Source organism: Macaca nemestrina, chromosome 4, assembly GCF_043159975.1.
Source record: "Macaca nemestrina isolate mMacNem1 chromosome 4, mMacNem.hap1, whole genome shotgun sequence".
NCBI classification, from domain to species: domain Eukaryota; kingdom Metazoa; phylum Chordata; class Mammalia; order Primates; family Cercopithecidae; genus Macaca; species Macaca nemestrina.
Genome location: NC_092128.1, coordinates 122,832,372 through 122,904,460, shown reverse-complemented (window position 1 = coordinate 122,904,460; position 72,089 = coordinate 122,832,372). Strand labels below are relative to the sequence as shown.

Here is a 72,089-nt window from a genome sequence, read left to right as displayed (position 1 = left end):
AACATACACAATTAGGCCGGGCGCGGTGGCTCAAGCCTGTAATCCCAGCACTTTGGGAGGCCGAGACGGGTGGATCACGAGATCAGGAAATCGAGACCATCCTGGCTAACACGGTGAAACCCCGTCTCTACTAAAAAATACAAAAAACTAGCCGGGCGAGGTGGCGGGCGCCTGTAGTCCCAGGTACTCGGGAGGCTGAGGCAGGAGAATGGCGTGAACCCGGGAGGCGGAGCTTGCAGTGAGCTGAGATCCGGCCACTGCACTCCAGCCTGGGCGACAGAGCAAGACTCCGTCTCAAAAAAAAAAAAAAAAAAAAACAAATACACAATTAGAAAATATATTCAAAAACTTTTAAATGTACGGAAAAATAAAAAGAAACCCCAAGCAACTATGGACAAAATTAAGGTAATAAAGACAATTCAAGAATAAGGTTTATTATTTTTGAGGAAGATTAAGCAGGGGTGGGAGAGACAAAGATGATGGCCTTGGTAATTTTCTTAGGCTGGGCTAGGGAGTGGAAGATACTGCTGTACATTTTATCATTTTCTTCATACCAGTGGTTCTAAACTGGGCAAAATTTATTCACCCAAATAAATACTTGGAAATGTCTAAAACCATCTCGGGTCATCACAACTAGGTATAGGGGAGTGCTATTGGCAGCTAGTGGAAAGAGGCTAGGGAATGCACCAATCACACACAATGCAAAATGTCAATAATGTTGAGGCTGAGAGATTCTCTCTTAGACTTTACAAATATGTTGTACTGTGCTGAAACTAATCATATTTAATAAAAATACATATTACACAATATATTATGAAACAAATTTACTGGTTTATTTAAAATACTATAGAAGTAAAAAAAAATCCAAAGTGAGATTTTTCTGGCCCTCTGATTTCAGGAAGATATGTAAGAGAAATTTTTATGTAAGTATTGTTCCATATAAGTTTGCATCTTTAATTGTAGAGGACATCAAACAAGAAAATTTCTGCCAATAGCAAATGTACCATAGAGCCCCAAAACATACCACAACAAGCCATTGGGTACCTGCCCCCATGACAAACATAAATGTATAAATTATTTTGATGCCTGTCTTTCCTCTGTTAGAATTTAAGATCCATAAGGACAGGCACCACAGATACTCTATTCACCACTGAGTTTTTTAGCATTTAACATAGTTTCTTGCACTATCAGGAACTTGCAAATATTTATTGATAAATGAATGAATGAATAAAAGTCAACCTGCAAGCTCTGCATTGGGAAAAAATTTCAAAAAATACATCAAATGCAGCCTAGGAAAAACTGGTGAGTGACGCGAAGTTTGTTTATGGAAACTGAAACATGCCTTTAATTTGGGGTTTCAGAAAGCTTTTGAATAACAGATGTTCACCACATTTGCTCATTCATCCACTTTTTCAGGTATCAAGCATTTTCTGAGCCCCTGCTCTATGCTAAGTACCCTCATGAACACTGAAAATGGGTTGTCACATGAAATAGCCTATATTTGGTCAGTTGACAACTGGCTGGGATTGGTATATTGCTGAAGGTAAACTTCCCTTTGTGAAAATTAGAAAGTACCATACCATTATGTTCTTTTTGCTGAAATTAGTGTTCTCCTGACTTTTCTCCAGAAAGTAAGAGTATGATATTTCTGAAATATCGTAAGTACTTTTTTTCTACTTGAATATAAGTGGAGACATACAGAAGGTGGAGCAGTTAGAACATCCATTTAGTCTCCATGGAGGACTCCATTAGCCAAGGAACTCTCCGCTGGTAGCTTGAAAGAATTTCATTCTATGTATATAAATCTAAACAGTGCACCTCAAGGGAAGTTCATACCGACTGTAAATAACATCCAATTGTGTGTCATGCTGCAAATTAATCCCCAACAATCTGAGATCTTGCAGTACACTAAGATGTTTCACTAGGACTTTTCTTGCATTAAAGACAGTGAAAAAAATATGAAAAATTATAGTCAATTGTGCCACGTCTATATACAAATGATCAAAAACTAAGACTGTTTGTGAGAGCTCTCTGCTTCAGATGGAAAACAGCAGAAACCCTCTTTTGGGTAACAACAAAAAAAGGATATGCTACGATAATCAAAATCTATATGAAGTAAATATACTTGAGGATCCCAAACATGCCAAAGTAATCAAATTACAATTAAAATCATTTCTGCGACTTTTACAGTGGTCTAGGAAAATACTTTTATTTTACTTTTTAGAAATCCTAGTGAAAGAAATTTTTAAAATTCATGTGATATTATTAAATGCTTTGGAAAGTTGGGATTATTATTTATTATTTCATTTGGAGAAATGAAAGCTATTAATGCTAATGATGTATGTTGAGGCTAAATAAATCATTTTGTGACAGCAAACGTGCAATTTCCTATAGTGGAAGATTTACAATTTGATCACAATTTCTATTTTTGACATGAAGAGACTTTTCTTTATTTCTGGGCTTTTAGAAACTGTGACCCTATGATCTTTCAACCTTGGGGGACACTTGAAATGAAAGCACAAAAGTGGTTTCTTATTGAACCTAGTCAAATCATCCAAGTGTCCTGATGGGTCTCCCAAGATCCTTGAAATGGATTTGTCAGTGGTAGAATCTATTAGCAGAAGTCACTCTGGATCCCCAGTGAAATGAGGCTATTGTTGCTCAAATACATTTATTTCCTAATAGAAAATTTAACATGTACCTTTAGTAGTAACACAGCACACATAAGCCTTTATTTAATGTTTTTATGTAAATGTTACACGTCAATTATCTTTGAAAATATCAGGCTATGATCTATATCTAGAATTGCTTATATATTTCTTCCAAAATGGAAAGTTAAAATTCCAGGAAATGAAATAGAATTAAAAAGGGAATGTTACAATTTTAAGACGAGAAAAGAAACCACTATTGGGAATTATGGACTCTTTCATTTAAGAAATGTGAAGTGCTTCATCTTGGCCACCATGCCTTTTGCTGGTCTCACTGCTGAGCCAAGCATTCTGTGAGCCAGGAGCCAGCATAGTCACCTGTGCAGCACCCTTCATGCTCTTGTGCAGGGAGACCTGCCAGCAGCCCTCTGGGCTTCATCTCAGAACTATTAGAATGCAATTAGGGAAATCATTAGACCTCAGTTGAGAGCCAAGTTGGGACTTCAGATGCTTGTCAAATACTGATTCCTCTGGGATAGAACTGCTCCCTGAATCATGAGGCCACCTCCAGACTTCAGGCATAACCCTTAAAGAGCTAGTCCTCTAGCAGGCAGGCTTTTGAAAATGCCTTACATAAATGTTGTCAGATGAGGTATTTTAAAATTAAGTCATTTTAGAGGGGAAATGACAGACTCTGCCTCTATTAAATGTTTGGAGAAATGTCCTTATTCAGGACTGAATATATCGCCTCCAGTTTACAGGACCAGCCCATTAACTGCTAGGAAGGAGGCAAGCTGGCCATGGTGCTTCCACCACATCCATTTATATAATAATAATAATAATAACAACAACAATAGTAATGATGACTATATCTTATGTACAGCTTGCTATATGAGAGTCATTGTACTCTGAGGCTATGATACATCAACTCATTTATTCTTCTCAGGTCTGTGAAGCAATATTATTGTCCCTAATCAACTATGTGTGACCTTGAAGAGGTTGAATCATCTTCAAAAGATTTTACATGGCACAATATGTTAGCTGATATTCACATTCAAGTGTGAATTATATCTAACATTCTATCCATGAGCACAGCATTTTATTGTACTTCCTTTGCAGTTCTCATCCTTGAGAGCTTCTCTTATCCTTCCTCAGAATCTCTTATGCACAGAGATCCACCAGGATTCTCCCCCTCCTCATCCTTCCCTGCACACCCAACATCATTTCCCCCCAGAGCAGAAATGTGATGTCTTTAGGCTGGTTACACCTTGGGCATTTCTGACTGTTTTGTATTCTAGAAGATCATGTGTGAGCTCCTATGCCTCACTTGTGAACAAACCAAGGAGATGTCTCCTTGAAATCCTTTATAGTTAAAAAATTCATCACCCTTCTAAACTTTCTTTAGAACTCAGAAGACTATAAACACAAATTATGAAAACTCTGTCATCAAGCTGCTTCCCATTCCTACACCTTTATGTGATGGATCCTCCTTGCCCTCTGTGTAATCATGTTTGACACTTGGTGATGAATCTGTCAGCACTCTCCACCACTCTTTACTCAATTTCAACTGTGGAATCACACCCTATCATTTGTAATTTACATTAGACTTTATTTCTTTTCTGGGGTTTTGTGATTGGTAGCATTTTCTAGCTCGATGTTTATAATAAATAGGAAAGCTGTGATTCAAGATGCGTGAGAATGATATTTTTTGACCTTCTTGATTTCATTTTCTTTGGAGCATACGAATCACATAGGAATGATATTTCAAGATGCAAGACATTTATTCATGTCGGAGTAAGTTAACTAAATTGTATGCAATGCATTGGATCATGCTGGAGACAAAACAGCTGCTGCCACCCGCCCACATATTCATGGCCTTTCCTATATCAAATCATTTCTTTTCCATTTAGACCAAGATGTGAAGGAAACAAGAGGGAAAATAAAATGTTGCTTTACATGCTTTAGACAACATTGGAAATCTATTTTCTAATTTTCGTGTTATTATGCGTGTTATCTTGTGACATTTTAGAGATTCCTTTAAATAATAATAACAGGATTTATGAACACTACTGTATTCTTGGACGGACTTAAGCACTTCACATATATTACCTGGTTTAAGTTTTGAAATAAACCCTTGAAATGTTTACTTTTATCAGTGAAACACAAAAGAGATTAAATCCCTTGCCCAAGGTTACACAGCTAGTAATTATTAGAGACAACTCAAATACTTCAGGAATCCAAATTTAAAGCCTCAACTTGTAACCTATGCTATTTAGATATTATAAGAGTGATTTGAAATTATCTTGATCTAGTACAACATAGAAGCTTGTGACAAGACCTAAATATTTATAAAATTATTAAACCATTTACTTACTTATTTTTAACTTCTCTGTCTCCCTACTGGAATAAAAGGAACAATAGATCATGGATATGTCCATCTTACACCCTCTTCTATTCCCAGTACTTAAAATAGTGCCATACACATAGTGTGGGCTTAATTAATATTTGTGGACTGAATGAATGAGCAAATGAAAGAGACATATTTCAAATTCAGGAAGGTGTCTATGAGGCTGATCATCCTCAGTCAATTTCAGTAACAGGCTCTGTTGAAATGAAAGATCCAGAACAGACAAGGCAACTTTCATCAAGGGTGAAATGTTTATATTTCATTTTTGTATGCAAAAAACTTGAAATACTTTAGAAAATTAGGAGACATCTCCCTGCTCATTCTATAAATGTTGATTCATATCCATCTGATGTTGGATGGGGGAGCATTTCATAGCAAACCTGATATAAATTTGTCTGAAAAAAATATTCAGGAGCTCCTTTTTATCTTTGAAATTAAATATATATATATATATGAATCTTTTTTATTAAGTTTGCCTGAAAATATTTCTTAGTTTTTAAAGCCAGTTTCTTTATTCAATTTTGCAAAGTATTCTTTAAATATATTTGATTATACTTCTTTTTCTTTCATAACATATACTATTTTAAAAGTTTTTACATTATAAATATTGATTCTCTTTTCTACTTTACTAACGTATCTGAATTTCTGCTAGAGTAATTTTTTGTATTGCTGCTTTGTTCTTTTTCTTTCTTCTAAATGTCTGATAAGCCATTTAATTCTAAAAAATTAAAAACAAATTTCAAATAAGACAAATAATTCATACTTACATAAAAACCAAAAGCGTCAAAACAATAAGGAAAATACATTAGCAATATAGACTAAAATGACATAAAAATAGTAAAAACTACATGAGTACAGTGATAAAGTACATCAATTATTATAAAGTAAGCTTGAGAAAAATGCAATATTTTTTTAGAATTAAAATAACAAAAACCCCTGAGTTTCTTTTTCTAGATAAAAATCATCACTAACATTTTGAAGTATTTTCTCATCTGTCTCTCACTCTCTCTCTCTCTTCACGCCATATATAATTTTGAACCTGCAATAGAGATAAATCTGGTTCCTGCATTATTTGACATTATGAAATGAGATATTCTTCAAAATCTCTAAAAATTATTTGAGAGCTGAATCTTAGTGGTGTTTCCTATGCTAATGTGTGAATGTATCATTTTGCATAGCCTGGCTTCTCTTGTTAGATATTTATGTAGCTTTGCAGTGTACTATTATAAATGATGATAGATATCCTTGATGTAATTTTGACATAGAGTTTTCCTCAGGATAAATTTTGATAAGTTATATTGCCAAGTCAATAAGTATACACGTATTTTATGCTTTTGATTCATATAGCTAAATTTTCTCAAAGGAAGTCATGACAACAATTTCAAAGCCTTGTAAATGACTAAATCACAGTACTCCAAATTATGCTGTGTTATTCTGTCTATAATGGTCTCCAATACTGCTGCGGTCTGAATGTTTGTGTCCACCCAGCACTCATATGTTGAAATCCTAATCCCTAAGGTGACTATAGTAAGAGCTAAGGCCTTTGGAAGTTATGATTGAGATCAGTGCCCTTATAAGAGGCCCTTGAGGGCAGGCTAGTCCCTTTGCCATGTGAGGACACAGTGAGAAGACATCCACATATGAAGGAAGTGGGCTGTCACCAGAACCATGCTGATCGTGGACATTCCAGACTCTACGATAGTAAGAAATAAAATTCTGTTGTTTATAAGCTACCCAGCTTAGTATATGTTGTTATACAACACGGGTAGACCGAGGCAAATACTTAGGTCTCATTAGAAATAAGCTGACCCTACTCAGCCAGAGTCTATGCGGGGCAGCTTCCATTAACTTGTGCTGTTCAGCATAGGTTAAAACATACTGAATATAGTCATCCTATCTTCCATCCATCACACGCTCATCCCCACTTCTCTGAAGTGGTAGGTGTTTGTAAGAAATCTTGCCAGTGTCTTCTGCACTTAATTTTATTTCCAGTAAAAACCTCAGATATGCCTTGCTTGTTTTGTCCTTGGTTAAGCAATCAAAAAACCTCCAGGGAACAAGCTGGAGAGAAGAGAGTCCAAATGATGGGCTGCTTGTGAGTCTGTTCACACACTTTGCCTTTACTCCTTAACTTCTACTTTCTCATTACTCCTATTCCGAAAACAGTCTACATAACATATAAAAGTCAACCAAGAACCTGTTTGTTTGCCAAAAATTTAATGCTTTTCGAAAAAATACCTTGCTTATTATCAAGCCAACCAACAAACCATAAGAAATCAAAATTAATATTTCACAACCACGTTTACCATACACCCTTAGCTGCTTTATTTGTGAAGCTTCTCATAATTATTGTTTAATGATGTATTTGATTTCTCCTGATCCTGTGACATCGAAAATTATTTCCAGGCCCACTATCAGAGTACTGGTATAGCAGTCTCTTCAGTGCTGTTTTATATAAAAATGAATAACTTTATTACATCCCCAGAAATATTTCAGTAATAGATTTATTTATTTATTTATTTATTTATGGGTTTTGTTTGATTTTCTTTCAAAGACATCACCTTCTTCCCATTATTATTACTCAGGAACCTAAATATCTATTTAATATGCAAAAGTTATTGCTATTACAAGTGTATTTGTTACTATCCTATAACAAAAATCCCCTTGAGTGTAGCAATGCCGTATATACACAGAAGTCCAGGTGAGAAGCAATTAACCCTTGAGGTAATATTGGAAATGGAGGGGAAAATGAAATCAGGATGCAAGATCCAACATGGTTTAACACATAAGCAGGCATATGAAAATAGGAGGAATGAGTCAAGAAAACATCAATGTTAACAGAATTAGAGAAGTGAGAAGAAAGGGATGGTTATGCAAGTCATGTAATGACTATGTTGCAGACATGATGAATTAAGGAAACTGCAGAATATATGGTTATAAATTTAAACAGAAAATAGAAAACATGACACTGGTCAGAAAAGCTATAAAAGCTATAAAGATGAAGATTTAATGATAAGCTTATGAATTAATAACAAAAACAGATTTTTTTGTGGGTACACAGGAGATAATATATCCAACTGGTACTACCAACGCTATAGTGGGCTGTGGAAGGAGTAGGTGGAGAAGATTTAGTTAGGCAGTGGAGAAAGCGATGGAAGTTGTTATTATTTACATTAGGAAAAACATGAAAACTGAAAATAATGAATATTTAGTTTGACAGTGTGCAGAGCATCCTTAACAGAAATAAATGAGGTATATGAGGAGTTGCATAGAAAGTAAACGAGTATGCTAAAATTAATTTCTAATATAAATAGTAGATTGATAGATGTTAGTAAAAATAAAATAAACAAAAACAAATTTAAGATGGCAAAGAAAATGACAAACTGAGAAAATGCTTTGGATAAAGAAGGAGTGGTGTTTCCTATTTTGTTTTCTTTTAAATAGAGAAAATTGGATATGTCTGAAAAAAACAGTTAATGAGAATATTAGTGAGATAAAATTACTCCAAAAGAAAATGATTAACAGAATCATAGAGGAGGCAAGAATCACTGAGTTTTCTCATCACAGGATAAACATAGTCTCTACCAATTTAGCAAGTTGATATGGTTTGCATCTGTGTCTCCACCCAAATCTCATGTTCAATTGTAACCCCCTGTATTGGAGGTGGGGCCTGGTGGGAGGTGATTGGATCATGGGGGTGGATCCTTCATAAATGGTTTAGTGCCATCCCTTTGGTGTTGTTCTCATGGTAGAGTTCTCACAAGATCTGATTGTTTAAAAGTGTGTGGCATCCCCCACCTCCTTATCTTCCTCCTGCTCTAGCAATGTAAGATGTACCTGCTTCCTCCTTCACCTTCCACACTGATTGTAGGCTTCCTGAGGCCTCTTCACAGGTGAAGCAGATGCTGCCATGTTTCCTGTACAACCTACAGAATTACCAGTCAATTAAACATCTTTTCTTTATAAATTACACACTGTCAGCTATTTCTTAGTAGAAGGGCAAGAGTGGAATCTACTGAAAATTTGTACAAAGGAGTAGGGTATTGCTAGAAAGATACCTGAAAATGTGGATGCAGCTTTGGAATTGGGAACAGGCAGATATTGGAAGAATGTGGAGGGCTCATAAGAAAACAGGAAAATGAGGGAAAATTTGGAACTTCCTAGAGACTTGTTGAATGGTTATGACCAAATGCCAATAGTAAAAGACCAGGCTGAGGAGGTCTCAGATGGAGATGGGGAACTAATTGGGAATTGGAATAAAGGTCACTTTTGCTATGCATCAGCAAAGCGGTTGGAGGTGTTGTGCCTCTGCCCTAGGAATCTGTGGAAGTTTCAACTTCAGAATGATAATTTAGGTATCTGGTAGAAGAATTTTCTAAGGACAAAGCTTTCAAGATTTGGCTTGGCTACTTCTAACAATCTGTACTCATACTCATGAACAAAAAAATGATATAAAAGTGTAGCTTATATTTAAAAGGGAAGTAGAACATAAAGTTTGAAAAATTAGCAGCCTGGCTATGTGGTAGAAAAGAAAAGACAATATTCAGGGTGGGAATTCAGGCAGGCTGCACATATGTGCATATGTGAAAAGGAGCCAGCTACCTCAAAGGCGTTTCAGAGACCTTTATGGCAGCCTCTCCCATCACAGGCATGGAGGGATAGGAGGGAAGAATGTTTTTATGGGAGGAGCCCAGAGCCCTGCTGGCCTGCACAGCCTTGGGGAACTTTGCCTCACATCCCTGCTGCTCTAGCTCCAGTCATGGCTCAAAGAGACCCAGGTAGGGTCACTGCTTCAGAAACTGCAAACTGTAAGCTTTGGCAGTTTCCATATGGTGTTAAGCCTGTGGGTTCATAGTGTGAAATAGTTGAGACTTGGGAGCCTCTACCTAGATTTCAGAGGATATATGGAAAAGATTCAATGTCCCAGAAGAAGCCTGCTGCAGGAATGGAGCCCTCTTGGAAAACCTCTACTAGGGCAGTGCTGAAGGAAAATACGGGCTGAATCCTGCACACAGAGTTCCCACTGAGGTACTACCTAGTGGTGCCATGAGAAGAGGGCCAGTGTTCCCCAAACCCTGGAATGGTAGAGCCACTGGTAGCTCACACCCTGCATGTGGAAAGGCCACAGGCACTCAATACCAGTCCATGAGAGTAACCACTGGTACTGACCCCTACAAAGCCACAGGAGAAGAGCTGTCCAAGACCTTGGAAGACCACTTCTTGCACCAGTGTGCCCTGGATATGAGGAATGAAGTCAAAGGAGATTATTTTGAAGTGCTACGATTTAACGACCACCCTACTGGGTTTTTGATGTGCATGGGGCCTGAATCCCCCTTCTTTTGGCCAGTTTCTCCTTTTTGGAATGGGAGTATTTACTAAATGCCTATACTCCCATTGTATCCTGGTAGGAACTAACTTGCTTTTTGATTTTACAGGCTCATAGGTGGAAGGGATTAGCCTTGTCTCAGATGACACCTTGGACTTTGGACTTTTTAGTTAATGCTAGAATAAGTTAAGATTTAGGGAACTGTTGAGAAGGGATGATTGCATTTTGCAGTGTGAGTACATGAGATTTTAGAGGGGCCAGGGAAAGAATGATATGGTTTGGATCTGTGTCCCTACCAAAATCTCATGTTAAATTGTAATACTCAGTGTTGAAGGTAGAACCTGGTTTGGGGGTGGGATGATTGGATCATGGGGGTGAATCCTTCATGAATGTTTAAGCACCATCCCTTTGGTGCTGTTCTTGTGATACAGTTCCCATTAGGTCTGGTTGTTTGAAAGTGTGGCACTACGCTTTCTCTCTCTTCCCCCTGTTCCGGCCTTGCGATGTGCCTACTTCCCCCTTCATCCTCTGCCATGATTGTAGGTTTCCTGTGGCCTCCCCAGAAGCTGGGCAGATAGTGCCATGCTTCCTGTACAGCCTAAAGAATCATGAGCCAATTAAACCTATTTTCCTTATAAATTGCTTACTCTCAGGTATTTCTTTATAGTAGTGCCAGAAAGGACTAATACAGCAAGGGCACGAGGTCAAGGCCTGGTAAAAGGAGGGAAAATTGCTGCCACTACTGTGAAGACAAGATGAAGGAAAGATAGTCATGTTAAGTTTAATGGTTACAATAAAAGTTACATGACTTTTTAAGTTACAGAGGCATGTGTAAGACAATGTTATTATGTTGGTAGCCCTTTAAAATAGCTATTTAAAATTTTTTTTTTCTTAATTTGTTTTCAAAAACGTGAGACAACATATTATAATGTGTCTCAGTGTAGACCTCTTTATGTCCAAGCTAACTGGGAACCTTTGGGCTTCTTAAATTTGGATGTCTGTTTTCTTCCCAAGATTTAGGAGGTTTTCTGTCATTATTTCTTTATTTTTGCATTTTTTTCCTTTTTTATTTCAATAGGCTTTTTAAGTACAGGTGGTATTTGTTACATGAATAAGTTATTTAGTGGTGATTTCTGAGATATCAGTGTATCTATCACCCAAGCAGTGTACACTATACTCAATATGCCATCTTTAAATAAGCATTCTTTACCTTTCACTCTCTTTCTCCTTCTTCTGTAAGTCCTCCAATGTGTAGATCAGTTTGATTAATGGTGTCCTATAAACCTCGTGGGTATTCTTTCCTTTTTTATTTATTTTTTATTTTTTATCCTCTAGATAATTTCAAATAATTTGTCTTCAGGTTCACTGATTTCATCTTGATCAGGTATGATGTAACTCTACTGCATTTTTTATTTTAGTCATTGTATTCTTTAGGTTCAGAAATTTTTATGATGTCTATTTCTTTGTTGAACTTCTCTTGTTCATTTATTATTTTCCTGATTTCATTGATTTGTCTATTTGTGTTTTGTTGTATCTTATGAACATTTTAAAAATAATTCTATTGAGTTATTTATTAGACAATTTATATATTCTATTTATTTGAGGTCAGTTACTGGAAGTTTATTTTGGCCATTTGATTGCACCATGTTTTTCTGTTGTTTTGTGTTTCTTGTAACCTTGTATTACTCTCTACACATTTGAAGAAGCGATCACCTTTCCAAACTTTATTCTGGCTTTGGTAGGAAAAGACCCTTATTGATGGGCATGTGTGAGGGCAAAGACTGTCTGGTGTGTATAGTGGAACTGAGTCTGCTAACGTGCAGGGATGCTGGTTCCAGGATGCATGATGGTGCCTGATCCAGATGGCCTAAGTGTGAAAAATTGCTTGTCCAAGGAGGTATGTTCATATTGAATCTGGTGGATGCATGATAGCTCTGGCTCCAAGGAGGTGCTGCAGCATGGGCTCTGAGCAACTCCAGCAGCTGGAGTTTGTTTTGGCAAAGACTGGAGACATCCTTGGTGGCAAAGCTTGTGTGGGTTTGTGGTGGCAGCAAAGGCTGATGTAGTTCCTGGTAGCAAATGCTGCTGCTGTCTTCCTACTCTCCTTTTGCCCCCACAGGATATTTGTGGCTTAGGGGATTCTTTCTGGCACTGAGGTTTGCCAGCTTGGGGAATGCAGCCATGCAGATAAAATGCTTCTCACCCTTTTCCACACAGCCATTTTTGTTTTACTGTGCTTCACTGAGCTGCTACACCATCTTAATTGTAGTTTGGAGCTCCCTCAGAGGTATATTTTATCCATGGATAATTGCTAAATATTTTTGTCTGTGTGCATGGGAGGAATTTGGGACCTGCTATTTTGCCATGTTGCTGATATCACTCCCTAAACTCTCGAACTTAATGTTTTTATTCCCACTTGATCCCGCAATCTCAAGATACAATCTCAAAACTACTTCCCCTGCCACTGCCGATACTTATTAGATATGTCCTGAAGCTTCTGCATAATATAGGCCCCTTCGTCTTTGGCAAACCTAGAACATCCATTCCATGGTCTGACTTCACACTAGTCATTATTCTGCATGTTGGATGGAAATGTATAGACCTCAGGGGCTTGTGAGTTGTAACAAGGCAGAGTCCATCTACTTCTAAGTCAAGGAAACTGCACTAGCCATTGATAGGGAGGAGCAGATGGATCCCTCAAGCCCAGAGAGTTCAGCAAAATCTGAAGATTCAGTATTTCTCAAGTGTGTCATTCCACATATTCTATCACAAGTCTCAGTGTTCCACTGCCTCCCAATCATGGTCCTGACAGTAGTATAGCAGACCATCTGGTTTTGAGAATGCTGATTTCTCTAGATCATCACAAACATTAAATTACCTCCTGGATTTCTTCTTTATTTTCTTCTGAATGTTGCAGAAAGTTTTTTATATCCTCTTAAAAACTCACTGGCTTTCACATTTATTTTTTAGTTCATGATTAATCAGCCTCAACTTTTCACAGTTGTTTTTTCCTGTATTTCCATAGCCCCAAAGAAATACCAATTTAATAGTCCTTATAATCACTACAACCCAGAACCTTTGAAATGCATGAGTTATGAGTGCATTTCTCTCCAACTTCATTCCATGTGAATTCACCACAGTGAACTTCTGCAACATGCCAAGGGCTATCTGCTCCCACCAGTAATGGGGTTGTCACTGTGAATTATCTGGTTTGTGATACAGCTCCAAAATTCCATGTAAGTATTTGTTTCCTAAAACCACTTTTACTATAAAGTCGAATTGCCACAAACAGACACCAATAGAGAGATTTGAGTGCAGATGTTTGTTGAGAATTTTGAAAAACATGTCCAAAAGTAAGTAAAGAGAACTGACTTTGTTAGAAGTGGAAGTTGGGCTTTGATGTAGTTGCAACAGAAGCCTCAGTCAACTGCATGTAGGATTTTAAGAGTGTGATAACCCTTATTATTTGTCCTCTTGAGACAAGGAAACTGGAACCTTTTATTCCCACAGATATCAGTTATTAGAGTTCAGCTGCCTCCAGCAAGGGTGTCACAACTTTGGCTGAGGCAGCTATCTTTGACCAGATAAATTTTGGGGAAGGAACTCAGCTACAAGCCATTGGTAGCCAATACTCCCAGAAGAAATAAATATTTCAGTCCTGTTCTGATAATACAGCACAGTATCTGTTAATTAACTACCTGCACCCTAACAAATTCAAAGTGCATTCCTACTCCATGCTTTTCTTAAAATCATTATAAATCCATGCTACATGAAAGTTTGTATTTGTTTTGCCACCACAAAAAAAAATTTTACCTTTAACTCGTGACTGAATTTACAGAAACATTCAGTAAAATGTCAGATATTTTGTATTTTATAGAGTAAACTTCTATTCTACGAATTTGGTGAAAAATGGAACCCATTACTATTGGAATTCACTTTACCGATTTTCTATTTGAAACATCAATTGGAACTAGTGTAAAACAGGTAGCATTGATTGTTTTTGGAGTTTTTATTTGCTAATAGTGCCTTTGCATTAAAATACTCTCCTGTATTTTAGTTAAACATTAAAATGAGTAAAATTATTTTGGGAAAATATTTGATCTCAATAAAATGTCATTCTTCATAGTGCTGTGTAAAACCCCTCTCTGCGAATGCTGAGCTTCATTCATTATCATTACATCCAAAATAATTTCTGATATTCAGTAGATGCTAATGATTCTTATACAGATTTCTTTTTTAACTGATTGTATGTATCAACAATCTTTGTGCAAATACTACTTTTATTGGAAAATTTCTGTAGAAAATTAAAATGTGGAACTCGACTTTTAATTAAATGTTAACTTTCTTTTTATTTGATTTATTGTCACTGAAATAGTTGATTGCAAAATAAAAGAACATTATCAAATAAGAAAATGAAAAGTTACAAATTTATACGATACAATAAATGGCAAAATCCCTGTAGCAAGAGCTTCCAGTCTACTCTATAGGTGTTATAGCCTCTATATCAAATATTTATACACACCTAACCTGTAATTCCCATAGATCCCCTGGTAGTTTCAGGCATCTTGCGAGCCTTGATAGGTCACATTGAAGCTGACTGGTATTCCAAGTTTCCCCTAGGATAACAGCATCTTATACTACTGCCATGGCCACCCCTAACCATAAGAGTGAGCTATCCTCTCCCCTCACTGCTCATGCTGGGCCCACTTTTATTCATCATGTGTCTTGCTTGCTAGTCATTAGTTATATAGCCTTGGTAAAGATTGGCAAAGAAGTACAGGATATCACTGATTTCCTTTACAATTTGGACAGGTATCAATTGTGAGAACCCTGTTCAATACACTTGAGTCACACATGCCATTAGATGACACCGTGTTATAAGCTAAAAGTTCAAAATAGAGATCCAAAATCTAATCCAGTTATTTCAATGTAAATAACTTTTCATTAAAAATTAAAATATCTGGAACACATCCCAAACGGGGTGGAAAGCTGGGAAACTAGGCATTTATTAGGATTGTTTTAAGAGTTGAATAAGTTTGAGAAGAATCAGGAAAAGCCCATATCTGCCATTCATTTGTGGAGAAACAGATAAGTAGACTAGTTGGACTTTCCTAACCAGATGTGGCCATCAAAGAGATTATACGGAAAAAGCAGAGAATGAAAACAACCCAAGACTGACAAGGGTATGATGAGAACAGTGGAGAACTCCAGGGTCAAGAAAAGCAAAATTGGTAGAGACTCCATTGCTGACATAGCTCTTTCTGAAGTGCTCACAGAATGGGAATTTAAATGAAGTAGCCAAAAAACCACTGGACTGAAAGAATTAGAATATCCTCCAAATATGTGCAAGAGCTGTCCTCCTCTGAAATAATTACAGAGGGTTTAAATGTTAAGTGAGACAAGGATCCATTTTTTTCTGAGACACGAGTCTGACTCAGTGAGATTCACACATATTGTGACCCAGGTCCTTACTGAATATTCCATGCGTGTATCTCACATAATCCTTAAAAAGCTTAGCCTATGATAATGCCTTTTCACTGATGTTGTATTTTGCTTCCTTGGTAACTTCGAAATGCTGCCACATTCCTGCTATTTTACCTTCTGCACACTATGGGTGATTTGATGAGAGCGCATAACCAATTGCATTGAAACTGGTAAAAGGGAAAGCCTGGAGTTGGAAGCTGTGACTTCCTCCTTGTCCATATTGAGCACCTGAAGGCTCTGTCTGCAGTGAATCCTGTAGTCCAGTCGTGTCTAAAGAGCTTTCACTTTCCACACACAGGGCCACAGATATTTCGGGTCCTTCTCACTTTGGTAAGCCCTGCATTGTCATTCTAAATTTCAGAATGTCAGAAACGTGTGTCCAACCTGCACTCAGGTAGAGCCATTACAGACCAAATAGTTGAACCTCGTCTGTCTATACAGGTGATCTGGTCAGCATAACACGTCTAGATGCTGCTCCACAGTGAGCAAAAGTTAACTATAAAAGCGGAGGGTCTCTGGGTGTTTTGGATACCCCACTGTCTTTCACATTGAGAGAAAAAAATACTTTCACCATGTTTTCAAGTTATAAGTTAAGTTAGGGTCTTATTTTCAGTAGTACTTTACTGTGGGCTACAGGGTAAATCCAGAGAGTTAAACATATTTTCCCAGTGTTGTAAACCATCTGTTCTGATTCTTATCCTTCCAATCTGCAAAGATATGTATTAAGTCTAAATATTTGGGACAGAGAGTTAGAGCTGGGAAAATTTGTAACTAATGACTTATTTCTGCTCTGTTTATGATACCATTTGCTGCCTTTGACTATTGGTTAAATAGTTTTAGTTCTCTTTGTATTTTACTGTGCAGAATTATATATCATTATTTGTTTACATTCATGATACCTTCTTGTTCAAAGGCAACTCCTATGTTGGTAAATTTGGAATAAACTGGCAACTTTAGTTTGTAATAGGGCCTGATACTTAGGTAACATAAGTAAAGTAGATAAACGTTTAGATGATTTTGTTGAGGCAAGTAATGTCTCTAGCAATGAAAGAAGTGAGTATATTTACAGCTCTATCTATCTGTCTATCTATCTATGTAATTTGTAATCATCTATCAATTAGGAAGAAGGAGAAGCAAGAAGAGGAGGACGAAGAGAATGAGGAAGAAAAGGAGGAGGAGGAGGAGGAGAAAAGGTTAAACAAGCAAATGCAAGAAATCTTCATAATATTTGAAGTAACAGAAAGTTGAGTATCAAAACAGTATGTTACAGAAACAATGGGACATGAAACAGTAATATTCTGAGTTAGGTGAAGAAGAATTAAATTAAAAAAAAAAATAGGCCAGGCACAGTGGCTCACACCTGTAATCCCAGCACTTTGGGAGGCCAAGGCGGGTGGATTACCTGAGATCAGGAGTTCGAGACCAGCCTGGCTAACATGGTGAAATCCCGTCTCTACTAAAAATATAAAAAAATGAACTGGGTGTGGTGATACATGCCTGTAATCCCAGCTACTCAGGAGGCTGTTGTGGGAAGTCAGGAACCCCAAACAGAGGGACCAGCTGAAGTTGCGGCAGAAGAAAATAAATTGTGAAGATTTCATGGACATTTATTAGTTCCTCAAATTAATACTTTCATAATTTCTTACACTGGTCTTTATTGCAATCTCTAAACATAAATTGTGATGATTTCATGGACACTTATCACTTCCCCAATCGATACCCTTGTGATTTCCTATGGCTGTCTTTAATCTGTTAATCCCATCATCTTCATAAGCTGAGGAGGATGTATGTTGCCTCAGGACCCTATGATGATTGTGTTAACTGCGCAAATTGTTTTGTAGAGCATGTGTGTTTGAACAATATGAAATGTGGGCACCTTGAAAAAAGAACAGGATAACAGCAATGTTCAGGGAACAAGGGAGATAGCCTTGAATTCTGACTGCTGGTGAGCCGGTGGAACAGAGCCATATTTTTCTTCTTTCATAAGCAAATAGGAGAAATATCGCTGAATTCTTTTTTTCAGCCATGAACATCCCTGAGAAAGAGAATGCACCCCTGAGGGTAGGCCTATGAACGGCCCCCTTGGAGGCGGCCGTCTTTTACGGTCGAAGCTGAAGGGATGAAATAAGCCCCGGTCTCCTGTAGCTCTCCCAGGCTTTTAGGATGAGGAAATTCCCACCTAACAAATTTTGGTCAAACAGGTTGTCTGCTCTCAAACCCTGTCTCCTGATAAGATGTTATCAATGACAATGCATGCCTGAAGCTTCATTAGCAATTTTAATTTCACCCCATCCTGCAGTCCTGTGATCTTGCCCTGCCTCCATTTGCTTTGTGATATTTTATTACTTTATGAAGGATGTGATCTCTGTGACCCACACCCTATTCTTACACTCCCTCCCCTTTTGAAAACCACTAATATAATCTTGCTGGTTTTACGGCTCAGGGAGCATCATGGAAACCGCCAACATGTGATGTGTCCCCTGAACACCTAGCTTTAAAATTTCTCTCTCGTACTCTTTCCCTTTTTTCATCAGACCAGCCAATGCTTCAGGAAATAGAAAGGAACCCATGTTAAATATCGGGGGTGAGGTTTCCCCTGATAGGAGGCTGAGGCGAGAGAATTGTTTGAGCCCGGGAGGTGGAGTTTGCAGTGAACTGAGATCCTGCCATTGCACTCCAGCCTGGCCAACAGAGCAAGACTCTGCCTCAAAAATAAATAAAATAAAATAAATAAATAAATACATAGAGTTTTGCCAGGAGTCAAGAGTTGATTTTCATCTTCACATATTAAATATAGTCACATGTTAAATATTGCAAGTACAAGGTGTGCAATTTATGAAAGTAGCACTTGGCATGTAAAATTCACTAAAACCTAACATTAGTTTATTCATTTTTTCCTGTGGCTAATGGTCATCATTCATATTTCACTTATGGAATGACAGCATTAAAAATTTGCGGATTTTAATTTTCCAGTTTTTCCCCAACACTCCCTGTTAGTAGCCCTGACTACTATACTTCCTCAGAACTGTTATTAACATGCTTTCCACCAATGGTTCTCAAATGTCTTTTTCCACATGGATCAGTAAATTTATAACAAAAGAGGGTTTCTAATTTCTTATTGTATCAAGTAATAGTATTACAATAAAACATCACCATAATTTTCAAAAAGAATGTACTATTTTACCAAATTTAAAAAAGACATAAGCCTAGAATAACATTCTGAATAAATATAAAGAACAAATTTACAATATATATTAAAAGCAAGAAGGGAATATGTAAACTTGTTTGAAGTAGAAAAAGCAACATGTGCAATCTTAGTGTATATAAAACTTTTATGTCATATCTTAATTATACAGAGTATATTTAGTAAATGTTAACTTTCTTCCATAACTTTTATTTTTATAAAGTAATGTTAAAATGTTATAAAATGTTGCAATAGCATTGCTGTTAGTGAATCCTTTGTACCCTCACCAAACCCATTCCTCATTTTTGTAATCATTTTACTGAAATTGGGTAAAAATTCTCCCCTTTCATTTACACACACACATACACACACACATGCACACACAGAGCACATATTCATAAAAAATATTTAGTGATTTTCTTGAGTGCTAAAAATCTTCATATAAATGTAATATCTGGAAATCTGTCTGGGGGAAGGTTGCCCAATGTATTATTTTCTTCAGATTTATCATTATTGATAGATGGAAATCAGGTTCACATAATTTTCTTATAGCTTTACATTATGTACCTTTTGACAGTTTACCCCTATATCCTCTTTTTAATAAGTATCTGGGGCTTTTACAATGTGCTTACAATGTGCTGTGTTTATACTGCACTGAAATCTTAGGTATATGTCCTCATCACAAGTATGAATGTTTGTATATAGAGGGGAAATTCCTGGACGGTTGACTATGTGCATTTTCAACCTCCTCGATAATGCAAAGTTTTCACCACAAGTAGATATGTCTTACATTCCCTAATACAGTGTATGGGAGTTTTCACTTGCCACTATCTTCATAAACTTCTATCATTGCCAGATTTTATATTATTTTTTGTTCCTATGATTTTTTGGTTTAATTTACAATAATTAATTATGTTACTAAATTGATTATATTATGAAATTTAATAGTGATTATGAAATTTAATTAAGATATTAAAATTAATATTAAACTCTAAAAGGTCATTTAAAAGTAGAATTTGGAAATTTGTAAAGAATTATAAATATTTCTCAATGTCAAATTTGGCTGTAGTGCTATAATCCCTTTAATTATTGCTGGAAAATGATAGAAAAATACATGAGTTGCCAAGTTTCACAAAAGCAAAGTTTTAGTTTTTTCTCCAGAATTAGATTGCTTTTATAGAATGTTTTGTAGGAATCACCATTTTAATGTTCCCATAAATGAGTAAGGTATTTCAATTTGCTTTTTAAAAAATTCAATCCTGTATTTTTTAATATAATTCTAGATTTTAAAAATATTTTAACATTTTAATATTAAAATAAAATTTAAATATTCTATTATTAAATTTTAATATGAAAATAAAATTTTAATTTCTGAAATGTTTTTAATATTTTTAATATTTAATATTAATCCTATATTTTTTAACTCAATCTTTTAAAGTCTTATAACTGTTTTTCTATCTTCATGTACCTTTAAGTTTTATTCCCAGGCATCTTATATACCTTATTGATACATTAATGTAATTTATTTAAAAAGTATTTTAATTAATTGTTGCTAATGAGTTGAGCCAATTTTTTTTTTTTTTTTTTTTTTTTTGTGGAACAAGTAGTCCTAAATTTATTTTATTAGTTTCAATTGTTATTTGTAGATCTTAAGGAAAGGGATATTTATAAAGCCTTCAAATGACAATTTGTTTCTTCCTTTCTGGTCTCATGCACAGTTTTGTGGTAGAACGGGGGAAATTTTGTGAATATTCTAACTTATTTACTTGGCATTGCTTCTGACAGCCTCCTTTTTCTTTCTTTAAGGAGATTTCTTCCTTTTAGATTATATATTTCACAGTTTTTTCAGGAACAGTTACTTGTCTATTGGAAGAAAAATGTCTGAGTAGTTGTTTACCTGAATATTATCTTTTATTTGTCCTACCTCATGAAAGAGAATTAGTGAGCAGATGATGGAGAATCCTCAGTAGTTAGTCACTCTTTCTAAAGGACTTGGTAGTATTCCTCTGGCATTTATTTGACTGTTTGCTTATGTGTGCTTAATCTGCTTTTAATGCTGCTGTTTGTTTAACTTTTGAAGCCCATCCACCTTGTCTTTTTGTTCACGTATAAGATTTTTTTTCTTCGTTTTCCTGTTCTTGAATCTTTTCTCTGAGAATTCCTTTTATTTATCCAGTTTAGGCATTTGGTGTATTTCCTCAACTTGATGATCATGCCATTCATCAAGTCTGAAAAAATGTACCCTGTTTTTCTCTTTGAATTTCGTCTCTCTCTACTTAATTTCCAGACTTCCCATTAAACATGTCAGAGCTTCTCATTCTGTTCCCCATTTCTCTTGTATTTCCTTCATTTTTTTCATATCTTTATTTCTTTGTGCTACCTTCTAACTTTTTTATTCTCATATTTATTGTTCACTTTACAGCCTCATTAACATTAACAGAATTATAACTTAACCTTATTGGTTTAGTTTATTTCCTTGTATTTCCATCTTGTATTAATAGCTTCAGGGACACAACATGGGAATAGTAAAAATTTCTTTTGCATACCACACTCTTGTTATTGAAATATGGTTGGTTTGCTTTGTTTTTTTTTTTTTAATTTAAATTTTGATGCAGTGAACTCATACAAACCTAAAATCTAAACATGAAGTAGGTCCATGAAAATATTCTCTTTGAACGAACCACAGCATGCATACCAGCAACGTGATCTCTTGCTTATCACTCCTCTGGTGTCACCTTACTCTTATTTTCTCCTCATACCTCTTAATTCCTTTGTTTCACTGTCTCTGAGGTTCTTTCTTTTCTTTCTTTCTTTTTTTAATTTTAACCAACTTTGTGATTTTTATTGATGGGCGACAACTTTATACTCCTAGATATCACTAAACTGTGTGCAATTAGGGATACAGCATTAGAGAAGAGCAGACAGCAGAATTAAACAGAGCAGATTGAAGGAGAGATCTTCATTATTTGCCCATTTTTCGTTATGTGTACACAGAAGCATGAGTGCGATTTGAAATCTTTTAATGACAATAAAGTTACAATCAACCATCTATGTAGACTAACATTTTAACTCCAAATATTTGATCTGCAATGTGTATGTAAGCAGTTTCCACACAATTATTAAAATTTTTCCTGTTAGGAACCAGCAACTTATTTTTTATGTTTATTTTTCTTTTGAAGTAAGAACTAGTTCTTCTTTGATAACTGGCTCATTTTTATCATTTAACAAAAACTAAAGGGTAGGGAAGAAAAGTGTGATGGATTTAAAAATTTCTTTTTTAAGGAAAGAGAAAATTCATTTTCACAAATTTACAAGTGTTGTTGCTGGTGCAGGATTTATTCTACTAAGCAATGAGACTGGGGATCAAATCCACTTTCTTATCTAAGGAATCAGCATTATTTCAGAAATATGGGTTTTTATGGATTTTCTAAAATCAAGCGACAGACAGTCTGTTTCAACCAAAAGATTTTGATTTGGAAGTTAGAGTCAACAGAAACTATGTTGTGCACGAACCTCAAGGCATCTCCTTTTCATTCTAGCCCATTCTTGCAAAGGGAGGAAGAGTTTCTCTCTAAAGAGCCACTGAAGAGAGGCGGGAAGTGAGTGTGAGGTGGTGTCCTACGAAGCGGGCACTGGGCGCACACACAGCGCACAGAGGGTTTACACCAGGTCCACTCGGCGGTAATACAGCAGGTAGGCTGTGCGTTCAGCAGTTGGTTTCACCACCTGGTACTGGTTGATCACCTTGACTGTCTGGTCATCAATGCGCAGCCAGCCATTCAGACCGATCTGGAAGGGGTCTGTAGTGGATTGGCCGCCCGTCGCACTGTTGCCGTGATGGTAGACCACTGCAACGAGCCAATAGGTTCTGTGGCATTTAAAATTCTTATTTTTAACCCGTGGAGAAAGCAGTTCTTTACTAATTTCCAAGTCCACAGGATATTCAATATTTTTGATAAGCTTCTGGCACCCACCAGTCTTCTCATAAACGAATCGTTTCAGGTGTAGCACAAGGAGAGGAGGGAGTTTTTCCAGAGTCACTCTTCGACTTATCTCAACCTCTTGTTTGGTTTTTGTGGTATAACCTTGGACAGATTCTCTTGCCACCAAGCTCTCCAGTGCATCCTGGGCTGTGCGTATCTTGTTACACTGGATATCCTACTGCAATGTGAAAAATGGCTGCAAAGTGGCAGATTCTTTTGAACTCTGCTGGTAAACCACAGACCAAAAATGCCGGTGATTGGAGTCTGAACAAACTCCGCCTGGCGGGTGACGGAAGCCTTGTTGCGGGGGTCCGCTTGCTCCCATTCATCCTCGCTTTCTTCACCTTGTTCGTCCTGCTCTTCTTCATTAATAGAGTGGTTTTGGGGGCCATTGGAAATCGTAAGTTTTTCATTATTTGGTAGGAGAAGCTTCTTTAGGTTCAACATTTCCTCATGAAGTCCATTTAGGATGAAGCCTAAGTATTCCTCAGCATCGTCTTGTCGACCCTTTTCAGGCAGGCTTGACTTGTTAACTGTCAGGAGTCTGTAAATATATGTGGGCTCAAAGGCAGCTCCAGGGTGAATGCCCCTTACGATTTTATCTCCAAGAGCTTGTCGGGGTTTTGGAGGTATGGCATATTAGTAAACTCATTCATTAGCCGAACAAAGCTGTCTATCATGGGTGTTGACGTACAAGGCCTTTGCACTTTGGAATACAGAGGAATGAACTTCACCAGGTGGTACATCGGTGGGCAAGCAACCAGTGCCTGCAGTGTAGCATTAATGTAGCACCAGTTCCCTTTACTGATCAGCTCGCGGGGTTGCAACGACACTGTTTTATGGATTAGGGATGCATTCTCCAGTCACTCTGCAATCTTTATGGCTACAGGATCCTCTGAAACTGGAACAAGCCCTTCTTTGACTTCAACCTGCTTTACAGAAACCAGGAGAGATACGGCGGGAGGGGAATACTTAGTTTCCACATAGGCCACCGGCGAGGAGGAAGAGGGCTTAGAATCATGAAAGAGACTGGCCCAGGACTTGGGCTGGGTGACAGGAAGGGTGCCTGATGCAGAGCCCGTGGCGTCAGCCGGAGGTGATGCACTCTCGGGTTTGGTTGGGTCCAAGTCTATGCTTTCCGTGGTGTGCAACTCCACCCCGTTGGTAGCTGTGCCCTCACCCGAGGATTCAAGTATTTGCCCATTAACAACTCCGAGGTTTTCAGTAGTATCGGTTCCAACGCAGGGCTGAGCCCAAACTGTCCTTGACAGGGGGTCTCTGCCAGCCTCTGCAGAGAAGCAGGACTGGCCAAAATTAGCCCTGGGGACCCCCTCCGGCTACCCTGCAGTCCTGGTGTCACTGCCGAGTGCTCCGGGGAAAGGATTGTCAGGCACAGTGTCACTGACAGAATCCGTGGAGTTCTGGGGGCTGTTACAAGTCCTGGGAGTAACGGACGGGGGCATGTCACCCATAAATTCTGCATCCTCTGCACTGACACTGTTGGGGACTGCCAAACTGGCATGGCCATTGACCAGGGCTTTTGTGGAAATACTATCATCACCACCATCTTTCAAATAGCTGTAATATCCAGGTGGCCACCTTTTCTTCTTTTTACGCTCCTTTTGTCCGAGACCACCTGAGACACCATCATTTTCCAAAACTTCCGCCTCCACATTAGAACTTCCATCCAAAGCGAGGGCAGAGCCTGGGTACTGGCAGTCGATGGAGCCATAGTTTGCTTCTTTAGTGATACCATCAGGGGTTGTTTTGGAAGTTGTACAATCGAGAATAAATTCAGGGGCCTGAGGGTTCAGTGTGCTGGAAATACTGTAGCTAGGGGTTCTTGGCAACATGTCACTGGATTCAATGACTTCATTGACACCAAACTCAATTCTCTGATATTATTGTCCATCAAGTAATTTATCCACAGCCTGTGTGCCACACAGAACTGTTCCACTGTACGGAGGAAGCTCAACTGAAGATCGAGGAGTCACAAAGAACTGACTGAATTCATCAGGGCTAAAATCTCCACAAATATACTGCGGGCTGTGGAGGGCCGTGGCTGAGCGTTTCAATGGGACTCGTCGCTCCTCCGCCTGGTCCCGCTGCTTCCCCCGCCGCCGCCATCTTCTCGCCCGCACATGCACGGCCTCTGAGGTTTCTCCAGTGAACAAAGCTGTTTTTAATTGTGAGATAGCAAAATATATTGAGCTTTATTTTTGTTGCAAATAATTTTTTGTATCACAGTTGTGAATTGTTTTTAATTTATTTGTTTTTCTGATTAAACTCTCATGCCCTGGGAGTTTAGGAGAGATTCAATGTAATATTTCTGTTTTTATTTTTGTTACTGTTTGAGACGAAGTCTGGCTCTGTCACCCAGGTTGGAGTACAGTGGCACGATCTCGGCTCACCGCAGCCTCCTCTTTTCGGGCTCAAGCAATTCTTCTGCTTCAGCCTCCGGAGTAGCTGGGATTACAGGTGCCCTCCACCACGCCGGAATAATTTTTTGTATTTTTTACTGGAGACAAGGTTTCACCATTTTGGCCAGGCTGGTCTCAAGCTCATGATCTCAGGTGTTCTGCCATCCTTGGCCTCCCAAAGTGCTGAGATTACAGGCATAAGCCACCGTGCCTGGCCTCAATGTAATATTTCTCTCCCCCTCTTACAATTAAATAGTTTATCCCTTTCCCAAAGCCAGATACACAGATACGCAAATACACATTCCCCATTTAAAAATGTACTTCTATGGGATTCACTTTCCTAAATTCTACTTTCCTTTTGCTACTCATCATTTAGACTTGTGAAAAGTCAACTACTTTTCTCTCTCGTTTTACCTTCACTGTGCCTTTAGGAAAAATATGAAAATATCCCACGAGGGGAACTAAAATCCTTACCTCAAGTTTCCTCATTTAACTTCAGGTTAAAATCTTTGCTCCTAGCAAGAGACATTGCAGTTTATACCAGGATTGAATACTTGCCAACTCAATCAAGTATCTATATTGTTCTACAATGTGGAGTTATACCCAAATAGATATAATGCTAAAATTTTTCTAAATCTTGAGTTTCTAAGGGCAGGTTTTATATAATTCATATTGAATATCCTTATGTCATAGATAAAGGTAAGTAGGTAGTGTCCTCTGTCAGATATCACATTTTTAATAAAATGAGATTTATAACAATGAGTATAAATATATATATATATATTTTTAAAGGTTTTAGAAGCATAAGAACTTTTATCTCTCAGAGAAACTCTAAAAATGAAATCGTGGTATTCCAAGAAAATAACCAACTGTACATTATCAGATTTTTTTATTGTTAAACATAATTGGTTGTCTCATATTCTGATTTTAGAAAACATATATTTTTACTGACATTAAATATACTCTGGGGAAGGGTTAGAGTGCAAATCATCAAGATCTAGGACATTCAAAATTATAGAAATTTCTATTCTTATCTGGAAGCATGCCTTTAACTGAGTTGAATTTAAACGCACATACACACACACACAATCTTAAATATATCAGTCTTATTTTTAGTCTGTGGGATAGATATGCAAGGAGGTCGTGTTTGGATTAGAATCCCAGAATTTGCATTGAAAAACAACATGTTTTGCACCTGCATGCTCCCCTAGAGTAATTTAATGTTACAATTTCTGACAAGATAATTCCATCTTCACTGTAGTTGACTTTGCAGTAAGCTGTAGAGAGAAAATAAACGTGAACATACATTGGGGTAGGAAAAAATATATTTAACAAAAAGGAACTTAGCACATAAGCTACAAGACTCAAAATTGGAGAAGAATGACAAAAGGAGATACAGAATCCAAATCATAATTTTGTCTTTCTCTCCCTTCGAAAGACCTGTGCTGTGTGTATGCAGCTGTGTGTGCACAGTATGTCTGCATCGTGCACCCATCACTTAGCACTCTGCACAAAAAGTAACTTTGTTGTAGGAGGAATATTCTGCGGCAGCACATCAGCATTTTAGGACAAAAACAAAGGATGCCACAATCTTTTCTGGGAGCATTTGGGAACAGTGAAAAAAAATATAACATTTCTTGCTTCAAGCAAGCTGAAAGATAAAGGTTAAACTTTAGCTGTTGAAGTCCTGGAAGTAGATTCACAGGGAGGCACGTAGACTCACACTTCTACCCATATTCCTGTTCACCATTTGGGATCCATTTTATTTTTCTCTTATTTTTTTTTACGACAATTTCAATGGAATCCCCAGTCCATGTAGGAAAGTGTCCATCTGAAATCCTTCTCAAAATTGAACTCACATTTGGTTTCCCAACAGGAGATGAGGTTAGGTAACCTAGATGAGCAGTAGAATGATTTCTTTGTGGCTCTGGACTAACTCTTATTTTCCACTTTTAGAGAGAAAAGTATGACTTGTCACATCTTGCTACTCTGCTTTGTGATTTTTCTTTAATTAACCAATTTCTGAAGCAATGGTCATAAGTGGACAATTTGCAAGTAATTTTGAAATATTCTTTAAGTATGTTATACTATACTAAGCCTTACAGTTCTGAAAAGGAGACAAGTCAATTAAATAAGATTAGCTAGGTGAGAAAAATACTATGCTCAAATACTCAAACAATATTCCATCCTCAATATTATTTTTTCAAAGGTGTGCCAAAAAGCTGTGATTAAACTGGGTCAAATTCAGTGTCATTTGAAGACTCATGAGTGTACAGAATAGAAATTAATCTAATAACCTATGTTCAACCCCAGAGGAGAAAAGTTATCAAAGACTGAACAGTCTGAATACATTTTAGTCTCTCCCAAATTCAAAATTATATGACCCACCCTCCACCCTTCAAAGGACAATTTGTTGAGAAGTGGAAACATGCTATGGGTTTATATTTCAGTATATAACTCTTCTTAGAATCACGGAATCACAAGCTTTGATAAAATTCTTGTAATTATTTTATCCAACTCAATCAAAGTTTGAGTTTGAGTTACTTTTGCATCCGTATTCCTACAGTTCTAATTACAGGGCATTTCTAATTATTAGAATACTTACATTTTGAGAGCCAAGAGTCATGAGAAACAATAAATGGGTTTGACAGACTAAATTCTAACAACAAATAAAGAAAAAAAAATCAGAAATTTTTGCAAAAACAAAGGTGTGGTCAGTAGAATAATGCCCCCCTCCTCTGACAACCCCTGCCATGCCCTCAGATTTCTGTCCAGATCCCCATAACCTGTGAATACTTTATGCTACATAGCAAATGAGACTTGAGATTGCTAATCAGCTAACCTTACAAAGAAGAGTATCCTAGCTTAGATTTTCTGGGTGGACCCAATGTGAAACAAGGGCTTTAAAAGTGGGAGAGGAAGGCAAGCAAAACAGAATGGGAGATATGAGGACAGGAGCAATGCCAGAGAGATGAGGTGTGGGAGATACTGAACCAGTATTGCTGATTTTGTGGGTGGAAAAATGGGCCACCAGCCAGCCAGTGTGGCAGCTTGTGGAAGTTGGTAGATGCAAGAAAAAAAAAATTGTCCCTGAGAGCCTCCAGGAAGAAGCACAGCTCTACCAACACCTTGGTTTCAGCCCAGTGAGACCAATGTCTGCAATCTGACCCCCCAGAACTGTAAAATATTAAATTTGTCCTGCATTTTTATCAGTTTTGTAAGTTTATATGCAAATATAGCCTATTTTTCAAGATGATGTACATCACTAGGTAAATTAAATTTGCTTGATGTATCCATATCTGTATCTATTATGTTAAACTGATGTCAAACTGAAGCAGCCTTCAGATTACAGGTCAAAGGGCCTGTCACTAGCAGGGCAAATGGTAAAAGGACACTAACTTACATGGGCTTCACATGGAGTTCATGTGTTTTTTCCTTTGAAGTACTTCATACTATGTTAGGGATAAGAGTAATGTTCTTCAATTTTCCTCCTGCATGAAACATCAATGCCTTTCAAGAACTGCTTTATTTTGATGGGATTAGAAAGGAACTATGCTGTGACTTTAATTTTCTCTAATTATTGACTACCTTAGTAGCTTTTAGCCAGGAAATTGTTATAGCAGCAAGAAACTAATACAAAAGAATTATAAAACACATCATGGTACAATATGATGCCTTGAACAATGATTAATAGAAATAAAGAGAGAAAATTTTATTTGTCTCCTGTGGCAGGGTCCTTCCTCTCAGGATGGGTCAAGATCCATGATTCGGACTCATAGATATTAAAAGTAATCCCAGTACCCCACACGGTCCAGAATTGGACCTGGCCAACATGGTCTCTAAAATGTACATGAGTCCAGGCTTGGTTATAGTGCAAGGAAAAAAGGTATCGTCACAGCCTGGCAAGGGAAGTTAACGTGGGAGATGGAAGACACGGTGGGTACACCAGTAGCCCTCTGAAAGATGGGAATTCAGACACACATTGTGGAAAATGATGGCCTAGAAATAGAGGATCACATGCACTGCTTAAAGAAATCTCACGAAAGATGAAGTAACATAAATATTACTTCTTGTGGAAAGGGTTTGAATGAAGTAAATAGAGAGCTGTGGAAGCAACTATCAGAAGAATCAAAAAGGAGCTGAGGGACTTGCCGCTGTGTGATGGAACACAGAGGGAAGGAGACAGCTGACTGCTGCTTTTATGCACATGCTTTCCCATAGGATTTGATATAGAAAAAAGTTTATACATTCATTTTATTAAAAGTCAATTTTTTTATAAATAAAATTCTGATTTATGCTTTTTGACAGAATTTTTTCGAGCCCAGAAGTGAATAAGGATGAATTTGAGTCTCTCTGATAGCACTTACTATTAGTTTTAGCTTACATAAAGTATTATTTATTTTCCAAAAATAGGGACAAATAATAGGACTGACATAAATCACAGATATGTATATATCAAGCTATTATTTCCATATTGTGGCCAAACAATTGATGAAGGCAAAAGTCAAATCACAACACTTTTCTAATTCCATCAAAATAAAGCTGCATTTGAAAGGTATAGATATTTCATGTAATAGGAAAAATGAAGAACTTTACTGTGATCCATGATCTAGTATGAAGTACTCCAAAGGAAAGACCACATGAATGCCATGTGAAGCCCACGTACGTTAATGCCTTGTTACCATTTGCCTTGCTAGTGACAGGCCCTTTGGCGTATGATCAGTAATATGGAGGCTGCTCCAAGGGGTTTGTCATCCGTTTAACATGATACATATAGATACAGTTATAGATATATCATGCAAGTCTGATTTTCCTAGTAATGTAGATAATCCTGAAGAATAGGTTAAATTTGTACATAAACTTAGAGAACAGAAAAGAATAATATAACTTCAACTTTCCTTAGAGAATAACAGGCCCTTGTAAATATTGATGACAAAGTATTGATGCTAATGAAGTCAACATACTATTCTATACTGTGGCAACATAAAAGTGAATTTTGAACAATCTTTCATTAGGATATGCAATCCATGTCCCATCTCCTTGACTCTGGGTAGGTGTGCGACTGCTTTGATTAATTGAGAGTGACAGAAGTGGTGCTCTGTGATTATGAGGATAACTGATAAAATATCCTATATCTTCTTCCTGCAACTCTGGGAATGTTTTCTCTGGAAGGATCCGGTTCACATGAAGCAAGTCCGGCAACTCTGACATTGCTGCTGTGGTTGCGAGTCCATAAGAAACCTCTTCTGTTTCACGCACACTCCTGGCTGAGCTCCAGCCTGCCAGGCAGCATCGTTTGGATACCAGATCAACAAGCCATTGTGGTTCAGCCCAGTTGAGCTTTCAGATTACTGTAGCCCCAGTCAATATCTGACTACAATTATGTGAGAGATCCTAAGCAAGAATTTTCCAGCTGAGCCTTTCATCACTGACAAAAATTTATCACTGAAAAAATTATGGACCAAGAAAAATGGCTATGTTGAGCTTGCTTTGTATAATTGGTGAAACAGTATTAATACCTAGAATATGAGTGTGCTTAGGAGTTTATTTATTTATACGTGTTGACATGGGTGAGAGAAGCAGAAGAACTCCAGGCAACCACACAACTTCACATTTTATTTCTTATTTATAGTATCACTTTTAAAAAAGTACCCTAGGTCTTCATTTTCCTCATTTCCCTATCTTCAAACAGGAGTTCATAATAATAAGCAACTCTCCAGATTTTTACAGTAATGAAATAGGATAGAACAAAATAAATCTCTTGGCCTTAGTGAAAGTCTAACACAGCCAGCCTCTATGGGAAGTTAATCAGGGCTCCTGAAACTTGCAGTTCTGGACCATGTGCTCACCAGATGCACAGAAGCTTCAGTGCTCTGCATTCAGAGAGGTGGAGAGAGGGAAGGCATTTTCCTTGGTATCCCTTCTCATTCTGAGGGCTTGTGATTTTACATTTTATTATGGTTATATGTCTTTGATTCTGCACTTGAAATCCTTGAAATAAGAAAGATATGAAAAATTTAAGGTTACCTATTATTATTTTTTCCTTTCATTAATACAGTAATTGAAAACGATTATGCATTAAGAACAACTTTCTTCTTTACCAAGTAAGACAAAGTATCTCATTTAATAGATATGGGCAGTGCTTTATATAAACATTTACTGTGAGATTTTCCAACATCGATGAACAGTTAATGGTACTCTCTCCTGTGCAATCAAGAGTAATTATTCATTGCAACATGGCCTTCTGACATTTTCATTCAGAAAAAAATAGATAGGAAATTAGAATAGAAAAACTAAACTATAGTTATGAAATTACCCAGTAACAAAAACAAAGGGAAAATTCCAAGGAAAAGATAATCGTCATTTATTGAAAGAAATATTTTAATTTTAATGACTTTTTTTCATTGATACTTAAGAAAGCATCCATCTCAATTTGTTCTAAGATAGCTTGCGTGTGTGTGTGCTTTTTAGTTACTAGAAAATAGGTCAACTGTCAGTTCTTCTACGACTGTGTTTATAACGACACACAGGAACAGATTTTTTCTTTGCTTCCCCTATGATAAGATATAAAGTAAACCATGCATAGAAAGCACAGAAGTTACCCTCTAAAGAGCTTAAAGTATTAGCAAAACAGATTGTTTTTCCCAATGGCATGTTTCAACAAGCCAGGTACTTGCAAAATGTTGGTGTAAAGAACAGAAATTCACGTATATGTGCATTTGTGATGCTAAATACAAGCTTTTAAAATGTGTTGTAGATGACTCTTTATTAGTCAGAAGCACTCACTGGGACAGTAACGCAATGCACCCTCTCTCAGAGCCAGATGGTTTAAGCTCCTCTTGGAAAATGAAAGGGAGTGAAGGGAAAGTCACAGTGGGCAGAGCTTGATAAAACATAAACAACCTCATAAAGAAGCATAAACTTCTTCACAAAAGGTAATTGGGGCAATGCAGCGAAGGAAATGTCAACCTGGTGTGATTTTTATGATGCCAAAAATAGGATATTATAACATGCAATCAACTGACAATGACCTGATATTTTGGAAGGTTAAGCATCCATTTGGACAACAATTCACTCATCTGGTTTAAAATTTGATGATCTGTTTTGTTAAGAATTACATAAATTGCTAAATTGATATAGGCCTAGTCAGAAACTTATCTAAATTAGATTAGCACCTGGTGTATTCAAAGTGGTTAAACCATCAGACCAAGTCCCTAGAGAAAGCGGACTCATCTTTCCAAATCCAATTCAGATGCCAGCTCCTCTGGGAAGCTTTCCTCCCCTCTACAAACAAAACACTTTTAGCAATTCCTTTGTGGCAATTAAATGCATGATACCTCTTATTTAATAATTATAACTTGTTTTCTCTATCTCAGAAGTACTTTCTTGTATAATCTCACTAACCATGCAGAATTCTATTTCTCAGAGTTTTTATTTTCTAATAGATTTCCCAGTCTCTCTGTAGCATGACCTCTATCACACAGCTTATTTTTTCTACTTTGAATATTCTCCAGCTAATATTATGTTGAACTTATTTTGCCAGTAGTTCATAACATGAAAGATTCAATGTATTTAAATGACTGATAAAAGTACATACACTCTTTCTTCCTTACATATTGTGACTGCAGCAAGAGAGAGCAGGGGAGAGCAGCTGAAGGAGTCAGATGGGTAGACAGCACACACAGCATGGTGGCTGCAGTGTGGAGGGACTGGGCGACCAGAGGACCACAGGAAAAGGGAGGTAGAGGACAGGCAAGTAGGTAGATCAACAGATAGACAGAAAATAGATAATTCACAATTCATTCATAATTCATAACTAAATCATAGATCCGCTTACACATAGTCTGGAAGAAATATTCTTAATACAGACCATGGCCAAACAGAGTAAATTATGTTTTCTAAAAGATAATTGTTAACTTTGCTAACTATAACTCCCAGATCATTAATGTAAAAATGAAAACATGAGGAAATTTTCAAACAATGAAATAAAAACTGCATAATATAAGATCGGAAAAGTAACACCAAACATATTGCTCATGACAACAAGTGTCAGAGGGCTCATCTGAGAATAGGTCAAATTAGTTACTTACTCTTAAAGCAGATTCAAATAGTAAAAACAAAATAACAGTGTCAGGTAAAAAATGAAACATTGATGAAAGATATAACAGACGATTACAAAGAATATTACCATAGATATGAACATATTTTAAGCACAAATATACAGAGGCTTTAACCAGATAAAACAAGAAATGAGACAAAATAGTTATGAAAATATATAAACAGAGTGATCTATTTAAATGGATGGAGAGAAAGAGACAGAGGACAGTGAGGAAATTTAACATTTTTTTATATGGTTTCTTGCTTTGTTCAAATTCCAGTTCTTTAATCCCTGTATGACTGAGACAAGTTATTAAAATTCTTTTGTCTTTTTTTTCTTCTATCAAGTAGAGTTGAAAATAACTTCTACTTTATAATTATAAATATTTTAAGGAATAAATGTGATAACTCATAAATTCTGGGTTAATATAAATCATAGCTCATATTGTTTAATAAATAATAGCTAGTCATGACTATATTTATACATATATATATAGAGAGAAAGAGAGAGCCATAAATGTGTTTGTGTGTGTGTGTATATAGGCACTGTTAATGCCCAAGTCATTCACAGTGTTTCTCTCTTGATACTGGGATTTGGATAATGTTTTTAAAATTATTTGTGTAAATCTTGAGAAAAAGTTTAAAAAACAAAGACGTATTCATTTATTTCCAATTTTTGCCATACAGGGATTATGGGGGAAACAATTAAAAATGACATACGTATAGAAAATTATTGAGAAAGTCAATTAATTTTGTTCCATGGTTAAAAAAAAAAATGATAAGATTAGGTGGACTTCTATAGAACTTTGTACCTATATGAATTGCTATACTTTAAGCCCCAGTAAAATTTTCCACAGAACAGAAATCTTTTTTTTTTTTTTTTTTTTTTTGGCTCACACTTAATAGGAGTTCATAACAGATGTGTCTGGGACTTCACTACTGTTCCCTGTTACATTTCAGAACTAATCATCCTTTGCATATATCTTAAGTTGAAAAGTCTGTAAAGGAAGTACACGTTTTTTTCCATTAAGTTTTTCCTTAGAGTTTCTGAAGCTCTATATGTGTTCAGCCTACTTGCCTCTGCTTTCAGTATTTCAGGCCAGCTGCCACTAGGACAAATGAAGTGCATTCTTTGGAAGCAGTAGAGACCAAATGTACCTTTCACTGCCAGTACAGTAGAGCATTTTATATGGCGCTTGGAGTGAAAATGCTCTTGTAACTGCATACATTGTAATTCTATCAATCAGCTGAAGTAGATAAGTGGTGTTTTAAGTATGATTTCAAGAGAAAATTGCAGCAATAATTAATGATGCTACTTTTAGCTCTAAATTTTGCATACAAAACAGTCATCATGAATTTGTATGTAGGTTAAAATACAGAAATAGGTTGTTTTATACGTAGGGTGGTACGTATAAGGAATTGTCAAAAATATTTGTGAAGATTTAAGTAATAATATAAGCAATAATAATAGATATTATACTGTTAAAAGAGCCAGATGGTAGATTTATACACAACTACATTACTAATTGCATTAAACACAAATAAATCTGGGAGTTAAAGACCAAGATTGTCATACTAGAATTTTACAAATTTATAACTGTCAATTTGCATATAAAACCCACTCCAAATACAAGGAATCAGTCATATATGTTGAAAAGGAAGAGAAGGTAAAGACATATGCCATAAACATTCTCTCCCAAAGTAGACTTTAGGGCGACTCATTACCATAATTGAAGAGAGATATTTCACAATGATTAATTGTCAATTTAATAAGAGAAAGATGTGCTAATCCTAAACTTTCATATGTCTAAAACCATAACATAATTTGAACATACAAATCAAATATCACATACTCAAAGAAGAAATAAACACATTTGCTACCATAACAACTGACAAAATGAGAAGAAAAAAATTGTAAGAATGTAGCACATTTGAATGATTTTGAGCAACATGCCTTAACGTGCTTTAACAACTTGACTTTATTGCTAAAAAAATAAATAGGAAAAATAGTACTTCCAGAATAAATACACACTTTTTTCAGAGCACATGAAAAATTTAATGATGTTATGTTCTGGGCAGGAAAGCAAGCTTTAGTTAATTTAAAACCTTTAAAATCATGAAGTGTATATTTCTGACCTCTTTGGAAATTAATGTCCAAAAATAGAAATCAAAATTTTCTAACCCTATGCAAAATTATATATATACTCCTTGGCTGGATGCAGTGGCTCATGCCTGTAATCTCAGAACTTTGGGAGGCCAAAACAAGATGATTTCTTGCATCCAGGAGTTCAAGACCAGCTTGTGCAACATAGTGAGATCTTATCTCTACAAATAATTAAAAATTAACCAGGCTTGTTGGTGGATGCCTGTAGTCCCAGCTACCCAGGAGACTGAGGCAGGAGGATTGCATGAACCTGGGAGGTTGAGGCTGCAGTGAGCTGTGATCACACCACTACACTCCAGCCTGTGTAACAGAGTGGGACGTTGTCTCAGAAAACACAAAATGATAATAATACCTACACTTCTCAATAACCCTTATGTCAGTTAGAGTGTCACAGTTGATAGATGATATCTCAGCTGAATAAAAATGAAAATAAGACATATCAAAATTCATGAAATTCATTTAGGCAGCCTTAAAGAAATAAATAATTGTTTTAAGGGCATGTGTTAAATGAAAGAAGATAAAAGTCAATAATTTAGATTCCATCTAAAGAAGTTAATAAAGGAACAGCAAATTGAACTCTAAGAACATAGAAACAAATAAAAATAGGAACTCGAGTAATAAATCAAAAACAACAAAATAAAATAAATAGAAAAGAGATAATGGACAATAGTTTAACAATAAAATAGGTTTTTTCTTTGAAAGCTGAATCAAATTGAAAATCCCCTAGCAACTCCAAAGGGAATAAGAGAAAACATTCAAATTAGCAGTATCAGTAAGGATTAGAAAATCACTGCAAATACTAAAGATGTTAAAAAGACAATAAGATACAACTGTATGCAAATTTCAGATAAACCTAAAAAATTTCTTGAAAAACACAATTTTCTAAAATTGATATGTGATGAATTAGAAAATTTTAAAGAAATTGAATCAGTAATAGAAAAATATTCTCAGAAAAAAAATCCAGTCCTAGTGGCTTCTTTGGTGAATTTTCACAAACATATAAGAAAAAAATAAGGAAAATCTTATGTAAATTCTGCCATAGAATAGAAATACTAAAGCAAGCCCAGAAATATGCACAAATATTATGTGTCAATTAAAAATAAAAGTAATAATAATAAAGAAATGATTTAAAAAATTCCCAGTTCATTTATAAGGACATATTAATTATAAAACCTGACAAGAACATCATAATACAGGAAAGTTATGGACTAGTATCTCTTATAATTTAGATGGAAAAAAATCTAAAAAGCTATATATTGAATCAAGAAATATACAAAAAGTAAAATGTATTATGATAGTTTAGGGTTTTACCCCAGAAATGCAAGATTACAAAATTGTTGCAATATATATAAAAACTATGACCAAAAGAAAAACAGGCCGGGCAAGGTGGCTCACATCTGTGATTCCAGCACTTTGGGAGGGAGAGGCAGGCGGATCACAAGGTTAGGAGATCGAGTATATCCTGGCTAAGACAGTGAAACCCCGTCTCTATTAAAAATACAAAAAATTAACCAGGCGTGATGGCGGGCACTCATAGTCCCAGCTTCTCGAGTGGCTGAGGCAGGAGAATCACTTGAACCTGGGAGGCAGAGGTTGCAGTGAACCAAGATCGTGCTATTGCACTCCAGCCTGGGCCACAGAGCGAGACTCTATCTCAAAAAAAAAAAAGGAAAAAGAAAAACAAATATATTTGACTCAATATGTGCAGAACAATATGATACAATAACATTTCTCAAGTAAACAGTTTTAAAACTCTCCACAAGCTATGAATACAAGAACACTTTCTAAATATGATAAATGTCATTTACACAAAAGTTTCTAGAGATAAAATTATACCAAATAGCAAAGTAGTGGATATGTTCCCCCTGAATAAGAAAAGATGTCCACTATCATCTATGTCTATACATTGTCTTGGAGGTTCTAGCCGATTCAGTAAGGAGAGAAAACAGTATAAAATTGGAGTGTAAATAATGCGGATATTTTTCACAGATGATAATACTGTGTATGTAGAAAATCAAAAACAATGCACCAAACTACAAACTAGTACCCATAGTAAGCGATTTTGCAAGTTTGCTGAATTCAGATTCAATGTACTAAAATAAATTGTATTCCTATATGTTAGCAGCAAACAACTGAAAATATTATATTTTAAAACACTATTTACTGTAGTGTAAAAATGCAGCTACTTAGGAATAAATCTAATTGAGAATTTATAATACCTCTACACTGAAAACTATAAAACTATAAAAATCTCAGAGAAATAAAAAACCTAAATAAATGAAGGAATGCATGTATGTTCACAGAACAAAAACTCAGTACTAAACTGCAATTTATACTCAAACTGATCTATTGATTCAGTACAACTCCCAGAAAATCTCAGCAGGTATATTTTTGTAAACTGATGACCTGATTCTCAAATATATATGAAAATGCAATGACCTACAGTAGGTAAAGCAATACCAAAGAAGAAAAAAAAGCCTAAATACCTTATCTCCCATATATCACCACTTACTGTAAAGCTTAAGTAGTTTTTTGATATTGATGCAAAAAAAAAGAAAGAAAGAAAAAAAAAAAAGAAGAGGTCAAAGGAATAGAATAAGTAATTCAGAAATAAACTTACAAATGTTTGATGACCTGATTTAAGACAACGACCTTGCTGCCTTTCAGTGAGAGAAGGATAGCCTTTTCAATAAATAGTGCTGGGTCAATTGAATACCTATATGAGAGGAAAACAACTACCTTAATTTTAAGCATGCAAATAAATAATTCGATATCAATCACATACCCGAAACAATCAAGCTTGAAAAAAAAGATAGGAAAATGCTTCCAAGAATTCGGAGAGGCTATGATTTTTAACAGAATACAAAATTGTAAAAGCTATGAATTGCACTGAATTAAAAATCAGACTTTTGTTCATGAAATGAGAAAGAACACAAGCAAATCTATAAGCCATAGACTGAAAGAAGATATTCATAATGCATACCTGACAAAATAACTCACAGCTAGGCTACACAAAGAAATCTCACAAGTGGTTTTTTAGATACACATAACCAAATTAAAAAAAAAAAAAAAAAAACAGGAAACAACTTCAAATAGACACTTCACAAAGTGAATTTCAAAATGTTAAACAAACGCAAATAGGCTCACTGTCACTAGTTCTTAGAGAAATGCAAATTAAACACCATTAAATACCACGACCCACCAACTAGAATAACTAAAAGTAAAAACACTTACCATAGCAAGTGCCGGTGTGGATATAGAGCTACTTGTACTCTCTTACACTGTTGATGGAAGATTACTGTTGGAAACTATCTTGCAGTACCCAGTATAGCTAAACATAAGTGTACCCTATCACCTTGCAACTCAACTTCTTGGTATGTAATGAGGTTTCTGTCCACCAAAAGACATGTTCACAGAATCTTTATTTTTTATAGCCCCGAACTGGAAACAGTTCAAACATCCATCAATTGTCGAATGGGTATATAAATTATAGTATGTTCATTCAGTGAAATTCAATAAACAAATTTTAAAAAGTTGAAACCTGTATCAGCTCTCTGCTTAAGTGCTACAGATTGGGTATCCCTTATCTGAAATGCTTAGCACCAGAGTGTTTCAAAATTTTTATTTTTATTTTTCAGATTTTGGAATATTTACATTATACTTACTGGTTGAGCATCCCAAATCTGAACATCTAAAACCTGAAATGCAACAAAGAGCATTTCCTTGAACAAGTATGAGGAAATCCTCATGACAGCATTTCAGAATTTTGATTTTTAGGTTTGTGATGCTCAACCTGTATATCAATATGCCTGTATCTCGATCTATCCATTTATCTCTCTACTATATTTATGTATATGTGTATACCGATGTTCCTCAACTTATAACAAATTTATGTGCTGATCAACTCCATTGTAAGTTGAAAATATCCTAAGTCAAAAATGCATATAATACTCCTAACCTACCAAACATCATAGCTTAGCCTAGCCTACCTTAAAGTTGCTCAGAACACTTACATTAGCCTATAGTTGACAAAACCATCTAACAGAATGCCTATTTTATAATCAAGTGTTGAATTGATTGTGTAAATTCACTGGCCAAGGAAAAGATCAAAATTTAGAATTTGAAGTACAGCAAAATCACAATGGTTGCACCATCATAAAGAGGAAAAGGTATAAGTTGAACCATTATAAATAAGGCCCCTTCTGTATATATGTGTACAGATGTGTGTGTATATAAATGTCTGCTTATCTATATGTATTTATTTATTTGAGATTATTATTTTTTAAATTAGCTTCTAAAGCTATTAAGGAGAGAATCTCCCTTTAGGTAATATACTAGTCTTATGACATGAAAGAGTACTTGGATTCAGAATTTTGAACTATTACAAACTATTTGTGGTTAATTTGGAAATTCACTACCCAATCACCAACAGTTACTTCGAAAAAAATTAACTGACATTTGACAGAAACCTGATGCTGAGAACAAGAAAATGAAGACTTGTAGAATTATGCATTTGTTTTCTTCACCCTATCTTCATTATTGATATTAATGAATCAAACTCTTGTCAGAAAATAAAATTAATTATTAGCTCTAAATAATATCTTTTCCTACCAAGAGTAACAGTTTTAGAGAAGAGATTTAGTACAAATACAAACTTTTTACAGTATTTCTCCCAGTGAAAATGTTCCAAAGCTACTAGTATTAAAGCATATGCCATAGGAAAAGTGAAGGTGAAAATCTAATTAAAATATTTGTGCCAAACATAACTATCTCTGGTAGAGCATTTCTGTACAATGCAGATATTTCCTTGACATGCTTTCTTTATGATGAAGAGGATGTGCAATTAAAGTGAAAAATCACTGTGGTTTTCCTCACTAATTTTAATGATTGTTCCCAAGTGAGCAGGCTAAATGAGTGATACTATTTGTAGACAGGCTAAATAGATTATGGATATGCAGTCATATAACTGGCAGTCTATTTGGGAGGTGTAGCCAAATCTTCATTTATTTGTAATAAGTCAGAGAATACTAAGATTATTTGATAAAATTATCTTAATTCTTGTCTCCTAACCTCTCATTTGAAAAACAAGGAAATGAATCCAGAAATGTGAAACGTATTTCATAAGGTATTTCATCCCGTATGGTGGATTATAGAGACCCAAAATTGTGTTTTGAAATAGTAATGGTAGATAACACAAGACCCACCTCTCTCTCTCTCACAAGCACACACCAGAACCAGTCAGCTATCCCTTCTGAAGGAATTCTAAAAAGCCATTAGCTAAAAATACAAAGAGTTTTAGTAAGGGGAAAAAGATATGTAAAAATTTTATTACACTATTGGTCTTGCGGGCTATGTTTCTAATCCAGGTAGCTATATGTCTTCAGGTTGAAATTTTAAACAAGTTTGTAGAGCAACTGTTTTCTGAATTGCAACTCACGGGCAATTTCTCCATTCTACAAATGTAGCAATTGTGCCACTGCCTTGGTTAGAATAGGATGCACAAAGAGAAGAGCCCTGTGAAAACAAGAACTCTATGAGCAACTTTGCAGCAATAGAGATGCAGAATTACCTAATCCATGCTTGTGTCTAACCACGGGTACTTACCTACGGGGCCTGTCTTACATGAAAAGACCATGGGAATTTCTACCCACCAATTAAGTAAATGATAAAGTTAGAGGTGTGATACTGTTATGAAAATACACTTTGTTATACTTACATTTATTTTTATCATCTATTGAATGATTGATTATGTAACATCAGGAATATGTATATTTGTTTTGCCTTAAACATTGAAATCATTTGTAGAGGTCACAAAAAATCATAAAAGGAGATGATCAATGTGTTCACTTTGCAGATTTCACTGGAATCAACTTTAAAAGTTCTTTCACATTATTTATGAAATGAAAATACTTGAGTTTTCTTGCAGTTCAGTAATTTTCATTAAGGAATGTAAATATCTGTATGCCATCACATTCGCTTTCTGCAGGCGAATGCATACAAGAAGCCTAATTAAACTTTAAAAACTTGCTTGGTACCTTTTTGTTGTGTGAGAAAGTGACACCCACTTATGAAACTCTTTTTCTGTATATCCTGGAATTAGCTAGGCCTTAAGTAAGTTCTCTCCTTAAATATTAAAAACAACCCCATGAGGACACTATTACTACAGTTATTATCCCAAGTTATAACTTATGAGGACTCTATGACTTCTGTTATTATCCCCAGTCTGCAAATGAGGAATAGGTATGCTAAGTACTCAAGGGCCAGGCAACTAGTGGGAGTCTGAACTGAAATTCCCATCCACCATATCTCATTGCAAGGCCCAAGGTGTTCATCACTATTTGACACTGTGACACCACAGAAAACTTAAAAGCAAAACAAATGCAGATTTTACCAAATACTGCTGTGTTATGCATCAGCTGAGCTAGGATTGCAATGCTTGAGCTCCACCATTCAATATTAGGTTGTCCCTACCAGAACATGAATTCCAATGACCACATTCATCTCAGTGACTGCACTTGCTGTTCCCTTAGGATGCACCAAGTCCCTTCTGATGAATATATCTTCCTTCCTATTTATTAATACAGTCATTCTTGTGTTGCTAAGCTGTAGGGCTAGCCTGTCTGTTTAAGTTAATCACGAATCTCTCTCTCCTTTAATCCATGTGGTTTGTTTTTTGTTTTAGATATCCAAGTTCAAGCTTTTTTCTAAATTCTCACTGGCTCTTTGATGTAGCTACTGCATACCTGCTAGAAGATTTACTGTGCTTCAGAGAACATGATAGCAGAGGTAGAAACCCCATGCAGGGGAATCCAATGCTCTCCATCATTTTATTGTACTGGGCTTCCTTCCAATTCATTGACTAATTGATAACGCTGCTAAGTTTTATTTTCAGATTTATCTTGAACATTATGAGTTTATGAACATGGTCTATATTATGTAAAAGTTAATATTTGTACCGTCCTACTTCTATCATAAGGCACCCTCACATGTACGTTCTCATTTATTCTCTCAACAATTTTTTGCGAGAGGTACCACCATTTCAGTTTTACAGGTGACGAATGCAGCCTCAGACAATATCTGAGAGATGATGTGCTGCCTTCTTTAAGACCTGTCTCCTACCCAGCCTTCCCAACTTCATTCCCCTCTTCTACGCAGTGGGAATAACATTGTCAGGTGGAGTTGTTGGCAGCCCTTAGTAAAATATGTCTATAGCGTGCCCAACACATTGCATTCAAACAGAACCTGGCACATAGTATAGGCAAATAGATATTAACTGTTATCATTGTGATCAAATTAATATATTATCGTAATAAACAGCAAGGAAAGATTAAAACTCAGGTTTTTCGGCTCCAAACCTAAAATACACTGTGCTAAGCTCGTGAAGCCCTTTAAAAATGAAACGTTCTGCTATTTCAAACATATAAATTTTAGAGACAATATGCAATGGTAATTTGAAAGTTACATATTTTTAGCTTCTGATATAATTAACAAGTCTTGTGATGCATCGTTCGATCTGAATTATTCCACAGTGAGAACATCCGGAGTCCCTGTGACTGTTTTCATTAACTTTGTTAATGACCCTGCCCCTAAATTTCTACAGAGAATGTGGTCTTGATGAGCAGTGATTTCATCATGGCCTAATAAAAATAATAGTAGAGGAAGTTGACAGATGTTAAAGTTATACAATGATTCTCTATATTATCTACCTTTTGTTTTCTTAACTACAACTATTTTGGGGAATATATCATTCTCAGCAACATGATCTATTAGTATCTGTCTGGGCTTCCTTGAAATTACAATGAGTCCAATGTGATGGATCCTTTGTATAATGTGATTTTAAGCTGGTTGATGTAAATTCATGTATAGCTGCTATCTTTATGAATATCTAGTGAAAAATATTTACTTTCCATAATGTCTACACGTGGAATGGTATTTACTGTTCTTTCCTTTGATGTTTCCCTGAGCATTATTTGGAAAATACTAAGATTTCATTAGCTTGAAAAATGATCTTTGCTTACAGCGATTTGTAGAGAAAAAAGTTTCTTCTTTTCTGCAAATGCTTTGGATAATATATTTGATACTGTTTAAGAACAAAGCGTTCAAAATACGGCATACGAAATGAGGGCTGGTAAGCAGTTGAAAGATATTTTTAAAAACTCATTTGAAGTCTACAGCATTCAAAATCAGACTTAATTAGATTGGATTTATCATTCAGAAAATGGAAGTAATTCCAGCATATTGCATTATCCAATACATTATACCCAGTACTGTTATTATTGAACATATCAACTGCCATGAAATTCACTCTCTCTCTCTCTCTCTCTCTCTATATATATATATATATATATGTGAACATTTTTAAAATAACCATTTATCAACTATTTTAACCAGGCTAGGAATATAATACATTTGGGAATATTTCTCCTATAGCTCACAAGATTTTCATTTTCATTGTAGAGATTTTTTTAAGAGGAACTATTGAAAATTTAATGTAGCAAGTATGACTAATCAAACAGATAGCGTTTTTCCTTGGAAGAAGTGTGTTATTCATATTTCAGAAATGGGAAGCTAGCTATTGCATTTCTAAGGATGCTCTTTTCCTAAATCCAGGGTCTGAAGGTGTCCCTGAAGCTGAACTGACAAGAAATTCCCCACAGTCAATTCATCTGTGAAATAAAATGCAGGAAGGCAGGGATGAGCAGACAGGGAAGGCTGTGGGAGCAGCAGTGGGCTAGGACAATGCTGTTGTCCCAGGGACAGAGACACAGGCACTGTTGGCCCCACAAGAGCAGGGTCAATCACGGGATGCCCATGGGGCTGCCTGGGGAAAATGGCATTACACTGCCCTCCCCAGCTCTTCCCAACCTAATCTCCACAATCCCAAGGCTGAGCAAGAGAATTCCATCTTGCCTTCACAGCATAAAAGAGGTAAAGAGTTCCAAAACTGGCAGCAACACCATTCAACATCAAGGGAAAGGCTGACAAACACCCACACAATGAGGTGAGGTCATTTCTTTTAGAACTTTGGAGCAGGAGGGCTCGCCACCTGACCCTCATCGTCACCATCTTCACGCCCTCTGAAAGAAGACAAATGAGGCTTTTCACTTAAAGCCACGCTTACTTTGATTTAAAAAAAAAAGGACATTTCTTATAAACGGCATTGAGCAATGTATGTGGCTTACATATCATAAGGAATTCTGAGAATGGAAAAGGGAACCCTGGAGATCCCCTTAGCCCTCATGTCCTCATATGCACTTCATGTTTTCACTGGGGCCTGAGCACACGGACACATCCACTGAAAAAAAGAAAAGAGGAAACGACTAAAAAACAGAAACAATTTTCAGTTGACAGTGCTGTATTTTCAAGGAATTGCGAAGTACTCTAAGTTACTGAAAGAGCAGTGTTACTATCTAATGTCCCTAAAAGATTTTAAAATAAAGGTCAGTATAACTTTCATTTACAGAATTCACCTTTATTTGTTGTTTGTTGTTGTTTCATAGTTTCATGTTTTCTATGAGGTGTTTAGGCAAAGGTGTATGAAAATATCTTTCAGATTGTTCTGATCGTAATGCTCCACCATTTACTGGTACTGAGAACTTTCTTGGTCTTTGTTTAAATGTGCAGCTGGCTCCCGGAGGTAGCTCTGATTATTTGTCTCTGATCCCTCCTTGCAGGTTCTCCAGGGAAGCCCCACTCGGGCCCCAGGCTTTGAGGTTTCCCTGTGCTTTCTCACAGCTGCAGGCTGACCAGTTCCTACTGATGCTGAGGTTGCCCTGGTATAAAAACCTTCTGTTTAGTGCACGCACCTACAGATAGTACTGGATTCTGATTCTCTCCTGCTAGGAATTCTGCTTTCATCTCGGACTATGGACAACAGCTCACTTCTTGCCACAAGATCAGTGAGCTGAATTTTTCTGATTCCTTTTCATCCAAGATAAAACACCAGCTTCCTTATTCCAAGATCTAGGGCAGGATCACAATTTCTAGTGCCCAGGAAGGGACCTATATCCCCATCTGTCCTACTAATTACATAACGTGTGTGTGTCTGTGTAGATGTATGTACACACGTAGCATGCGTGTGTGTGTGCATGTGTAGAGGATCTTCAACCAATTAGAGCAATTTGGCTTCAGCTACACAACTGCTATGCATACCCCATATTTTTCAATCATGTGGAAATTCCCCTTCTTGCTTTCAACTTTAGTTATGACCTATTTGTCTAAATGTTAAGGAATAGGATGTATATGCTCTGATGGGTTACATGGCTCTGTCTTTTCAGCATAAATGACCAGAACCCTATTGAGCATGTTTACATCTATTTAATGTGAGAATAATTCAGAATTGTCTACTTAGGACCTGTCCTCTGCTTTTCAGTTAGGGCCATGGTAGCTACACACATGAATTACGAAGCCTAAGGTGCTATCTTTTTCTTGTTGTTCATTTTATGACAAACTATAGCTAAAAATGATTTATTTCTTGAAAATGTGCTTGGAAAATTACGAGCTTGACACAATTTTCTAGGAAAAATATATTTGGCTAACGTCTCTATTTTTCTCTAATTAATAGTCTATTCAAATTGTCTCTTTGGAGTCAAGTTATACAATGATTCATTTTGCTCAGATTTCTAAAACTTTTGGCAGAATAGTGTACATATTTCATTGCTATTTTTCAAATATCCCCTGTAATTGCTGTTATTTTCTCATTTCTAATTTTTCCATAAATAATTTTTCTCTCTGTGCAACAACTCATTTTTACTTTAAAGTATATATATTTTTCTTTTGATTATGCTTTTCTTTAAAATTTGATATGCAATTTTAATGTAAGTATTAAAAGTAAAAACTAAATAACTTCAAATGGAAGTATGTGCATAATAAGGTAAATGCCTTACCTGTAATACAGCAAGCCTATACTTTTATGGTATTACATGCATACTTTTAATTAAAACGTATAAAAAATACAAAGCTTTTCATATAAATGTACCAAATATAAAGAAACATAAAAGCCAAATACTCTAGGAGTATACATATATACATACACACACACACACCACACACACACACATATATATAGCTTAATGTGTCTATTCTTGAAAATATGCAATAAAGCTACTCTTATGGCCGAATTATCAATTTCTCAATTCATTTCTTGTTGTTTCCATGTATGACTTGAAGCTCTGATTTGAAATCATTAAAGATCCTGAATATTATGTCATCTTGAGAAATCAAATAGTTTTTCAATATGAATATATTACTTGTTGGCTTTTCACTTTAAGCTTGGATTGTGTTTTCTCTACATTAATTTAGCTACATTTACTCCTGCTGTTAGCAATTGATGTGTTATATATCTCTTCCATTCCTCTACTTTCAAACTATATGTGTGGTTTATAGTATGTCTCTAAAACACAGAAAACAGCTAGATATTTATTTTTTTTCAAAATCAGTGATTATCTTGGCTGGGCAGCAGTTTGGGAGCCTGAGGTGGATGGATCACGAGGTCAGGAGATTGAGACCATCCTGGCCAACATGGTGAAATCCCATCTCTACTAAAAATACAAAAATCAGCTGGGTGTGGTGGCAGGAACCTATAGTCCCAGCTACTCAGGAGGCTGAGACAGGAGAATTGCTTGAACCTGGGAGGCAGAGGTTACAGGGAGCCAAGATCATGCCACTGCACTCTAGCCTGGGAAAGAAGAGTGAGACTCCGTCTCAAAACAACAACAACAACAAAAAAAAAAAACAATGACAAAGAAATCAGTGATTTTCTTTTAAAAGGAAGGGTAAATCTATCACATATTTGTGTTAGCTTATCTTTCTTGATATTTTACTTTACGTGTTATGTTTTGTATGTTTTATTTAATATCCATTTCCTCCTTTTTTCCTGCCTTATTGAGTGTCTTGACTATTAACCTTTCTCCCCCAATTTTTTCTAAAAGTATGCACATTTTTCAGGTTAGTGTTTATTCTTAAATATTAACACATATCTTTACATATACTTCATATTTCTAGATGGAATTAGTGTTTGCATTTTTTAAATAGATAGCCCTATGAGGTTGTATTCCCTGTCACCATTCTCCACCATACTTGCGCACCAGCTCCATCACACATATTTGTATTCCAAATTCCTATCTGCCATTCATATATTAGCATGTACCAGTCAAACACAAGTTCTACACAGCAGCAGAGATACATGCGTATTATTTAGTGCACATTTTTACTCTAAATTTCACATCTTCAAGTTTTAAATGTTGCTCCCTTCCTTTGTGTCTTTTGCCCATTTTCTGCGTTTCTTCCTTCTGTAATTCCTAACAAATGTTGTACTTTCTGATATACTACCTGTGTCGTATATATTCTAAGACACACTACACCTTTGCTCTGTATTAAATAATCAGCTTAATCACCACAATTCCTTGTTGTCTTTGCTCCTTCATCTATTAAGCTAATCAGCTCATCTACTGAGGTTTTTAAAATCAAATGATTAAATTTACGTGCAAATTTTGTTTTTGATTTATGCTCAATTTATTTAAATATATAACATGAATTTCTTAAAAGCGTAAATTTTAATATCAGTCTTCTGATTCCTTCATTAAATCTGTTTCTTCAGGTGTTAGTTCTCTTTACTGACTTGTTTTCATTTCTCATGGTATACACTTTCCTCAAATATTGAGTGATCTATATGGTTGTCTGCTCAACTTTGTATTTAAAGATCACCATTCCACTTCCTGCTATGTTTGTTTATCCTCTTTCCAGTATTTGCAATTAGGAAGTGAAGAGAGTTAAGCTGACTTCTTCTCTGGCATGACAGGTTTTCTGCTCCCTGTAAGGTGTGAGTCCCTCCCGGCCTTTGTTGTCCCTGTACACGTTGTTCTATTTGCACACAAAAGCCACTCTTTAGCATCAGTGGCTGATGAGGCTAATAGGCCTCTGTACTGGAAATTGATTTTCTTTCCTCAAAAAATATCTCAAAGCTCCCTTCAGTATCTTTTAACTCTGAGCTTGTGGCTCCCTGGCATCACTCCTGTAGTTGGGGTGGGATTATTTTTTCTACATCTATTTTTGTTTATAAATACGTTTTTGTTGTTGCCGTTTTCTCCTTAAGTCTGATACCCTCTCCTTTCTGCCTTAGGATACTGAGGCAGGAGAATAAGGTCTGGAGGCAGGGAACCTAAGGCTGATTCACGCTGACTTTCTAGAGCTAAATCAAAAGGAAAACTCCAACTTTCCACATCTAAGTAACAAAAGGACCAGAGACTACTCCCTTTGCAGACACCTTCCCCATCTGGAAAACTGAAAGTACCTCTGATTAGTTTCAGAAAGCAGAACGTACCTCTGATTGGTTGCTTTTTGCATAAAAGTGTAACTTTGTAACTTCTCTTCAGCCTCTGATTGGTTGCTTTCCACAACCAGACTAATTGCGAGACCACAACTTCATTTGCATGGGGTGTACACCAAGTGGCCAATGGGAAACCCCTAGAGGGTATTTAAGCCCCAGAAAATTCTGTAACTGAGGCTTTGAGCCTTGCTCAGCTGGTTCCCACCCTGTGGAGTGTACTTTCATTTTCAATAAATCTCTGCTTTTGTTGCTTCTTGTCTCCTTGCTTTGGTTGTGCATTTTGTCCAGTTATTTGTTCAAAATGCCAAGAACCTGGACATCCTTCACTGGTAACAATACCACCCAACTTTTAAAGTATTTCAAAGTATTTGAGTTTTTTATTGATCCATAAGAATAAAACCTAATGTCAAATTTAAAAAGTCACAATATAATACTAAGAAATAAACTCTTCTTCATACTTGGCTTAAAGGTATGTACTAGTATATTGTTCTCTGTAAATACTATGATCAGGTGTACTTATTTTGGAAATAACAGTTAGTACCTTTAAAAATGAGCTCAAATACTTCCATTGAGCAGAGTAAATATAATGTTACCTGCCTTTTTGAGAATTATAAGAGATGAAATAATGAAGGATTCCTTTTAAATAAACATATTTGAGGTCATTAAAAAATATTGATGAAATCATGGCAGAGCCTTTCTTAAGAGGCCAACGTTATCTTAACAACGATTACTTCATGTCACAAAATTGTGATTGCTGGGTCTTGAGTGTTTTTGCAACTTACTGTTAGGAGCAATTAGCCTGTCAGAAAAAATGGAATTATTTTTGGATTAACAGTAATGATGCTCGGCCATCTAGGTGGACCTTGGTTGATGGCAGATATACCTGCAGTATTGGTCTCCATAATGATTGTCAGGGCTGATTTAACTGATGATAGGTTCTGATAGACCAGTGTTACTTTCCTCACTCAGAATTTTGACTATGAAAAAAGAGGTGAACTCTTTTAAAAGAAAACCTATTTTAAAAGAAAACCTATTTTAAAAGAAGGTGGATTTCAGATATAAGAGGGAGCCTGAGAGTATGGGGCAGTCATTGTGCTCCATATATATCACCTGACAGGGCATGGCTGACTCCTCATTAATTCAGCCATTCAGTCACAGAGGCAGTCAGCAAATATGTATTGTGAACTTAACAACGATATAGACACTTACTATATTGGGCTCTGGAGATTTTCTTTTAAGTTGAATAAGCCACAGATTTCTGACCGTTAGAGTGGACAAAGGACATATCATTAAATGTATGTGATAAATGTTAGTGGGACTACAAAACAATGGCCTTTTGGGAGATAATGGATTGAGGCAAAGAACAGTCTCTTGAAAAACTCCTGATCTGGACACTTAATAAAGTGTCCCAAGCCCAGGTCACAGAAGTAATTTTTTATAAATGTTTTTGAAATACAAAGTACTTTCTATGTGAATTAATTACCAGTGCTCTCTTACTGAGTCTCCAACACGTAAAAGCAACCATTATAAAACAATGCATTTCCAAGATATGCAGAAATAACTGCCATCAAGAGTTTGAGAAAAATAAACTTCAGAGTTTCTTCTGTGGGTCTCTCTCTTCTGGACACCAGGCCTGAGACTTCAGCAAAGAAAAATCCCTGTTTAAATTAGGAACTCAGGCACATTTTGACTATGATATGCTTTATTTAGTCTTACTTAGTTCCATATGTTTTCCAGTAGAGAGTAAATAAAAGGGACATCATGATTACATAAATCAAGGATAACAACATGAGGAATATAAAAATATTTACCTCCAGCCATTTAACTATACCTCAGTTATCCACACAACAATAACATCAGCAAAATACTACTAACCTATGGTTTTACTGAAGTAATAACCAAGTACTTATTATAAAATTTCCTAATAGGAATTCATCAATGTATATATTTCAGAGAAGAGAGCGCAATACATGCATATCTATAAAGATGCCATCCATATATACAAAATATACATTGCCTGTGGCAATGAAAGAAAATCTTTAGTGTTAATTAATGAGGAAAAGCCAAAATGAATCAACATTTTTAAAAATACACAAAAAACCAAAGGTCTCCAAAAATTCTCAACCTAGAATTCCAGATATAGCTAAAGTATCTCCTAAAATACTAATTTAAATGTTATGCAAGTAATTTTAAAAATGGATTAAAGAACAGTTTTTTTCTGAAAAGGTAAACAAAACAGAAAAAGTAATAGTGAGCAAAGCAATTGTTACTGAAGTGGTAAATCTAAGAAAATATTGATTATATCTGGCAATTATAAATAATTTAGAAGTTTAAAAACATATAGTACATGAATATTACTCAAAAGTAATATGAGAGATGAGAAAGAATATATTAAAACTTTCTAAGAGGCTCATCTTGTTCAGAAATAGAAATATTGATTAACTTTAGACTGTGTTAAATAAGATGAATTTTATATGGCAAATCTAAGAAGAACCAATTAATAGAAATAGAACATTATTTGTTGAAGAGCCAGGCATAAGATAACTAGTACAAAATATCTAAAAAACAATAGTATCTAGAATATTTTTAAATTTTTACAAAGCAATAAAATAAGCAACCAAACTGATAGGAAGATAGGCAAAACATATTAAAAGGATATTAACAGAAAAATAAAGTAAAATGTGACTAAATCTGCAAAGAAATCGTCTCATTAATAATCATTAAAACGGGATTAAATGAAATACTATTTGTGCCTGTTATAACGGAAAAATTATTACAGCTAAACAAGTGTGGCATATATGTGAAAGAACAGGAATGTTTGCATAAGACTAGCAAGGGTTTAAATTGGATTAATCCCTTTTGGAAGCAAACAATTTATATTCCTATTTATTGAAGACGATGGGCTGCCCATTCTTAGAGTGAGCAGCAGCCACATGGAAGCATTGCAATAGAGGCTCTCTTACCAAGATGCAAATTGAGATAGAAGTATATGTATTGTATTTGCTATTCTGACAAATCAAAGATGAACTAATCAGTATGAAAAGGAAGTAAATAAAATAAGTTATTCTTGGCAAATTCTTACAATTAAACTCTACCCATACTAACAATAATAGTGTATATTTTCTTGATACACCAGTTAGCACAGTAAGTATTTATATCTACAAAGATATGAAGCAAACGTGCGAGCAACAATTGATCATCTGTGTGACTGCAGGCTTTTTGTGTTAATCATTGAAGTTTTCTACATTTCGAAGTATTTCCAAATTTATTTCAATAAAAAGACTTTTCTACTATCTTATTGACTCTTCACACTTTCCCTCTTTCTGTGTAATTACTCTAAGTATCTTAAACTCATACTGCATACAGAAATATAAATTTAGAATAAGAACTATTGTCTTGGGTATATATAAAACAAAAACAAGTTACTTTGTACTTTTTAATTTTTTCACCATAAATAAACACAATAAAACCCCTACTTTCGGAAAAAAAAAAAAAAAAGATACACGTTTACTATTTTTTTTTTTGTATTTTTAAGGAAAAAAAGGTATTCAAAGGAAATATTTCTGAATCTTAAGTTATATATTGATTACTGCAAAAAATTATTAAATACATTTTTCTCTCAGGCATAACTTACAGTGTCATAAAATATATTCAAATGTAACATTTTTTTTCTCTCCTATAGTATAAAATCAGAACTTGGTTTAGAGAAGTATTTGCTGTGCTCTGATTTACTTTGAGAGCCTATTTTGGTTCTTCCATACTTTACTGACCATAAAAGCTCCAGAGCTGGTGGTACCTTTTCTAACCACTTATTTTCCTGCTCTTGGTTGCTCGACAGCAGGTGATGGATTGTGTTAGTTGCTAGGGTCAAGCTGTTGTCTATAGGAAAAATAAATCATAACATTTGCAGCAATTATCCCAAGTACAATATCACCATTTAAATTACTGTTTAACACCCCCAGCTCAGATTTGTATACATGAGTGGCACCTCTGGATATAGGACTCACAGTGAAAAAAATGCCCAGAGCACCAGCAAATGAAGAAATAGAAAGACAGAAAGACTGTAGTAAAAGGGATCAGGGGAAGATGCAAATTCTGAAATTAAAAGAAAACCCTCACTTTATAGATGTTAGATTTCCTACAATACAGCATATATTACTTATGCCACAATATTTTTTAATGAATTTTTTTTTCCATTAGCCATAGTGATACAGGAGTTAAAAAGAAATTAGTTAGGCAGATAGTGAGGGTAAGGAAGTCCTTGGTAAGATTTTCCTTTTAATGAAAAACAGTCCCCAAATCATTTTCTTTTCTAACAAAGAGCAGCCTGTAAAATTGAGCTGCAGACACAGACAAGCAAGCTGGAAGCTTGCGAAGGTGAATGCCGGTAGTTGTGCCAATAGAAAAAGGCTACTTGGGATTAGGCATGTTCAAAATGACAGCTCCATGTTCCCGTCTCTTTGACAGCCACGTGTACAGTAAGGAGCAGGCAATGTGGCACCAATCAGGCAACAACCTCATTTGCATAATGATTCGGGTGGGGCAGCCAGCTTCCCCCAGCATTATGTAAACATCACAGTTGGTCCAACCAATCTTTGGGCCCTATGTAAATCAGACACTGCCTTCTCAAACCTGTCTATAAAATCTATTGCCTTCCAACACAGGCCGGAAGTCCAATTCAGGCATCCCTCTCCCAGGAGAGAGGTATTCTCCTTTCTCTTTCTTTTGCCTATTAAACCTCCAGTCTTAAACTCACTCTTTGTGTGTGCTGGAGTCCTTAAGTTTTTTGCCATGAGGTAATGAACCTCAGCTATCACCCCAGACAGCAATGTAGCTCAATAACAGATTTGTAGTTAGCTCTGATGATGGTGGTAAGTGGCAGAATAAAAGCAATGACAGAACTGGAGAGCATTACCTGAATGTAGATCACAGCTCCCCTGACCATCACGTGTGTGACCTTGGACAAACATTAGCATCTCAGGTCTCGCTTCCCCCCATCAACTTGAAATTGTGGATGTTAGATTCATAATTGCTATTGTTCTCCTCAGATGTATTTGCATATGATTCTCTCACACTAATTTTTTATGTAAGGAATGTAAATAAGAAGTAGATAGTAATAATCTACTGATAAACATTTAATCTCTCTAAGTTGTTAGTTTTTAAACTTTTGCTCATATGAACAATAAGAAGTACATCTGACAAAGGGCTAATATCCAGAATCTACAAAGAACTCAAACAAATTTACAAGAAAAAAAAAAAAAACCCATCAAAAAGTGGGCAAAGGATATGAACAGACACTTCTTAAAAGAAGACATTTATGCAGCCAACAGACACATGAAAAAATGCTCATCATAACTAGCCATCAGAGAAATGCAAATCAAAACCACAATGAGCTACCATCTCACACCAGTTAGTATGGTGACCATTAAAAAGTCAGGAAACAACAGGTGCTGGAGAGGATGTGGAGAAATAGGAACACCTTTACACCGTTGGTGGGACTGTAAACTAGTTCAACCATTGTGGAAGACAATGTGATGATTCTTCAAGGATCTAGAACCAGAAACACCATTTGACCCAGCCATCCCATTACTGGGTCTATACCCAAAGGATTACAAATCATGCTGCTATAAAGACACATGCACATGTATGTTTATTGCAGCACTATTCACAATAGCAAAGACTTGGAACCAACCCAAATGTCTATCAATGATAGACTGGATTAAGAAAATGTGACACATATACACCATGGAATACTATGCAGCAATAAAAAAAGGATGAGTTAATGTGCTTTGTAGGGACATGGATGAAGCTGGAAACCATCATTCTCAGAAAACTATCACAAGGCCAGAAAGCCAAACACTGCATGTTCTCACTCATAGGTGGGAATTGAACAATGAGAACACTTGGACTCAGGAAGGGAAACATCACACACCGGGGCCTGTTGTGGGGTTGGGGGAGCGGGGAGGGATAGCATTAGGAGATATACCTAATGTAAATGACAAGTTAATGGGTCCAGCACATCAACATGGCACATGTATACCTATGTAACAAACCTGCACGTTGTGCACATGTACCCTAGAACTTAAAGTATAATAAAAAATAAAAATAAAAAACAAGTACATTTTATGCTTAGTATAAACACACATAATCTATCTAATCTGTCATCTATTATAAAACAAAGGTTTCACAGACCAACTTCCATTCTTAACTGTTTGTGACAAACCCGGATTGTTCTATTACAATTTATTTAAAGCCCATTTGCATGGATATAAGTTCTTTCATATAATGACTCTTCCTCACTTTTCATTCTTATCTGCAGAATCTCTTTCATACCATCTCAGTCTCCAGCGCTGTTCAACAAACATACATGCTTGTGCAAACACGCAGAAATACACCTGTATGCACATACACAATGCTATTTCTCTGATTTTTCATATAGATGAGATTTCTTATCTTCTGCAACACATTTTGATAACTGCACATTTCTTAAAGTTTTATTGTTCAGTACATAAAAGTAAAGAAGTTGGGATTAAGCAAAGAGAGCTGGGTTATAAGCTGTTGAGGGAAATTTAAGATTTTTTTTATCCTTTGGGGGAAAAATGGTATTAAGGTACTGCTAAGGTAGTGAATATATCTGGCTCAAAATTATTAACCCTAATAAGATATTGTCAATTGGACTTTTTCGTAAGAGTATTTCCATTCATTAAATTATCTAACTAGGTAAGGTAATGTCTTGAACCATCCTCCTTAAAAAAAAAAAAAGAAAAAAAAAAACTTAGAGAAAAATGAGCCACTGAATAATCTTCACCCCCACCCGCTGTGAGACACTACAGGTCTGAGGGGATGAGAATATGAAAACACAGTTCTGTTTTGGTGAACAGAAAATGAAGAGCACTTATGAATATCTAGGGTATGGGAGATAGACTGACAGCTGCCATTAGCATTACAACTATCTCCATGTAAGGATATCCAAAGAGCCACCTCTAATCCATGCTCCAGTAGAAGTGTCCATTGTAAACTCATAGGTGTCTCAAGCATGGAAGAAGGCAGCTTTTAGGCATGGAGAATTGTAAGATTAGGTGACCATTGCCACTGATACCAGTTCTGTTTGTCCTTTGCTTAATGTAGATGCTATTAAAGAGTATTTAATTCAGTCAATGAAAGAATTGAAATAGACTAAATGTTTAAAGTCAGCCAATAAAGTTAATTACATAAGACTTATTTAAAGTGCCTAATTCAGATAACACCATCTCTGAAAAATGTTCTATCTTGAAATGTCCTATAGAGTTTCCTGTTTTAGTGAAATTCCTATAGATAAAAGTATTCAGTGCTTTTCCTCAGCTATTTCTGATCCTTACACACATGTTCCCAATGCTACGTTCATATTGAATTGTAATTTACAGAGTAATTTGCATGTGGCAATCAGGATTACTAACTCCTATTAGACTCCCTTGTATTACCCAAAATATAATGTAATAATAATAGTACTTACTTGTGCATGCAATTTTACAATTGAATGGCATATGAGAAGGAGTTTACCTATCACTTCTCATATTTCTATCCTGTAAAAGACTAAGGACATGGAATTTGCGCTTGTGGTCTTTCATTGGGAACTTTTAGAAGGAATGTTTTGTTTTGTTTTTGCCATAGAGATGAAGAGCAGATCAGAGCTTCCATGGGGCTCAGGACTTTGTGCCTCAATAACAAAAGTTGAGCACATCCACCCTCCTTCATGCCTCATGTCCAGAACAGCAGTGCACCACTGGCATTATCACCTAAGTGTACAACAAGGCAAGATCACCTTTGACAAGCTCTCCCTTTCTTCTGCCTCCCTTTGAGATTGTGGGAGAGGCCTGTCTTCACTCTGTTCTTTGTGTCTACAATAAGAGTGGCTGATCTACTATCTTTCTCTTCCTATGTAGCTGTTTTATATTTTCGTTGCACTTACTACTCTGCTTCTCTTTGTGGGCACACCTGTTTATGTGACCCAAGACCTCTGCTTTAGCCCCAGGCCTGGATAAATTTGCTATTTAAGTTGCTTACTGCAGTTATCATGTGCTTGCACAGACAACCCAAATTGTCATCTGTTTTCTATTAGGCTACCAAATACTTAGCCATGCTCATCAGTCAGACCTTTGACGAGGAAGTGGAAGAAGTGAAAAGCCAGAACCCTATCAATTGCCAGCATTTATTTATGTATCTCTGTTCCTTACAGCAGTGAGCCCTGTTCTAGCCTATCATAGACACTGCACATAGAATTCTATTAATATCTGTTGTACTGAGTTAAACAGAATGCACAGAGAAAATGATACTTAACATCTCATCCATAATGCAAATGCTACACTACCAGTGTTTTTCAATTGCTGCTTATCTCTAATGACCTTCTTAGCTCTGCTACACACTGAGAAGACACAAATCACAAGAAAGGAGGACAAAATCCTACCATGTAGAGGTAGATTAGGGCAGATTCTCCATTATGTCTGTCCTTGAGAAAACTGTTAGGATCACCATAAAAAGTACATTGTAGAGACTCCAATACACTGTGAATAAAGGAGTTAGAGGAAGTGAATGAGCAGAATCATTGGTGGAGAAATAATTATTTGGCTGATGCAGTGAAATATCTGAGTCCCTCTTTACTGACCAACAATCGACCTCAGAAAAGTATAGCGTCCCTTCACCTAAGTGTGTGTAGGATGGATTAGAGTGAGGTGGTCCTCAGCTTAAATTTAGCTTACATGTTAATGGTTAGTGATGCCAAAATAAAAATTTAAGTGGGAAAAATGAAGCTCATGGGGTTATGCTTGGTGCAATTGTTGTAAAGAATGCTTCTGGGGATAATTTTTGCTGACGAAATAAATCACTCTCAGTAATTCATTGTCAATTAAGGATGTGACTGAGAACAACATAGTTTATTGTAATTTTCAATAATAAATAACGACTTTGATTACTGGAATAATTTTAACTATCTACATTCATAAATGTTACTGATGAATTTCTTTTAAAAATATCCCTATGTTGGCCAGGTGTGGTGGCTCACGCCTGTAATGCCAGTGCTTTGGGAGGCCCAGGTGGGTGGATCACAAGGTCAGGAGATCGAGACCATCCTGGCTAACATGGTGAAGCCCCGTCTCTACTAAAAATACAAAAAATTAGCCGGACGTGGTGGTGGGTGCCTGTAGTCCCAGCTACTCAAGAGGCTGAGGCAGGAGAATGGGGTGAACCCGGGAGGTGGAGCCTGAAGTGAGCCGAGATCGTGCCACTGCACTCCAGCCTGGGCGACAGAGCCAGACTCTGTCTAAAAAAACAGACAAAAAATCCCTATGTTACTTCAGTAGGTCCAGATTAAACTAACAACATACCTTTTTAAGGTTCTGTGCCTGATGTATTTGTATGTGTGAATGTTGGCTGGTGTTGTTGAAAATGTGTTCCATGGACCAGTAGTGCCTCCAAATATATTAGTATGTATCTGCCGTACTGAAAAAAGTGAAACCATTTTGTTTACTTTAGGATGTTTTATTTCTCCAAATGTGAATCTCACTGAGGGCAATAGAGCATGGAGTGAATCCAAAATTCATTTGTCCAGAGCACATTTTAACACAGTACATCCAGTAGCACATGGAATGGGATAAATGGTATCCCCTACCCGCAAAACATATGCCTGTGTCCTAATCCTTGGAACCGGTGAATGTTACCTTATCTGGAATAAAGGTTTTCATAGCCATACTTAAGGTTCTGGAAAATGGGAGTTGATCCTAGGTTAACCAATAGCTAACCAATGGTTAACTAATCCCATGACAAATATCTTTATAAGACAGATACTGGCCGGGCGCGGTGGCTCACGCCTGTAATCCCAGCACTTTGGGAGGCCGAGGCAGGCGGATCACAAGGTCAGGAGATCGAGACCACGGTGAAACCCCGTCTCTACTAAAAATACAAAAAATTAGCCGGGCGCGGTGGCGGGCGCCTGTAGTCCCAGCTACTCAGGAGGCTGAGGCAGGAGAATGGCGTGAACCCGGGAGGTAGAGCTTGCAGTGAGCCGAGATCACGCCACTGCACTCCAGCCTGGGCGACAGAGCGAGACTCCGTCTCAAAAAAAAAAACAAAAAACAAAAAAGACAGATACATAGTGGAGACACACCCAGGAAAGTCCATGAAGCAGAGAGATGCACAAGTGAAAGAACGTGAATAGCTGCAAGGAGGGAGAGGAGGGATTGGTCCCCAGTACAGCCGCAGGACATGAGTCTCCACCCTTAATTAGACTCTGTACTGCTAATGGCAACAACTGGGAGAGAATATACTTCTTTGTTTTAAGCCACACAGTTTGAGGCAATTTGTTACAACAGTCCTAGAAACTACTATAGCATCTTTGGCAAATATTGCCATAGGCATCTTTAAACATAGATACCTATTATAAAATATGTTCAATATTTAATTTATCTTTAAATAGTTAAATATATTATTTTTTCTTTATATATATCAATATATAGATATATATATTATTGATATAAATATATTATTATTATTGAAAATAATTCTGCCAGAAATCTTTTCCAGAATGTATTCCATATTTCCTATGGAATATGCTGATTCCTATGTCGATTTCTATACTAATAAAGGTAATTACAGAACTACATAAAATTTCTATCCTTAACTCTTCTAATAAATGTTTATCTGCATAATATGCCATTCCATAATAATTATTTATTCTATTTTCTAGAAAAATACAGCAGATACAAAGGACCTTAAAGTTCTGGTAATCAGAATATATTTCAGAATGTAATAGTAGGTTAAGGAGAATTGTAATTATCTTTAGCAGAAGGACAACAGTTTAAAAAATATCTGCAAACCTTTAAAAAGCTGTCTTTCATAAGTCATGGGGATCGTTTTTACTCTTTTGCCTGTTTGGAAAGGGAGCATCCTTGCGTAAAGCACAAATGGAAGTTTTTCATCCTGTGATAAAAACAGTAGCAGCAATGAAAACAATTGCTATCATTTATTGAGTGTCTGTCGTGTGACTGGTACTATGTTAGTATTTTACATGTATAAAACACAAAAACATCTGCAAAATGTTACTATCTTCATTTTCTGATCAGAAGTCAGAACTTCCAAGAAATTAAATCATTTTCCTAAGTTTAAACATCTAGTATATACCCAAGCAGAGACCCAAGATTTTATATAGAATGTTTCCAAATCTGAATTTTTATTCCCTTTCTTATTTGGAAAAGACCTGTATTCTCACACTGAAATTACAGATAGGTTTTAATGATGACTATTTGCACACAAAATAACAGAAGAAACCAACATACATGGTTTACTCACAGAAAAGAGGATGTTTATAAAATCAAATGTAGGCAGTTGGTAGGCAGTGTGTCACTTCCATGCCTGGGATGTTCTCTGGGAGGACAGAATCTTTATAGGTAGCTGCTCCCACACGCTCTGACTATATTTGTTCATTGTTGCTTGGACTTGATATGGGCTTTCTCTATACTAGGGGTGTAATGCACAATAGATGCATTTAACAAAAAGTGATATGCTTCCATCTTTTCTTTAAAAACAAGCAATACATAGATTATCAACTTTTTCTGTTTAGCATAATATTTAAATAGGAGTCAAAAAGAGCTTATCTTTCTCATTTACAAGCAACTTTTTAGGTAATAAGTGATTTCCTGTGGAGACATAAAGGGCAATGATCCACTTCTGCCATCAGTTTCCTCTGCTGATTTGAGGCTCCCTCTCATTTGGAATTATCCCATTTTAATAGCTAGTGAGGATAAGTTCGAATTCCCCAGCACCCATTTTTCCAATAAACTGAAAGAAGGAAATAGTCTCATTTTCTTTCCACTTAGACAGAGTTTTCATGGCATTCATGAGACTTTGACCAGGCTGTGCAATAAGTCAGTGTTGGCTTCTTAGGTGTTGTTTCCAATGGGCAAAACAGAACAGATAATCCCCAGATCATATGACTGTTTTGAGGGGTAAATAAAGATAACACATGATGAATGTACTAATACAATAACACATGATGAATGTACTAATACCACATTGATAGCTCATAGTGGTGCAATTACTCTTATAGTCTTTCCAGAATCTGCAGAATCTTGGGTACACCCTCTATTATGACAACACTACCCACTTCATTCTGCAAGAATGACTGAATATTTTTTCTTCACTGGCTTTTTTTCACATTGACCTATTCCATATTATCTGAAATACTCTTATGACTTGAACTCTGTGACACCACACTACTATGTTTCATTTGCTTCTCTACTTATTATTTCTTATTCTGTTTTACAGATCTATCCTCCTTCATCCAGCGTTGTAATGGTGAAGTGCCCAAGCACACTCGCCTACATTCTCTCCTTAGGTTATTGTAGCCACATGCCAATGGCCGTCTGTTCAGTGTTGCCTATCATAATGATCTAGCCTGACATCTTCATCAGAGAAGATGAAGCAATGGTTATTGTACGTGTACTGTTGCCATTTTCACAGTCACTTCAAAGTTAACACTTGAACCGCGTTGATTACCATCCACCACCGTATCATTCTTCCTCACTAACCAACACCTCCTCCAACAGTTCTGTCTTAGTAAATAACACCAATACCTGTCATACTTAAAGAAATTGGGTGCCAGTGGTAACTCTTTCTCCATCACCCTGTCTTCCTTCTAACTGTTTAAAAGTATGGTATCACTTCCATTCACCCTCAAAATATCTTGCTAATCTCTTCAGGTCTCTCTATATTCATTGCTGTCACCTAGGGCAAACCATCACATTTTCTTACAATCTTTCTGAACAAGCTTTTTTAAAGAAGTCTGTCTTTCCCTTCATTCACCATTTTTTTCTCCATAGTGCATTAGGAGTGAACTTTAAAAAAATGTAAATTTGATTGAGCATTTTTACATTTTATTTAAATTCTTCAATATATGCCCCAAAGTCTTTATGTTGCCTTGTAACCAGCATGGTTTGGCCCCTCTTGACATCCAGTCTACATACATTTCCCTTTCACTTACAATGTAGTCTTTGCTTGTGGTGTTACAAATGCCATTCCTTTCACGAATATAACACTTCTCATAATCACATCTGAACTCAATCTCACCGTATAAAAGATGCCTTGCTAGAGTTTCAGGGTAAGTCAGTTTCCCTGTCACTAATCTTATGGTAGCCTGTGCTTCAACTCTATGGTTCTTAAAATTGTTAGTCATTGTATTTTCATGCTTACTTAAGTATTTATCACACAGTCTATCCAAGTTCCATGAATACAGGTAAAATACTTATTTTTGATCAGCATTGTTTTCCCACTGTCTGGGGCAATTTAAATACATATTCAATAACTGTTGAATGAATGAATGAATAAATGAATTCCATCAACAAAAACGGCACTTCTTCCAAGTGAGCTGTTACTCTGGGCACACCCTTCATTGCTCAACTCCAACACCAGCCTCTTCAAATGCTGCAGGAGTATCGTGACAGTGAATAAGTCTCATGAGATTTGATGGTTTTATAAAAGGGAGTTCCCCTACACAAGCTCTCTTGCCTGCCACCATGTAAGACATAACTTTGCTCCTCCTTTGTCTTCCACCACGTGAAACTGTTAAATCTCTTTCTTTTGTAAATTACCCAGGCTCAGATATATCTTTATTAACTGTGAGAACAGTCTCTCTCCTTTGTTCATTACTGGCAGAATTAATTGCTCTCTCCTACAAGTTCCTAGTAGGGTTTACTGATGCCACTCAAGCTTTTTGTAGAAGATAACCGGGCTATTTATTGGTTTTGTCAAGAGGCTGGTGAAGAAGAGAGAGACAATGTTTACTTTCTCAAAGCCAAAATTAAGGAAATGCCTTTACTGCCGATGTCATGGTGTTTATATTGTTAACTTCCTCCTCACTTTCTCTATCACTATCTCTCCCCATCTCTGTCTCTGTTACTCCATCTCTATCCCCCTGCCTCTCTCTCTCTCCCCCTCTGAAGACTCCACATTTAGACAGACAAGTGTCAAGTGGAAGAGAGGGGACATTGAGGACAGATATCCTGAGGAGGCAGAGGTATAAGCCTCAACGGGTAACAAAATCATTTATTTGAAATGGAAGCAGAGCAAAGCAAATAGAAGGAAGCAGAAGGCGTTTTTCAACACACTGCTTCACCATATTGTTCTTTATATCACTCAGGTATCAGCTTCCTTACTCACTGATTCTGGGCTATTTCTCAGGTATATGATTCTTTATATTTTGACATTTGTTCTTGTCACTGGTGGAAAAAGATAGAGTCTTTGGAAAAACCCGAACATCCCTGTAAATTTTAGTTGGCATGAATTTATTTGTGTATTTGGTGCTACTGCTGATCTTCCATCATGATTTTCAGAGCCTTATAATTTCTCCCCTTGATTCAGAGATGGAAATCTTGGAGGATGAGATATTCTCAACCAGTAATGCCCTTCTACCATCACTCCTGGCAGCCCTCCGCATTTAAGTGAGCAAAGCAAGACTTCTAGTATTACCATTTGTGTGGTATCTCTATTTCAAAAGGAGACAGGAATAAACAGACTGAATATGCTGTTATATAAGACTGACTACCCAGTATCAAAAACAACAAGGAAAAACAGGACAAAACAAAACTTTCCCTATGACACGGACTATAATAGAATGTTTGATAAGTTAAAGGACTCCTGTAAGCAAACAAGACTGGTTATGCTTTGATTTAAGAAGAAGTCTGGGGAGACTTCATGAAATATTTATATTTGGACTAAGAATATATTCTCTTAACCCTTTTATAGTATTAGCATATTATCCCAAAACACGCATTTACCTTTCCCTTACAGGTGTCACTCCTAATCTAGTTGCATTCCTCACAAGATGTTATCTCTCAAATATCAACACGTATCTGGCCAAGAAAGTTTCAACTTAATATGGAATAAATAATTCTGCAACTTATTTGTTATTATTATTTTGGGGAAAGAAAAGAACAAATTCACATGTTCATGCAAACGTAAGATTGAAACAGGAAAAATGTACAGAGATACATTCTCTCAGACTTCTGCTTCTTTTCAGGATGAAGCACCAGAACAAGACTCTCCCTCCTGCAACAAACAAATATGTAACTGGACAAAACATATGAAGCAAGGGTTTTCATGCACTAAAAAATGATCATTGCAAGATGACAGCCCTCGAAGAGAAAGAAACTCACATGATGAGTCCCATGACCACCAGCTTTCTGTTGGGGGAAAATTTACTGACTCTATGGCAAAAAGCAAATCACAGAGATCCTGTGAAACTGAAAATGCAGACATCAGACTATACTGCAGCTGAAGCAGTTGGAATTTTTGTGGAGCGGCCTGGAGGAGGGCTCAAAGAAAAGAGCTTTGTAGAAAGCCCCAGAAGCCCATGTGTAGATCCCCTGCAAGTTCATGTTAAAGAGGTATGCACACATGCATCCACGCTGTACAAGCCACCCAAGGTATTCCAGATAGCAGGTGCCACCGATTTGAGAAACAGTAAACTTAGGGTAATGCTGGGCTCATTGTAGATCTCATTAACAACCATGGCAACCACTAGGGATTAGAAAGGTAGGCCGGGCGCGGTGGCTCAAGCCTGTAATCCCAGCACTTTGGGAGGCCGAGACGGGCGGATCACGAGGTCAGGAGATCGAGACCATCCTGGCTAACACGGTGAAACCCCATCTCTACTAAAAAATACAAAAAAAAAAAAAACTAGCCGGGCGCGGTGGTGGGCACCTGTAGTCCCAGCTACTCGGGAGGCTGAGGCAGGAGAATGGCGTGAACCCGGGAGGCGGAGCTTGCAGTGAGCTGAGTTCCGGCCACTGCACTCCAGCCTGGGCGGCAGAGCGAGACTCCATCTCAAAAAAAAAAAAAAAAAAAAGAAAGGTAGCATGGACCATGCCCTAGAGCAAAATCTACTCTACACCCACTGTAACAAACCTAAAATAAAGTTTAAAGAGATCTCAGAGATCTCTTTAACATTTGGAGCTTAAGTCTCTTAAAGTTAGAAAGGCTTATAAAACACTTGAAGTTTCTACGGATTTTCACATTTTCACAAACCAAGCATAAAAGTTTACTCAGTTCAAGGTGATTGAATAGTAATTGACTAACTGATCTGATTGCTAAAACAAGAATCAACATTTTTTTGAGGATGGGTAGAAGGGTTCTAATTCTTTACACTTGATTGTGTTACCCAAAATGTTTCACATTTTTTTAATCACCAGAATTACAAAGAAAAAAGAAAATGTAACTTACGGTCAAGAAAAAAATAATATAAAGCAAACTTTAAACTCTTTATAGATAAACACAAAGTGGTTGCTATAAAAGTTTTAAAGAACTATAAGAAAAGAGTTTTAATATGTGAAGACGAAGTCTTATCAGATATACAGAAACTATAAAAAGAATGACATGGCAACTTTTAGAATAGAAAATTACCGTAACCGAAATGCAACAGTTTCTGGATGTTCCCAGCAAGGGTTTTGGGATAGAATGAAAATTTCCATAAGAAAGAAGTCAGTGCACAGTTTGGTTTCCCTGGGAAGCAGACTCTGCTGTGGAGATTAGCTAGCAGGGTCTTTTTAGGGAGTGCTCTTAGGATTAATACCCTAAAGAAAGAAGAGAAGGAATCAAGACTGGAAAGAGGGGAAAGTTGAACTGCTATGTAGTCCTATGAAGTCCTCAGCCAATCGCATAGGGAACTCTGGAGCTGGGGATGAAATTTCAGAATTCCTCAAATTGAGGTGATAGGACAGGGCATTCACGTCCCTGTGATAATCAGTCATTAACTCCTGGCTGTCTTTGGAAGAAGAAATGAGCTTGAGTGAGGCTGTTATCTTCACTAGGGTCCATTTCTTTCTGTGGAGGGCTTACAGCTGAGGGATGCCTTTTGCTAGCACTCCCTGAACATGAATGAGGAAGCCCTGCAGAGGGATCTGTCTGATGGACCATAGTCCCCATCACAGTGGACAATGTGCACCTTCTTATTAACTTCTTTGTGTAAGATCTGGGAGCACACCCCCAGGAATTCTGTGAGCCTTTCTTTCTCTCGGTCATTTATCAGAGGAAGGTCATTGGAAAGACCTCCAGGACCTGCCTCTGTATTTGGTGTCAAGGCTGCACTGGATCCTCAGGGTCTTCCTCCTCTAATATCCAATCTAGACTCCCTTCATCTTCAGCCAGCATCTCTGTTTGTCTTGGTGGCTCATCTGGTGATGTGAGCTGGATTTTAACCCCTATTCCCCTAGGCATCCAAGCCCCTGGTCACCACGTATTCTTCAGTTAGATAAGGACTTGCCGAGAGAAGCCGAAGTAAACCACCTAGGTGTCACGTGTACTCCTACCTGCCCCCCAGTAGCTGTCTCTTCCTGAGAGTCAAGATCAATTACACCTGTCACATTACTGACTCTTTTTGCCTACTGGTTCTCCGGCATGTAAACTCTGAAAGGCTTAGACAGTGACTTTAGCTTTTAGGTCAAGGGGAATCTTAATGTCTCCCTCGTAGAGGCAAACCTGCTTTGGTAACAACAAGCTTTAAGCTTATGGAACACAGAACTGCAAAGATAAAATACATGAGTCCCCAAATAAATCACTTGAAGCGATGGTGAGTAGGGAGACTTTTATTTTGATCTCTTGCTTGTTGGATCCATGCATTCTACTTGTTCAGGGAGCAGTGCCATATAGCTGCCACTGATTTAAAGGACATACTACATTCTCAATGATAGCGCCCCATTCTGGTAAAGCACTGTCTCCTGGCTGGAGCATGAACTGTGCCTTTAAAGAGACCGTTCGATCATGTTACCAGATGACAGCTGCTGTTATATGATACAAACAGCTTGATTTTGTTATAAATTAACCCTCCTGACTGCCAGGAGAAAAAAGTAGGGAACTGTGATATGCTCATGGTGTCTTTCAAAACAGACATCTCTATCAAGCAATGGGAAACTCCTGGCCCCACTAGGAAGCACTCTTTTCATAAGAAGGAGCATGCCACTTTTGCAGAGTCAGAGGGTTCAGGGAAACCTGGGGATTCAAAATATTTAGAGCATCAACCCAGATATGCTCATTCTACATGTCAGGGTCATTGTTTCCCAACAAGCCTCCTGCTTGCATGGCACAGCTGCCACGGTGAGGATTTTTCTTCTTTGAAGCTCAGCTACTTTTCCCACTAAGCTCTAGGTCTGGTCCTCAGCTTTCTCTGCCTTCCAGTTTTAAGAGAGTGGAGTCTCTTTATATGCAATCAATGAGGCCTTCTGGTCTCCACATTTACTTTTAAATCATCAATCAAACACTCTCAAGCTTAGCAGTAGGCACTCAATCCCACTGCCCTATGGTAACTATTTTCAACATCTCTCTTCAACACCAGGTTGTACCAGATAGTGCAGTTTTTGCCAGTGGTATAACATTGGTCCACGGCCAGTGAATGTTTTAGTAATTGTGCTGTTAGCTTGTGCCAGGGCCTCTCTGTGCTCCACCTGCCACCAGTGAGGTTTTTATCGCCAGCTGGTTGGCAGCTGGTCGAACTCCAAAATTCCGTTTTAGCCTCTCCTTTATTTGGACCATTCTTGGCACCAAGTGTCATGGGTTAGGTCCTTCAGGTAGCAAAATCTGAGATTAAAATTAGTGCGCAGTATGCTTATGAGGAAGCATGATTGGAATCACTGCCTTATAAGAGACAGGAGGCTTTGGCATGGGGAGACGGTGCATTGTGGTGCAGTCCTGAAAATGACCCAGGACACACGCATGGGGAGTGCTGAGTGAGCCTCAGGCGAGTGGTTTGGAGTAGGTGAAGCATCTGGTTCTTGACCTTATGGGTTGATCAGACAATGAATGTCGGCTGCTTGTGAAAGAAATTGTGAGCTTGGAATTGTGCATTCCCCCCCTCCAAAAAAAAGACTGCACCTGAGGACAGTCATCTGGCAGCACACCCAGAAGCTGAGGGGAGAACTGGGTGGCACATAACAGCTTTCATCATAAAGTCCTTAAATCTGCTTGAACCGTGTCTAAAAATAATCAGGCATCTCTTATGTGATAGACATATTGACACTAGCTATGAACACCATATATTATTTCAATTTTGCATGTCCTGAAGTATCAGGCAAGCAAGTAACGTGACTTCACTTTGGACTTGCCTTTTTTTTCTTATGAGAATTCCACTAATTTTAGAAGAGTTTATATAGCAAGATGGAGCCACAGACTGGAGGTTATCCAGTACCATCTGCATTTGCATGTTCCAAAATTCCTCTTCAACAGAGAAGAGTGCTAGCAATTTCATCTTTACAATTTATATGCCATGATGTGGGAAAAGTATATCTAGTATATGAAAATTGTTAAGCCACAGTTCATTGTGCTATTAATTGGGAAATGTTACTGCCTTTTTAAATTTACTCATGGGTTAGCTAATCATCAGATACTCTTATTCAGTCTTAGACATCGTTAAAAATTACTGTAATAAAACCACCTCTCAATTTTGGCTTAAAATTAACAAGCATAAGTTATTACTAAGTTATGTTTGGTAAAACATTTATCTCCCAAATATTAACTTTTAAAATAAATATATTAAATTTGAACTTCGTATTTAAGATGATTTATTGGATTTTTATGAGTCAATTTTTTTACCTGTGAAATCTCCTGGGTTCAGTTTAACACTGTGACTTACACGAGGCTTTGTTGCAGACTTCCTCCAAAGATCGGGGTGTACCAATCAAAGTGATGATTGCAGTCCCAGCTTCTAGGAGGCTGAGGCAGGAGGATCGTTTGAGCTCAGGAATTCGAGGCCAGCCTGAGTATCAAAGGGAGAGTCTGTCTCTAAAGGCAAACAAACAAACCAAACAATCACTACTAAAGGTAATACTTCTCAAGTGATAGTGTAACTCAGTGGGAAAAGAGCCTTTTATTTTCCTAATTGCATTTAGAAGGACTGAGTATGTACTTATTTCAAATTTAACAATGAAGTTAAAAAAAAAAATTCCTAGTTTCCAATAAAATCATGACATTAAAATAAACTAAATATCTGAATTGCTGCTTACTGGATGTGTAGCAAAACAAAAACCAGAGTGTAAAATTCGATCTTGCATTCCAGGTTGCACTGATTTTCTTTCTTGCTTTCAGACTCCCTGCATGCTAAGTGTGCACAATGAAAACGTTCAGCAAAAATAGTCCAGATCATTACCAATCAAGCCATCCCTTCAGCAGCAGTGAAAAGTGTAGTTAGTTTTCTGGTACAAAACAGTAATATTAACCCAATTACAAACAGTTAGCACAATGTCAAAGGTTGCAAATAGCATTTCCTGCTCTTAAGAACTTCAATGACAAGTAGTACCTAATTTCTTTTGAAAATGACTTTCTGTGAATATAACCTTTGGAGAAGTAAGTGAATTTTGAGTTATCCTTAACATCGAAGAATGTCTTAAATATGAGAACTTCACTATTTGTCTTTGATTTCAAAAGTTCTATCCAAAGCCTGAAAGGTTTAGATAAACTTCCTTTTCCAAGCATTTGTTGAAGTCGGTCATTGTTACTTCAATATCCAAAGCCTTGTATTAAGCTTTTGTTAAAACCTCTTTCAAGTGAACTTTAGAGATTTTCAGTTCCAAGGAAAATGCAAGGAAAGGAACACCTATGGGGACTCTCATTAACTGAAAATTCAAGTGTTCAGCACGCCTGGCTATCCTGTGGAAGAGACAATAGGCAAAGTTTTCTGAGAAGGACCTCACAATCTCTCTGTATTCTACATGCATCAACTAACTTCTGTGACACCCAATTGTTCTTACCTATAAACTCCCAACTTTCCTCTTCCTGATGCCAAAGAGCATGTATCATGTACTCATTACGTGGGTATTATTGTGTTAACTCAGTAAGTAATCCAGCCTAAAGGTTAAGCATACAAAGATTTTAGAACCTGAAATTTCAGTTTCAAACATCAGCTCTGCCACTTTTCTTGCCATATATCAGTTTTCCTCATCTGTCAAAGGGTAATACGAATGGCTCCTTCCTGGAAGGATGTTACATGATTAATATTTATAAAACACTAACAACAATGAAAACGATATCAACAATATTTATAAGACATTAACAACTACTATAATTGAGCGTAATTTCCAACATTTTTACTTTTGTAAAAATATTAAATTTATTTATTTAAATACTCATGTGATGATATAATTTTGAATAATATATTGATGTATATGTGGACACGTTAAGCACTTTAAGATTTGAATAATGTCCTCTGCTGTACAAAGTTGGATTCAAACCTATTATCTCACTTTTATAAGTGAAGAAACTACAGACCTGCTGAGTAATTTTAGCCGCTAGCTAAAAATGAGGCAACTCTGTAAAGCAATTGGAAAACAGATGAAATAAGTGATTAATAATAGAAACCAGCGAAGCCTGAGCGAACAGAACTCGATGGATGGAAAATAGGCTTTGGAGTGCACCACAGCTGGTGAGATGCAGAAGGCCCAATTCAAGCCACTTCCAACAGTGACAATGACTCATCAGAAACTACCATGGTTAAGTACAGGAGAATATTGAGAGATGAAAACTGCATTTCTTTTACCATCTGTCTGGAGACCTGGAAAGAGCATTCTTATTCCACAGTATGTCTTTCAGTCACTCAGCCCTGAGTTACTACCCAGGTTAAAGTTGTAGGGAGGCATACATTGGCTAAATATAGGATGCTCTTAAGGCTACTCCACAATGGGATTTGCTGCCTCCTGAGTTATGGAGCACTCTGTCACTGCAGAAATACACTCAAGGGTTGCACAGACATTTTTCAGGAATGATTGAAATTTTCCATATTGGGTTCAACTGTATATTCCCATGGGTCCATGTGAGTGATAACGTTCTGTGATTTTAAATCTTGTCAAGGTCATGCAGTGATTAAAGATAGGTTATACTTGTAAAAGATGTAACTAGAAAAAAGAGCTATTCAAGAAAAGAAACGTGACTTTTGAAGCTTCCTCAAAGGGGAGGTTTTTCACAGTGCACCTCCTGATGTAAGACAAAAAGACAACTGTCAGCAGAGATGAAGGAAGTCAAATGGGTCCAAGGCACTGATGTGGGGCACTGAAGGCAAACAGCACGGGAAGAAGGGGGCGCACTGGGGTATGCGTCCTGACTTGTAATTAGGACACCTCTTCACATCCTTAAGAGGAAACACTGGCGGGGAAGAAGCGAATTTGAAACCAAGAGGGAATGCCTGAACAATACAAGGCTCTCTCTAGATACTAAATATCAACAAACTAAACATAAATAATTATGTATATAATTTATAATATGTATATACACAAAGGAAGGAAACCGTTAAACACAAAATACTTCAGTGAAAAATGCTTAAGTGTGCTATCTGAATTGTATATTCAGTAAAATAATTCATTTTAGCTAAAGAAATCACTGTGATTTTAGTTAGCTAGAAATATGCACTGATTACAAGGTGACGAGTTACAGTAATAATAATATTTCAACATATATTAATCACTTACTTTAGGTGGATCCAATGCTAGAAAGGTGCTTTAAAGGCGTTAATTAATCTTCCAATAACTCAATGAACTGACTGCTATCATTACCCCCATTTGCAGGTGAGGTGCAGAGCTATAGCTAAGTGATGTTCACAAAGGTTGGAAGTGGAGAAATGAAAAGCAAAGCTCCATTGGTCTGATTTGAAATCCCATGCTCTGGGTCATGTTTCAGCATTGTTTCTCCGCTAAGAGTGATCAGAGAAAAAATGAAATCAGATTTAAGGGGACTGATTCTCATTTAAGGTATTCTGCATGCTTCACCAATCCTGTTCTTCCCTTACCAGTGTCAGCGTCCTCTCACATGTCACGTGCCCATCTTCAAGCCTCAACAAAGTTCCCATTTATTTCACGTATCTCCCATACATTCCCTGCAAAAATGGCCTTTCCTTATTCCATGGGAAATGGTAAACTATGCATGCAAGTTTGTCAGGAAATGGCAGACTTAGATTTTTGTCTATTATACATGACCTGTTTCTCTAAAAATAGTTTAAGCAATTTGGGAGTAGAATGTTGTTTTTAAATATGGTCAGATTACATTGTCTGT

At 36.7% G+C, this 72,089-nt stretch overlaps 1 protein-coding gene across 1 annotated transcript; it reads right to left on the bottom strand.

Annotated features, from left to right (window-relative positions):
• Positions 1-22,646: 22,646 nt before the first annotated feature.
• LOC105492394 (ubiquitin carboxyl-terminal hydrolase 10-like) lies at positions 22,647-64,233 on the bottom strand. The gene is given in 16 exon segments (XM_071094140.1): positions 22,647-23,272; positions 23,275-23,664; positions 23,667-25,208; positions 28,058-28,111; positions 30,498-30,731; positions 36,070-36,126; positions 44,765-44,790; positions 45,298-45,502; positions 49,260-49,366; positions 50,538-50,679; positions 52,773-52,919; positions 59,888-59,990; positions 62,050-62,223; positions 62,884-63,067; positions 64,056-64,112; positions 64,220-64,233. Coding segments are annotated over 16 exon segments (3,999 nt in total). The 3' UTR covers positions 22,647-22,709.
• Positions 64,234-72,089: the final 7,856 nt, after the last annotated feature.